The 72,089-nt window shown below is 33.8% G+C and overlaps 3 protein-coding genes across 3 annotated transcripts; 2 read left to right on the top strand and 1 right to left on the bottom strand.

Moving 5' to 3' along the window:
• Window positions 1-247: 247 nt before the first annotated feature.
• Window positions 248-14,049, top strand: LOC131927101 (phosphatidylinositol 4,5-bisphosphate 3-kinase catalytic subunit delta isoform). Its single transcript, XM_059282761.1, has 24 exons — window positions 248-474; window positions 962-1,143; window positions 2,077-2,172; window positions 2,413-2,545; window positions 2,789-2,889; window positions 3,099-3,224; window positions 3,385-3,558; window positions 3,773-3,842; window positions 4,512-4,684; window positions 5,868-6,062; window positions 6,660-6,786; window positions 7,107-7,216; window positions 8,092-8,145; window positions 8,489-8,674; window positions 9,085-9,209; window positions 9,396-9,539; window positions 9,807-9,972; window positions 10,684-10,802; window positions 10,909-11,018; window positions 11,350-11,428; window positions 11,615-11,779; window positions 12,060-12,177; window positions 12,818-12,960; window positions 13,628-14,049. Exons 2-24 carry the CDS (start codon window positions 982-984, stop codon window positions 13,887-13,889), a joined length of 3,138 nt encoding a protein of 1,045 aa, XP_059138744.1. The 5' UTR covers window positions 248-474; window positions 962-981; the 3' UTR covers window positions 13,890-14,049.
• Window positions 14,050-26,186: 12,137 nt separating this feature from the next.
• Window positions 26,187-58,047, top strand: LOC131927109 (phosphatidylinositol 4,5-bisphosphate 3-kinase catalytic subunit delta isoform). Its single transcript, XM_059282774.1, has 26 exons — window positions 26,187-26,296; window positions 29,850-30,018; window positions 31,233-31,328; window positions 32,811-32,943; window positions 33,739-33,839; window positions 34,365-34,493; window positions 35,335-35,511; window positions 36,262-36,331; window positions 37,624-37,799; window positions 39,091-39,285; window positions 39,895-40,021; window positions 40,739-40,848; window positions 41,069-41,122; window positions 41,748-41,812; window positions 41,981-41,984; window positions 46,536-46,721; window positions 48,089-48,213; window positions 48,745-48,888; window positions 50,590-50,755; window positions 51,040-51,158; window positions 51,674-51,783; window positions 52,184-52,262; window positions 52,617-52,778; window positions 53,134-53,251; window positions 53,783-53,925; window positions 54,399-58,047. The coding sequence occupies exons 1-26, from the start codon at window positions 26,277-26,279 to the stop codon at window positions 54,655-54,657; spliced, it is 3,237 nt and encodes a 1,078-aa protein (XP_059138757.1). The 5' UTR covers window positions 26,187-26,276; the 3' UTR covers window positions 54,658-58,047.
• A 3,771-nt stretch (window positions 58,048-61,818) lies between these two features.
• Window positions 61,819-71,705, bottom strand: LOC131927108 (vigilin). Its single transcript, XM_059282773.1, has 25 exons — window positions 71,641-71,705; window positions 71,480-71,556; window positions 70,588-70,840; window positions 70,363-70,471; window positions 69,839-69,954; window positions 69,516-69,728; window positions 68,640-68,846; window positions 68,322-68,528; window positions 67,913-68,020; window positions 67,648-67,752; window positions 67,324-67,402; window positions 67,067-67,206; window positions 66,606-66,824; window positions 66,376-66,462; window positions 66,129-66,260; window positions 65,766-65,984; window positions 65,527-65,613; window positions 65,171-65,305; window positions 64,824-65,042; window positions 64,378-64,522; window positions 64,158-64,288; window positions 63,797-64,036; window positions 63,318-63,539; window positions 62,827-63,045; window positions 61,819-62,715 (listed from the first exon to the last, which is right to left on the bottom strand). Exons 3-25 carry the CDS (start codon window positions 70,789-70,791, stop codon window positions 62,497-62,499), a joined length of 3,762 nt encoding a protein of 1,253 aa, XP_059138756.1. The 5' UTR covers window positions 70,792-70,840; window positions 71,480-71,556; window positions 71,641-71,705; the 3' UTR covers window positions 61,819-62,496.
• Window positions 71,706-72,089: the final 384 nt, after the last annotated feature.

Below are 72,089 nucleotides of genomic sequence, written 5' to 3'. Positions count from 1 at the left end.
GTAAAAGTATATATTTTCAATATAAATTCTATTTCGTTCAGGAAGGGAGGTGGTAGACGTTGCCCCCCCCCTCCCCGAAGAGATGCGTTGAAGAAACTGGATGCGTGTTAGCGAAAAGGGGGGGGGTGTATCAGACATACCATTATTCTCCTGACACTTCTAGAATCGAATTAAAACCCAACTACCAGACCGTGTCACTACCGTTGATTTCACTCTTGGCTTGGCCTACCTTGCGCTTCACCTTTACGGAAGTTCAAAGGTCATCTGTCGGATCGAGGAAGTGTAAACTGTAGATTAACAACAGTCAACTGTAACGAAATGTTAATGTAACATTCAACAAGCACCTTTTTCAGAGGCTACAAAGCTTAAAATGACGGCCATTGTTGCTACTAGATCTAGATTCTTGATAATATAGCGATATCTGAACAGAAAGGAGCCTTGCTTTTGTTAGGCAAACGGACGTTTGGCTCATACGTAAATAAATAATTTTTTTTATTCTTGTGTGGACAGTGGTCTGTGCTGTACCGTTTATTTAGTTTATTACTAGATCTAGATCTAGATCTAGATCTATTACTAACAACTACACTAGATCTAGTCTAGATTTAAATCTAGACCTAGATGTAGCAGACACAATGCCAATACACATAATTTTAATTTTTAATAGGCCCTATAATTTAAGGTCCTAAGTTTTAACTAAACTTTAAAGAAAAGTCGTTTTTTAAGTAGTAGGCCTAGAATTTACTTTTTTAAGCTAAATCTAGATCTATATCTAAATTCTAAATAGTTAGTAAATAGGCCTAATATTTTAATTCAAGTTCTAATGAGTCTTTTTAAAAGTATTAATAATTGGCTTGTCCTAAGTTTAATAAATATTTCAATCCATTGATTTAATTTATCATCAATTAGACCTAGTAATGAAGTACTAACTCATAATTTATTAATCATTACCAAATCTTTCTAGTACACAGCAACAGGACAAAAATGACCTACCCAGTAGTATCACCCATCTCTAACGAGGAAGTCACACTGACCTGTATAAAAACAGACAGCAACAACCAGCTCGAGATTGACTTTCTTCTCCCAAATGGAATCCTCATTCCTCTGGTGGTCAACTACCTGTCCCCACTTGATCTTATCAAACAGGTAAATATCAAGAAACAGGTGAACATTAACAAACAGGTAAATATCAACACACAGGTAAATATCAACAAACAGGTATATATAAACAAACAGGTATATATCAACAAACAGGTAAATATCAACAAACAGGTAAATATCAACAAACAGGTAAATATCAACAAACAGGTAAATATTGACAAACTGGTAAATATCAACAAACAGGTAAATATTGACAAACTGGTAAATATCAACAAACAGGTAAATTTCAACAAACAGGTAAGTATCAACAAACAGGTAAATATCAACAAACATTAACAGGTAGATATCAACAGAAGGGTAGATATCATCAAACAGGTAAATATGGAGAGGCCTAAATATCAACGAACAGGTTAATATTAATGGCCAGAGTGCTCTATGAAGTCGAGTTCACCTGTTTCTGCGACATGTTTGTATGAAGCAATATTTTGATCAACATTATGCCCAGCCGCCTTTACTTTCCCTAACTTGAGTCACGTACCCAGGGATCTGAACTTGAGACTTTCATGTCAGTAGTCATGCTCTCTACTGTTTGACCATATCTTTCCATTATACAAGACAAAACATGAGAATAAATGTCTAGTTGATCAGACATATAAATTTAGCTATTGTGTGGACACTGATGATAACATTTTGTATAGACAACATCTTTTTTAAATAGTTTTTATTTGTAAATTATCACAACATGAATGATTATATTATACACGACATTGGTTTTATTGTTTACACACTAATTACATATCCTTATTGAAACCATTTCATATAAGGAAGAAAGGATTTACTTCCCATACTGACATTTACTTATTTTATTTTGATCAAAACAGGATGCCAACCCATTTCCCTTTCCCTCTTGTCCACAACAACAGAAATAAAGTGTTTTTTAGTTCTGAATGAATGATACAAAATTTTTACTATTAACAGATTGTGTGGAGAGAAGCACACAACTATCCACTGGCTAATAGCTTATTGCCTGAAGATGCATACAGTTTTTACTTCATCAATACAGTGGGAGAGAAGGTATTTCTTTCTTAAATATTGTTTTATTGTGTAATATAGTATACTTTTTACAATATTGACATAACAGTTTTTGTTTTTATAAAAAGAAAATTCAGTTTTACTTTAATAAATATATATTTATTTTAAAAATGTAGAAAATTATTTGGAAGATAAACGTCATATATAATTTTTGTTTTTCTTTAAAATTGCAGTCATTATAATATATTTTTTTAAATTGTTTACCGAAATTACTTTAATCAGGAAGAAGTTCTAGATGAAAGTCAAAATTTACAACAGCTCCGCCCATATATAGGACTTCTCCAGTTGGTGAAAAGGAAGGGAGACAACAAAGTAAAAACACTGGATAAAAAAATTAACTGTCTGATTGGTCAAGGTAATTTAATTCAAACAGTATAGCAACTTTTTTTTGCTTTCCTTGGTCAAGGTAATTTAATTTAAACAGTATAGCACCATATCTTATGTTTTCCTTGGTCAAGGTAATTAAATTCAAACAGTACAGCACCTTACCTTTTTTGTTTTCCTTTGTTTTAAAAAAGATTGTATAAAACTTATACAATATTGAATGGTCAATTTTTCTTCCAAAAAATCAAAATAACATTGCAAAACTTCTCAAAAGGTTTATCAAAGCAAGAATCCTTTCAAGCTGCAGAAATGTTTGATTTCAAACAAAGAATGACTGAGTTGTGTAGGGAAATTGCAATACATCGAAGATCACAAGTAAGTAACCATTGTTTGCATGTAGTTCCTCCTAATTTCAAAATATCAGTTTGAAAATGACAAATCTTAAACCTCATTCATAAATAAATATTTAAATGTGTCACAACTAGAAACTAATATCTTTTGAGCTAGGGGTAAAAAATAAATGATTTTACATTCATATTTTATCTTTTTTTGCGTCGTCATACGAAAAATATCCTTGCTTCCAGACACCTATAGAGAAATTCAGATGGCGTTACCCACTTCGACTTCGCAATGTTAAAACATTACCTGATGAATTACAAGCCAGTATTTTTAATGGTCGCATAATATTAGATGTCTTCTATGAAAATGCGGTAAATTTAGCGCTTATAATTAAAAATCTAAATTTCTAAACATCTTTCTTTACTATCTATTGCATTGTAATTATTTTAAAAAGAAGTTTTTTTTAACTAAACTCATTTATACTCAGAATAAGAAAAGCTCACTGTTATGTTTTTGTGTTACTATTTTTAGGGTCGCTATATAACACATGTAGACTATATGTGTACACCGGATGCAGCAATTAAAGCAACTTTGGAAAATGGAAAAAGAACTCTGCCACCTAAAACAGATTCAGAGTTATTCATCCTTAAGGTCATTGGACAAGAGGAGTATTTATATGGAGATCATCCACTAATTCAGTTTAAAGTAAATACTTCCTTTATGTATAAGTGATAAATATTTTCTAAATGTCTTTTTAAATTAACGAAGTGAAAGTGAATGCTTTTGAAAAACTTACATAAGAGTTTTTATTTTTTATTTTGTTATACTTTTTTATTCTGTAATTTCTTTCAAGAATTTTAAATCCATGTAGATCTAGATCCATGTATTATATATTTCATTATATTCCTGCACTTCACAGTATGTTTACCAGTGTCTGGTGAAGAAAGCTGCTCCACAGTTTTGGATGGTGCTTAAGTCTACTCTCTTAGGTAGGAGACAAAAAAGGTGTTATGTTATGTTTAAACTAATTATTATACCTTTAATAAAGTAAGTATAATAACTGTTATAATAATAATATAATACCTTTTTAAATGTACTAAAATATATCTAATTAGATTAAAAATGAGATATACTTATATAGTCATAAGAAATTACTTATCCAAAAGGTTAAAAGAAATGGCATCACTTAGAAATGGTCAAAATTGTGCTATAAGATTTAACAAGCAGACAGACTATTGAGCTATGTCACTTGAGAAAAAATATTTATTTTTACTCATCTCCATATGAAACACAAATAACAAACTATGAAATTCTATAAAGAAAAATTCATCATAACCGATAAATAAAATTTCCCTTCTGTGAATTGGACTTAAAATACTAATTGCTGATAAATATTTTATGCATAATCCTACGTGCAAATAAATTAGTAATAGATTCTTTCTTTTATACAATTTCACTTTCCAATACAATCTTTAATTCAAGCTTAAGATGATGGAAATTAATATTTGATATGTTTAAAATTTACAAATAAATGCTTTTCTACTAATAAATTAAACCAAATTAATGCTTTAGCAACACAGCATTTTATGCCTGAATTATATTTTTTTTTAAAACGTACGTAAAAAATGTTATAACACTGTTCTTTCTTTATTGTTTAGAGTCCAATCCACCAGTACCAAGAAGACAGAACTCTGGGTTAATAAGTAATTCCCAAACTGACGCTGCTGCTAGTGTTTCTCGGAGTACTGATGTCACAGCTTGGGACGTGAAAGCCAACTATCAGATTCAGATCTTGGGAATCTCAAGGATTCAGCTGGCTGCTGGATCAAAGGTATAGATGAAGCCTTTCTTCTTCTTCTTCATTCTTAATTTTTAGTGTTGGAAGGGATCGAACTCGAGACTTTTTGGTTTAGCAACCATGAGCTTTACCGACTCGTCTACGTCGACCCCTTTCCATCACAATTGAGGATTACGTGTCAACTGGTTATGCACCATTGAGGCCATTGACTCCAATTTCAGCCTGCTTTTCTTTTTGGATTTGCTTCAATAGCCTTTGTCCAACCAAGAGCAAACTACAAGGCAGCAGTTGTTTGGCTTTGAAGTTGTCTCTCCTAGAAGAGTGGCTGTCCCCAGCTAATGAGCTTCATTTGCCTGAGGGTTCAAACTCGAGACTTTTTGGTTTTAGCAACCATGAGCTTTACAGACTGGACCATGCCGACACCTGAAATCTTTCAATCTTGTATTAGTTCTTGTTCTCAGTGAAATTATTTTTCAGCTTGTGATTGCTGACCTAAATTTTACATGTTCATATTAAAGCTCATGTATTTATGATTTTAACCCTTGTATTGATGGGTGCTTTGTATTCTTTGTTTTTAAAATGTATACTTTGGAAGATTGTACAACTAGTCCAACTATCAGTATAAACTGCCAGTTGTCTCCAACTCCGCAAGCAAACCATGCGATTTTTCACTACTGAGAGTCGTGTCTTAGAGCCATAATCTAGGCCATGTATGTTGGTACAAAATGCTGTCTTGTGGAACATGTTCTGTATTTTGTGGTGCCGTACTACCTGGATATGTCCCTGAGACTTAGCTTTTATCTGCTGAAACATGTTGCCTCATCCTATTGTTGCCTGTTCTTAGTCTAAAGACTACTCTATCCTGGTACACATGGTTTTTGTATATGAAAGCCAGATCAACTACTATATTTTTTTCTTTTTATAGTTTGTTTCACCATTTTTTAAAATCTTCTTTGTCAAGTAATACTATAGTATTCGCATTCCTTAATTCTGGCTTCAATATTTTTGCCTTATCTGTGGTAGTTGTAGTAAAATCATAGAGCACATGTAAATAAAGACAAACAGGATTATCATTGCTATTAGCGAATGAATTTAAAACTATTGTGTTAAAATCCAATTTTCTTTATATTTTATATTTAAAAATTAATTCATGCCTAATTCATATATATTTCTTTTTTTAAATTTTCCGGTGCATTGCTAATTTCCCTTTTGGAAGATGAAGTTGTATGCTGGTATTTACCATGGAGCTGAACCTCTGTGTGATGAGAAAGGAATAGACGACTTAATAGTCAAAGACAACTCTTGCGTATTGAAACAGGATATCACGTTTGATATTAGTGTGGCCAATCTCCCTCACTGTGCTAGGCTCTGCTTTGCCTTGTACGCTTTCGGAGGAAATAATAAAAGAAAGGTTAGAATTATTGTCAAAATATATTAAACTCAAGTTCAAATTTTTGTTTAGTTTTGATGGTTTAATGAAAATAAATGTCAGCAAAATTAAGTTTGGATGTTTTAAGATTATTATCATCAGCTAGATATTCCCTATTTGTTACCATATCTTTATTTTGTTTCATCTATGTACTGTATTTGTACTGTATCCATCTGGTGCAATCTGTTAGTTTATTAAAGCCCTTTTTTCTTGAAATGTCTTGTGTTCATTCTCCTGATATGGTGTTAAGATACTTCATGCCTAAAGTATCTTCATTTAAGATTAATACACAGTATTCCCCAGTGCATAAATAACCTTATTATTATTGTTATTGCCCATCCAATTTATCATTAGCTTGGCGCATAAATTTAAAAGATATTTTACCATAGCTTTAAAAAATCTGAGCAAGTTTTCTCTTAGATGATTAAATAGTTGGGATTCCTAAAAATTTGATGAATTTACCAAGAAATTAATTTCCTTAATATAGCAAAAGTATATGTTAGTTAAAATAAAACTTGTATATTTAAATAAAGATTGGATAGTAGTTCTGACACCCACAAAAAAAATGAATACTTTCAGGATCTGGTTTCATGGGTAAACATTTCTGTGTATGACTTCAAGTATCGGCTTCAGCGTGGGGACAGGGAGCTGCCCATGTGGCCACAGGACATTTTACAACAATCAGAAGAGTACTGTTACCCCTTAGGTAAGAGAATTTATCCTTTCTTTGGTTCAAAATTATATAGTTGACTTTTATTTCATTTGTTTTATTTTATCAGTTTCAGTTGTTGTTTATTTATAAAGCTTTATGTAGTAGGGCCTACTAAGTTTATGGGTTGTATTGATTTTTCATTCACAAAGTGGTGTAAATTGTTAATGTATATGTTTTCATAGTAATTGTCTATTCACACATAAATTGCTACTAATTTTTTATTTTATTTTAGGATCATATTTTTTATTAATGCACAAATTATTATGTTGTACAATTTTAATAGGCTCTATTCTTTCCTCTGTTTTATGCAACAGGTGGTGTGGCACTAAATGCACAAAGCACTGAGGCAACTATCCTTAAGATAAGCTTCCCTGATATAGAAGGTTGCGGAGGCTCTTATGTCACCTACCCATCCTATGATATAGTATGTAAACTATTGTTAAATACCCTTAAAAGATTTGGCTTTTTAAAAACAAGTTAATAAAAAGTCTATTGACAATTTAAGCGCAATTTCCCCATAGATCTATATCTATATATTGCTATATAGTACTGTAGTGTATTATGTATAATGAAATTTTTTTTTAAATTTTGTGACCGAACGAAAGGATATTTTTGAAAACTTTCTTCGGCAATATTGTTCTAAATTATGGCAGGAATTGATTGGTAAATGTTTCAAGTCGCTAAGTGGTCTAGTTGCCAAGATATGGGCCAAAAACTGCATTTTTTCGAGGTTTTTTGGCGTTTCCGGGAAATCCAGGAAGGAATTGCGGGAATTTTTTTGGCCCACAATCATCCTCGGAACTTGCTTAACATATTTGCTTTTGGAACTAGTCCTCGATATTGCTTCATTGAGGAGGAGATACGACTTAAAGCTGCGGATACACATCCATCCATCCATCCAGAAATAACGAATTAATAATCGCAATTGCCAGTATGGAAATTGCGCTAAAAAAACTATAATTTTTTTTTAATTTTCAATAAGGAAATATACCATGTTAACTTATTGCTGCTGATGGTTTCAGAATTATTATCCATTTTAAAAGATTTGCATGCCATACTTTATCTGTTATTTAATGAGTTCATTTTAAGTGTTGTTTATCATGATTAAGCCAATTGTGTGTTTACCCCGTACAAATACTTAACACAGAAATGTAGTTGATTCAAAATTCTTGGACATGCAAAATCAATCTGTTTATGGTTTTTGACTATTAAATAAAAAAAATAATTAAAAATCAATATTATTAATAAATATTAAATTATTATACTAAAAATTATAAGTAACTTTTTTTTAATACACAGGTTTTGGAATATGCTTCTAAACACATGGAACCTGTTGGCAGTATAAGCTCTCCAGTAAGTGATTTTTTTGTTTTTATGTTTTAAATTGTTTTGTTCAGTCCTATTGCATAATGAAAGAAAACTGTTTTAATAGAAAAATTGGAATGATGGGATAATTGTATTCTGCAACTATGATTTCTTCTATTTATACCAATTGTTTTGTTGTATTGTTTAAACCAATTTTTCTGTTATTTGTTTAGACCAAAATTTTCTTTACTATTTAGACCAAAATTGTTTTGTTAACTATTTATGCCAATCGTTTTCTTTACTGCTTAGACAAAAATAGTTTTGTTAACTGTTTAGACCAAAATTGTTTTGTTAACTGTTTAGAACAAAAATAGTTTTGTTTACTCTTTAGATCAGCTGTGCAGGTATCCTCTACCAGAACCAACTGGAACAAATCCTCAGTTGCCCAGAACAGCTGTTTGAACAAGATAAGGACCTTGTGTGGAAGCTACGCCACTTTGTCCAAGAGAAGTTCCCCCACCATTTATCTAGAGTTCTACAGTCTGTCAAATGGAATAATTATGTTGATGTTGCCAAGGTAACTCTAAACAAATTATTGGGCGTGGGGTTTTTTTATGTATGATTTCAATTTTTGTTTGTTTTTTTGTACTTTGGTCAGGTCATGTTTACAAGGGTGGTAAAAAATGTGCCTAAATAGGTATGGAGAATACTTTGGAACATAACCCACTTAGTTTGTTTTTTTATGTTGGGGCATATCAGAATTAAACCATAGAGAGTGGTACATGTAGCTGGCTACATTTAGTAGGGAATTCTTTTTTTGTTTTGTTTTAGACCTTGGGTTTTCTAAACAAATTTTGGGCTCTTCTATTCAAAGCTTAAGTAAGACAGTTCAACAGAATCATACAAGTGTATCTAGAACTAATCAAATATATATATTTTTTAAATAATGTAAAATTCAAGTTGAAATATCTGGCATATTGTTTTCAGATGACTGCACTACTAAATGCCTGGCCACTTCTGCCTGCAGACTATGCCTTGGAAATTCTTGGCCACGAGTACCCTGATCATAATGTAAGAAAGTTTGCTGTCAAATGTTTGGATGAAGATCTTGGGTAAATAAATTTTAATTTCATTTAGTTTTTTAATCAAGTTTTTAAAGTATATACTACAACTAACCAATGAATAGTTTTTGAAAATATTTTGTTTTTAATAAGGATATACTTTTGGTCATTATTTGTAATATTTATGCATAACCTCATTGCTTTTCTTTGAAAATAAATGTGTATAAATTTCTCCAGGGATGATGATTTCTCCCAGTATATGTTACAGTTGGTCCAAGCTTTAAAATTTGAGACTCATCTCATTTGTCCACTAGCAGAGCTCCTGTTGACCAGAGCACTCAAAAATCAGCATTTAGGTCACAAATTGTTCTGGCTTCTCAGGTTAAAAATTGTACTTATGTAGTATTTAAGAATTATTATACGGATCAATGTTTTAAATGTGTTGTCAGACATTTTCTTTCAGACTTATATCTGCTTGAAAAACTGTCTGATATTTTTAGACTAGATAATGGTAAAAAAATATAACCCTATTTTATTTTAAAACAATTAATTAATTTATCTATCTCTACTAGATTATGCAGTGTTTGTGTTTTGGCCAAAATTTTGTCTGACCAAAAAAAGTACTAATGGCAAGTTCCTCTTCACTAGGTCTGAGATCCACAACCCCTCTGTTACTACTCAGTACAGTCTGCTATTAAAGATGTACCTGACCAACAACCCTGATCATCTTCATGTTCTCATGAAACAACAAGATGCATTAAAAAAGCTTTTTGCTTTAAACTCACTTATAAAAGATTGTAAAGTTAATGATGAGGTGTGTAAAAGTTATATTGTTAATATATATTTTTCTTAAAATTATATTGAATCACTTCCAATTTTAACTAATATGTAAAACAGTGATGTTTTTTTTTATCATCTATATATATAATTCTCTTCTGGGAGACGCTAGAAAACAAGCTGCAAGCGCATCCTTGCAGTCCCCTCTCTTTCTCTCTAGCACTATCGCTACCACCCCCCCCCCCCCCACCCCCACATGGTCTGGTGAGTTGTGGTCACGCTAGGCCTAAATGTTTACAAATCGTAGAGCTGGGTTTAGTGACGGCTATTAGGGGCAGATAATTTAGCTTGAAACGATTTTAAACTTACAGGAGGTAACTAAGAGGAGGCTGCTTTCACGGGGGGGGGGGGGGTGTAGGGTCGGGGTTAGGGGAAAGGGGGGGGGGGTTAGTGTTTTAAAGCAATATTTTCAGTGGCAGCATTGGTACTGTCGAATTCACAAATTATGAATTACTGAAAAGTAGAAAATAAAACAACTAAATAGCGGCGTATAATACGCCGCGGGTCGGCTCGTATTAAATATTGTCTAAATGTGATGTTTATCTTCTCAATTTGTTTATTTTGTATAGATTAGGTTTGTTTTAAATTTTAAACATGCGCAGTGGATAAACAATTAATTTTTTGGAAAAAATTATATGTAGATGTGTTAGTATGCTTTATAAAATGCTATATAAAATTATTTTTTCAGGCTAAGAGAGAAGAAGCAAAGTCCATGATGCAAAAGGTTTTGGAGCAACCAACTTTTAGGAAATTTTTCACAGAGCTTTCTAGCCCTTTATCTCCTTTGTTTAAAATGAAAGAGTTGAAGTAAGTATTTTATTATAAAAAAAGTTTTTTTTAAATTTATCGTTGAAATGTTAGCTACATCTACAATTGTAATAACTTATTTAATTATTATGGTGACTTAAACCAGAATCGAGAAATGTAAATTCATGAATTCCAAAAAGCGACCTCTTTGGCTGGTCTGGTCAAATGCTGACAGTATTGGCCCAGATATACAGATCATATACAAAAATGGTGATGGTATGTTTGATTTTAGAATTAACCATAATTTAAAAATCTATGAATTTATATTATGTTATATCCACAATATTAGTATAATATTAAAAATATCTGTGAAAATTTAAATATTTGTTTAATTAAATTAAATTTTTAAAATTTCTGGAAAAATTAAAAATGTATAAAAAATAATTACATGTTTTAAATTTCTGTGAAAATTTAAACTTAAAAATTAAATTTTTAAAAATCTGTGAAAATTGAAAGCTTTATTATTAAATGTAATTATTAAAATATTAGTGAAAATTTAAACATGTATAATTTTAAATAAACATAAACAAATATGATTTTTTAATAGATCTACGACAAGACATGCTGACTTTACAAATTCTTCAGGTCATGGACAACATCTGGCAAGCTGAAGGTTTAGATTTTAGGTATTTGTTGGCTATAGCTCACAAACATTAGTTTGTTTTGAGCATCAAATCTTTTAAAATATATAGTTAATTAAATGTTAGTAACAGCCTATTAGATGAATGCAGCAAATGTAGCATAAAGTGACAAGTAATTTAATGTGACAAAAGTATCTTTTTGTCAACTGAATCTCTTGCACATTTCTCCAGGATGAATCCTTACATGTGCATGGCCACTGACAGGGAACAAGGCATGATTGAGGTGGTGACACCAGCAGATACTATGGCCAATATCCAGAGGTGGTACAACAAAAGTGCTTTTGACAAAAAGGCCTTGTTCGAATGGCTCAAACAAAAAAATCCAGATGAAAAAAGGTCTGATGCTAGTGACATTGTTTTATTTTATAGTCATGATGCAGTAAATAACCTCATAATGCAGTAAATAACCTATTTTTTTTAAAAATACATTAATAATATTTTAATTTAAGATAAACATATGTAAAGTAATAAATAAATAATAATTATAACAGAAATCATTAATAACTTTTATGCACATTTTAAACTTTTCTATTTTAGTGCATGATCATTAATTTTATAGTGTTTTATTTTAAAGTTAAATTTCTTATTTTCATTCACAAACCTTTTGTGTTTTCAGTCTGAATGCAGCAGTTGAAGAGTTCCTCATGTCTTGTGCAGGGTACTGTGTAGCCACATATGTCCTTGGCATTGGAGACAGGCACAATGACAACATCATGATGAAAACATCAGGACAGGTAGCTTTCATCACTTTTTTTACAATTTTCATTCTATTTATTATATTTTTTTGCTATTTTTTTTTACTATATTGTAATCAAACTTAATTCAATTGATATAGAATTTTGTTCATGAATGTTAATCATGGGTTACATTCAGCTTCTTTTTTTTTTGTGGACAGTGTAATATTTTTTTTAGAAATCAAATTTTTTTTCTACCTGGCATGTCTAGATTTGAAAACTAAGCTATAACCGCTCAATATTGAGAAAATCACCTTTCTTACAAGATATTTTACATTTTTATCTCACTTCTCCTGAATATTGTGGGCTCCAGAAGAAAAACACTATTCTGCTATCAGGACTTTTTGATTTAGCAATTTTGTTAGTCTAAAAACATGAATTACTTGTGACCTCTCAATATTACTTCCCATTTTGCATTTTTGAATCTTGTTTTTGAAAACCATTAAGTTTCATTCCAGGGTTACATTACAGTGTTGCTATAACATTAAAAATAGATGTTACTGATGCATTTCCTACTATTTATTCTACATTTTATTATATAATAGCAGGGGGGGAGGGGCTGATCTTTCAACCCATACACAAATTTCAGCATGTGCCAACCTTATTTCCAATGATACAACTCATAATTCTCCCCATACAGTTGTTTCACATAGACTTTGGCCACTTCCTGGGCAACTTTAAGAGCAAGTTCCATGTGAAGAGAGAGAGAGTTCCATTTGTCCTGACCACCCACTTTGTTTGCCTCATCAACAAAAATGGTGCAGCTCCTGACAACTTTAAGAGGTAAAAAAAAAGTTGCATCCTGATAATTAAAAAATCATCATTTTGTCTCATAGAGCTAATGTGAGTTGTGCTTTCAGACCAGATGTTTAATGGGTCTAGGACATTAACCCCCTACACATTAATTACCCCCCAACCAGACATTCCCCTGGACATCCCCCCTCCCGAGTCATTACTCCCTGTCAATTACCCCCCCCCCCCCCCCAAAGAAGAACACTGACCGTAACCATAACACTAATCTTAACCTAACCCTTCCTTAACTGGTCAGGGGGTAATTGACAGGAGTCATTTTTTGTTCCTGTGGCTTTGGTCAACACTAACCACAGTCACTTCTATATCTATATCTTTTTATTCCAGCTTTTCTTTTAGAGGTTTTAAAATAATTATTCCAGACTAAATTATTTTTACCATCCATAAATACTTTTGCATATTACTTAACTTATTATACTGCATTTAAAATAAAATTGCTTACTGAATAATCATTTATATTTGTGCTTTTTTTTCTTACTAGATTCATTACATGTATCTAGTTAAGTAGAATTTTGGAAAAGCGAAAGTTATTTAGGCCAGAGTATAAAAACATCTATATTACATTTTTTAAATATTTTATTTTTTTTACAAATTCAGAATTAGAAATTTTTTAAGTTAAAATTTAATCCTTTTTTTTCAGATTTCAGACCATGTGTGAAAAAGCCTACCTCATCCTACGCCGTAAATACTCTCTGTTGATATCCCTGTTCATGATGATGTTAACGAGCGGCATCCCTCAGCTGACCAGTCCAAAGGACGTCAACTACCTGCGGGAGACCCTAGTGCCTGATATGTCGGAGGCCGATGCCCTGACTCACTTTAGATACACGTTCGATGAGGCTCTCAAAGGCTCCTGGAAGACAAGTATCAACTTCTGGATCCACATGCAAGCAAAGCAGTAAATACTGTTTCTCTTTAAGTAACAATAGTTTTTAAATAGCTTTAATGTTGGGGAGTTTTAGTTTTAACTGATCGCAGTCCCTGGCATTTCCTTCTCCATATTCAATTTTTTTTCCCCATTTATGCAGAGGTGAACACAATTAGATTTTTCTACTATTTTCTCATGCCCAGAGATATTTATCTGATATATATATATATATATATATATATATATATATATATATATATATATATATATATATATGCAAAATATAATTCAATATATAAAATTATATAGATAGTATTTACATGTCAGTATCAATTGTTCTAAACAAAAATAGAAAAAAAAATTGTTTAACCCTATTAGGATTGTGTTCATGAAAAAATAATGTCTGGGCAGGAGGAGACTGATGCTGTAAGGGTTAAATATTTTTGATGTGACTATTGGAGAATAAATTTCTTAAAATTAATGTACTTAACTTATTTACTCTAAATATTCCAGTTGATGTATCGCCATTCCAAATACCCACTATCTTTCACCTACTAAACTATTAATAATGGTAAAACAATGCAATAATTGTTTAATCTATTAGTTAATTGTAAAAAGTACAGCAACTGTTTATGTAACAAACTGCTCAATTGTTTGTTTAACATAAGCACTCAGTGCCTTATACTGTAACAATTATTATTTAATTCCAATATAAATATATTTATTTATTTAAAAAATATATTCTTATTATATTTTTAAAACTCCATTTAATATACCAGTGATATGTACATTCTGTTGGTTTTTATTATACTTCATAAAATCTCATTATTTAACTTAAGGATTGTATCATATATACAAAATTACCCTCTTTCAGATTTTTTTTCAATCAATTCTTAATGTGTAACACCTTGAAAGACATAGTATTGCTTATATTCATGTTAACAACTTAATTCTGGTTGAATAATTATATAATTGATTCTACATTGGTAGAAATTATTTGATGCTTTATTCTGTTTAATGCAAATTAGAAGAAAGGAAACTATAAAAAAGGAATGTCAGCTATCATTCTTAAATGGTTGTTCTATAATTTTAAATAATTCTCTTTTTATTTAGGAATAGTTTTATATATTTTAATTATATTTACACTTTTTAATGATCAATGTGATTGAAGTCATTTTAAAATAAAAAATTGCAAGGAGTAGTTGGGTTTTTTAATGCATTAAATAGATTGGCCATTTTGTTAGTAAAATTTTTAATATTTTTCCATGTGCCTTACCAATTTACATATTTTAAAAATGTGCCTGTGTTATCAAAATATTATTGTGTTGAAATTTTTCATTTGATTTGAAAAATGTACAAAATAGATAGCTATTATTTCATTTATTTAGCGGCATCTGCAACTGGGATAATAATGTTATTTTAAGTTCCTGTGTAGTGTGTTGTAAAACCTGAATAGGTATGTTTTAGCTGTAAATTTGTTGCCCTTTTCTGATATTATATAATATATGTAGGAAAATGTTTGATTTTAATTAAGAAAACTGAACTAACTTGTTACATTTATAATATTTATCCTATTATAGAGCTCCCAAAGTAGACCCAAAAAAAATTTTGTTTAAGATTAGGGCTTAATTATTAATTACCTGATCAGTATTAATTTTTATAGTAAAGATATTGTCTTTGTAAAATATATAGGTATGTTCCAATTAATGGCAACTACTTAATGGTGAAGATATAATTAGTTTAAAATACTGTAACAATACTACTATGTATCACTGAAGTTCTATCTTACTTAAGTATTTCAAAACGTTTTTGTAATTCATCACACAATTTTATCACCAAACATTATGTTACAATATATCTTTATACTATTTTAAATACAGGAAATACAAAAAATTATATTTTTTATCAACCATATGCCATGCTTTAACATTCCATATCTTAAAATATTTTTAATCTACCCTAAAGAACAAAATAAAATAATTTCAATAAGCAAATGTATTGGTTTATTATTCCACAGCTTTTGTAAACAATGTATTATTATCATATTTAGATAAATATTTTATCATTGCTGCTGCTATTTATTTCTGGACAGATAACTCAAGCCAGTGAGTGAATTTTGTATTTGATTTTTTTACCAAGACAAAGAAATTGTATTTTTAAAAGCTTTTTCTTCAGTCAGTCTTTTGTGGGCTTGTAGTCAAATCTTCAAACATCAATCTAATTTTTAATCTAATGATTATTATATTACACTAGTCATAAAAGATGAAAGGCTACTATATATAATTTTTAAAAAGGGAAAATAACAATGTGATGGCTTTCACTTAGGTCAGCTGGTGATCATGAATGTTGCTATCAAATCTTTGAGCAAAGACAAACATCAATAAGTGGCAGATAATACACATTTTTAGTTTGTATGTTGCTGACTTCTAAACTAAATTAAGTTTTCAAAATGGAAGTGATAAATTGGTACCCAATTGTTAAAAAAAAAATTAATGTTTACAATTTCTTGATAATTAAAAGTAGAAAATAAAAATAAGGAGAAAATCAAAATACTCTTTCTTTAGATCTAATAGTAAAAGAATTAATCACTTAAATATAATTTCAATTCAACTACTATTTACACTAATATATCTTAAGAATAAAAATGTTAATTTTTTTCTTACTTTCTTGTGTTATAGAGCTTGTTATTTAAAAAGTTACCAATCTTTTTTTATTAATAACCATGATTTCATATTTCTGGATTTGTATTTGATGAGTACATTTGAAAATGTATCTTTCTATGGGGTTTTTTGTTTTGTTTTAATACCAATTGAAGGGTTTATTTTAAGTAGGTCTACAGTACTTAAACGTTATACATTGATTTTTACAAGTCAGTAATTACTGTTACCATTCTAAAAATCAAATTAGATATTTTTTTTAAATAATTTAGTTTAAATAGCACAGCCAGGATTTATATATGGCTTATTGTTTATACACCATACCATGACCTGCTGAACACTTGTTGAATAACTTCTTATTTTTTTGAGTAGAGGAGTTTTAGATTTTAACAGTAGACATGCAACAAATTTTCTGAGTATAGAGAAGCGAATTCAGTATTTTGTTATACTCAAATGACATTACTAAGAAACTGACAGACAATTGATTTTTATGTCAGTATCTTTTTACTTCAGTTTGATATGTGTTTAGTATTATTAATATGCAATGAGTATGTGATAAGTGCTTAAATTTTGATCGATTGGACAAAAAGTATATTGAGGAAAAAATATACATCTAAACATATCATTTTTTAAAACATATAAATGTTCACAATTTGATTTGTCCAATAATTTAGTATGCCTTGCAAGAAAACAAATTGTTTTTATTATAATAGCTTTTTTTTAGCTGAAACTTTGTTAGTAAAAAAAATTTCATTCAACATAATTTTAAATTTAAAAGATCTAAAAATTATTATCTGTTAGATCTATAAATTATGGTCTTTATCAAATATAAAATCTATATGAGCAGCATGGAAATAAAAGTATGTTTTTAATTATTTTCATATTTCATAATAGCTAAATCTGCAATTGTAATTCCATTTTAAAATTTACATACTAATTGAAATTAAACTTAATAAAAATTGTATAAGATAATTGTTTTTAAAATCTCCATTCATTTTTAAGATCTGTTCATTATGGGTTTTTTTACACTTAAAAATAATAAAATATGATAACAATATGATGTGTTGTTTTTAATTTATTTGGTTTAACATACATTTGAAAGACACAAAAAAACTCTGTTTTTATATAGACTTACACAGATTTAGCTGATAAAACATTGTGTTCAGGCTTTGAGTTCCTTACACCCTTGCCCCTCCTGTGACATGCGGAAATAAATAAGTAATATGTATTATAAATGTCAACAAAAACTGTCTTATAACATTGGAATAAAAGTGAAGTGTTTCCAAAAACAACATTTAAAGATGAAAAATGAGAAATAATATTGTTAACAATGTTAATCAAAAGAAATAAAAAAAAAACTCATAAAGGGAAATAATTTCAATTATTGGTATTTTATTTTATTTTAAAACAAGGAAGGGAGATAATTTTGATAAAACTTTACTGTTATTAGAAATGAATAAATGAGACTAAATAATCTGAATCTCATGCTAACATGACTGATCTTGTGCCTTGCTTTTATTCATGAACATGAGAAAAACTTGTTCCAGTGATGCCTGCTGTATGGTGAAATGTTCAAGGTCGAGATCTTTCTTGGCTGTCTCCATCTTGTCAAACAATACAGAGAGAGGAAACATTTCTGCTGGGACTTGAAGGTGGAGGTAGGTGTCCAGTTGGTTGAATATCTACAGAATAAATACACAATCTAAGGGTGGGGGTATGTGTCCAGTTGGTTGAATATCTACAGAATAAATACACAATCTAAGGGTGGGGGTATGTGTCCAGTTGGTTGAATATCTACAGAATAAATACATAATCTAAGGGTGGGGGTAGGTGTCCAGTTGGTTGAATATCTACAGAATAAATACACAATCTAAGGGTGTGGGTAGGTGTCCAGTTGGTTGAATATCTACAGAATAAATACACAATCTAATGGTGGGGGTAGGTGTCCAGTTGGTTGAATATCTACAGAATAAATACACAATCTAAGGGTGGGGGTAGGTGTCCAGTTGGTTGAATATCTACAGAATAAATACACAATCTAATGAGGGGGGTAGGTGTCCAGTTGGTTGAATATCTACAGAATAAATACACAATCTAAGGGTGGGGGTAGGCACCCAGTTGGTTGAATATCTACAGAATAAACACAATCTAAGGGTGGGGGTAGGTGTCCAGTTGGTTGAATATCTACAGAATAAATACACAATCTAAGGGTGGGGGTAGGCACCCAGTTGGTTGAATATCTACAGAATAAATACACAATCTAAGGGTGGGGGTAGGTGTCCAGTTGGTTGAATATCTACAGAATAAACACACAATCTAAGGGTGGGGGTAGGTGTCTAGTTGGTTGAATATCTACAGAATAAATACACAATCTAAGGGTGGGGATAGGTGTCCAGTTGGTTGAATATAATGCTTCTTTCAGTCCAAAGTAACGTGCTGACAAGAATCATCCTAGAGAGACTTAGAGATACCTTGGACAAAAAGCTGAGACAAGAACAATCTGGTTTTCGTCAAGACAGGTCATGTACTGACCACATTGCCACGCTTTTCATCATTATTGAACAGTCCCTCGAGTGGCAATCCCCCCCCCCCCCCCTATACGTGAATTTTGTCGACTTTGAAAAGGCGTTTGACAGTGTAAATAGAGATGTTATCTGGAAGCTAAAGAGCCAATATGGAATACTTTAAAAATTTATATCTATCACACAGAAACTACATGAAGACTCCACCAGTCAGGTAATACACAAGGGAAAACTAAAAAAAAAACCTTCACGGTGAAGACGGGAGTAAGACAGGGATGTATGCTATCGCCAATGATATTCTTGATGGTAATCGACTGGCTCATGCTGAAAACCACAGAAAACGACACAGATATCACCAAAAGGCTGGAAGATTTTGCCGATGACATCTGTCTACTATCTCACAAGCATCAACATACGCAAGCCAAACTAAATCGGCTATCTGAAGAAGCCTCCAAAGTTGGATTAAAAATCTATACAAATAATACAGAGGTCATCAGAATCAATAACAGCCAGGACCTGCCCATACGGCTAAATGGAGAAGATTCACGAGAAACAAACACATTCGCATATCTGGGAAGCGTGATCAATAAGGACGGGGGAGCAGACGAGGACATACATTGTCGTATCAACAAGGCTAGATGTGCCTTCAACTCACTGCGTCCGATGTGGAGGTCCACGGCCTTGTCACTCCGGAGCAAAATTGGGATTCTCAACACAAATGTCAAGGCAGTGCTACTCTATGGCTCGGAGACTTGGAGGGTTACAAAGGCAAATACCGATAGGCTACATTCGTTCACAAATAAATGCTTACGACATGTACTTAAAATAAGATGGCCAGACAAAATATCAAACAAAGACCTGTGGCAAATTTTAAAACAACAGCCAATAGATAAGGATATCAAGTCCCGCAAATGGGGATGGATTGGACACATGCTAAGAAGAGAAAAAGATAATATTGCAAAACATGCTATGGACTTGAATCCCCAGCGAAAAAGGAAAGTGGGCCGGCCAAAGAAAACATGGAAAAGAACGGTACAGAGAAGCAAAGACAGCTGGGCTCATGTCAGCACAGATAAAGGGAGCAGCCCAAAACCGAGTCCGATGGAGATGTGTGGTTGCAGCCCTTTGCTCCCCAGAGGCCACAAATGAATGATGATGATGATGATGATGATGATGATGATGATGATGATGATGATAATGGTGATGATGATGATGATGACGATGATGATGATGATGATGATGATGATGATGATGATGATGATGATGATGATGATGATGATGATGATGGTGATGATAATGAAAAGAGAGCTTGAAAAAAAGGCGAATGTTTATGTCAAAATACCATTTTTTAAGTTTTTTTTTATATTTTAGGACAATTTATCCCCCTGTTTTTAACTTTGTATTATATTTCCAAAGATCATCACCCTTCGTATTGTATAACAATTCTAGGAACACAAGCTCCGGAATCCTCCCCCCCCCCCCAACCACCTGCGTTTGTGAACGCTGTTATAGGATAAATTGCGTTACATCCTTATACTGCAAAATTCAGTTTTGTAGACCTTATTTAGTTGTATTGTTGCAATTGCAAGGGGTGGGGAGCCATGTTCCCGCCTAGCGGAAAAAAATGTATTGTGCAACGTGTACTTTGTGTGAGCTATTTTGTGTGCGCGGCGTTTTCATTCGTCCCTAAAATGACGTCACACCTCAGCTTACAACCCCCCCCCCCCCCTCAAAATTGCAGTTGGGTTTTTCTTAAAGCATCGATATTTTTCCAATCTTGTCTGAACTCTATCAACATAGACTATTTTAATCAATTTCTATTACAATTTATTAATAGTTTTTTTTAAACGCGAAATAACGGCTAAAATACGTTTTCTAGCATAATTTTTTTTATAATGCCAAAGTGTGACGTCACACCATCTGAACCATCCTTCCCCTCGTCACACACCGTCACAACATTACGGACCCCCACCTCCCCCCTTCGAGTGTAACGTCATTTATGGACGACCCCCTAAGCCAATGTTTTAGTCATTTTGTATTATCATCTTTTTTCCGTTCGTGCCCAAAACACGTCGAGCAGATGAAGTATAGGGCTGGTAAGTAGGTCACCAACCAGTACTACGGCTCAATAAAACCTGCATGAGCCATAGAACTGTTTGGTGACCTACTTACCAGCCCTATAGAGCTTATTTATTTCAATATTCAGCCGCCTTAGTTTACCAAGCACGAGTCAGGTACCCATCAGAGCTGGGTGAACTCAGGGAGGGACGCCCAACAGACTCGAGCCCGGGATTCGAACTTCTGAGTTTCGGGTTAGCAGTCGAACGTATTTTGTATTGTGAATGTTGTAATTTAACTTGTAATCTAGGTTTAGACACGTGACAATTGGGGCATGCAGGGCTGTCCATAAATTACGTCTAACTCCGGGGGGGGGGGGGGGGGGAGGGGGGGTAAATCGGACTTTGTGACGATGTGACGAAGGGGTTCAAAAAGTGTGACGAACCTGAATTTTAGCCGTTGTTTAGTTGTTTGTTTGTTTTTTGTTGTATTTTTTAGAAGACTTTGTTTTGTACATTGTAATAAAGTTTATCGATAAACTTACATTAATACACTCGATCAGAGGCGTAGCGAGGGGGGGGGTGCGGACCGCACCGGGTGACACCATTTAGGGGGTGACACCAATGCAAAAATAGCAAAATACATACAGAAAAATGATAATTTCACTTAATTAAATGATTAATTAGAGTGAATTAACTAGTCTTTTAAGAGCAAAGTGGGCAAATCCAGACACGGGTGGAGAGGGGGGGGGTGACACCATGACGTAAATCTGCTAATGATAAGGAAAACATGCAACATCCAGCTGAATTTATAACCGAATATAGATACAAATCGCTATTATTATCTGAGCACAGTTTAAAGCAATCACCGTGGGGGTGACGATAGTTACATCAACTCAACGTTGCAATATATATGCCTGAGGAAAACTGTTTGGTTGAGAATCCTAATAAGCTGTATGTAAATCCATGAATGGGGTGGGGGGTGGTACAAATTAAATACAACCAGCAGAAAAAAATATTTGAATACATAGACACATGCGTATACACATACAAGTGTAGATGGAATATATGTATGTATAACATATATATTTATTTTGGACAGAATGAAAGAGGCGGTTGACCTTAAGCTAAGAGAGGAACAAGCAGGATTCAGGAAGGAAAGATCTTGTACAGATCAGATAGCCACTCTTAGAATTATTGTAGAACAGACGATAGAATGGCAAGCCCCGCTTTACATCTGCTTTGTTGACTTTGAGAAGGCCTTTGATAGTGTGGATAGGCAAACAATATGGAATCTGTTGAGACACTATGGTGTACCTGCTAAGTTAGTGGAAATAATCCAGCAACTTTACAATGGATTTTCATGCCAAGTTAGCCATGCAGGGAAACTGTCTAAAGAGTTCCAGGTCAACACAGGTGTGAGACAAGGATGTCTGCTGTCGCCCCTCCTCTTCTTGGTAGTTCTCGACTGGGTGACACGCACAGCCTATGCCAGTTCTGGAAAAGGTATTCAGTGGACACTCACGGGGAAACTAGAAGATCTGGAGTTTGCAGATGATCTTGCCTTACTCTCGCACAGGCTGCAGGACATGCAAGAAAAAGTTGATGCATTAGGAGCCATCTCGCAGCGCGTAGGTCTGAAGATCAACAAAGAAAAGACGGAAATGATGAGAATTAACAATAAACAGGAGGCTCCAGTGTCAATAGACGGAAGACAGGTAAATGATGTGCAAGAGTTTGTCTAACTTGGCAGCAAGATCAGCAAAACGGGAGGCACAGAGGAGGACATACGCGCTAGAGTTAATAAAGCCCGCTGCGCTTTCACAGTCCTGCGACCCATATGGAAAAGTTCGGCCATCTCCATTACCACAAAAATTAGGATATTTAACTCTAATGTCAAGGCAGTTCTGCTGTATGGAGCAGAGACATGGAGAGTCTCCAAGGCAAGCACAGCAAAGATACAGACCTTCATGAATAGATGCCTTAGACAGATACTGAAACTGAGATGGCAGGACAAAGTGCCGAACTTGGAACTATGGAGGAAAGCTAGGCAGGAGCCTATAGGTGTGCAAATAAGAAGGAGGAAGTGGCGCTGGGTGGGTCACACACTGCGAAAGGCTCACACAAATGTTACACGCCAAGCGCTTGAGTGGAACCCCCAGGGAAAGCGGAAGAGAGGGCGCCCAAGACAGACCTGGAGGCGGAGTCTTCTTGAAGAACTGAAGCCAATAGGGATGTCTTGGGAGATGTCAAAATTAATAGCCGAGGATAGGAAGAAATGGAAGGAAATGGTGGAGGCCCTATGCTCCATAAGGAGCAAAGAGGACTAAGTCAAGTAAGTCATAACACATATATATATATATATATATATATATATATATATATATATATATATATATATATATATATATATATATATATATATATATATATATATATAAATATATATATATATGTTACGGTCAAAGCCCGAAGTCGGCCAATGCGCGGATTGGCCGGCCAATCCGCGCATTGGCCAATATCGCCTTCCATAGGTCGGTCAAAGTCCGAAACTTTGCTTGATTTCGGCCTTTGGCCGGCCAATCCGCGGACTGGCCATGGTTGACCGGCCAAAGTCTTAATTAGAAGATCATCTGGCTAGGGACGACCGGCCAAAGTCCGAATTAGAAAATCATGAGCAGATTTTGGGTTTTTTAATGCCGTAAGGATCATGAAATTAAGTTTTTATTGATTATTAATTAAAGTAAATGACAGAAACATTCAATTTTTTTTATTGTACTACAGTCTCAATCAATCAATATTATCATTTGTTACAACAAGTTGAACTTTTATGGCATTTAGAATTACATAGCAGCTTGTTATTTTTACACTTGCAGCGATTTGTTGTGCACTTGGTTGTGCAATTGCAGCGAGTGAGTCTTTGGCCCCCAGTCAATGATTGTGAAGATGCGATGGTTCGTAGTGATTTTTCCTCAGTGCCAACTGACGACAATAAGAGCAGTTTTTCATGAAGAATTGAAAACTCACTTCTAGCATACAGTTGTTTTAGGACACCATGTTCCGTTCCTAATTTGTAGAAACCGCCCTCGACGCTCATGACAACTGCAATCACGCTTCGGGGATCACCGCGACCTCTGTCAACATCTGGAACACGGATGCGTACATTGTCACCCACTTCACCATCTTTAAATTTTGTATTTGATGTTTTAAGCATCTTAGCACCTTGATTTTGCAAGCCATTATGAGCTGCTGACCTGTGTTCCATGATGTCTTGTTTGTTGTGACACAATCTGCAGGTAATGTCCCCTCCGTATCCTTCGTCTGCTTCATTGGGTACTCCACAAATAGCATGGACATCTTTGCCACAGGATCCACAAAAATGAGCTGTACAAACAAGAGCTAAACAATACGTTACTCACAATGAAACCGCACCCAGAATAATGAAAACGCGATCACAACTTAGACTAGATAGAACAATGGCCAGGACATCCCGGCCAATGCGCGCATTGGCCAGCCAATGTACAAAATACGCTGTCAAGTTTAAGCACTTCGGACTTTGGCCAGTTCGTCCCGGCCAGTGCGCGCATTGGCCGGCCAATGTACAAAATACGCTGTCAAGTTTAAGCACTTCGGACTTTGGCCAGTTCGTCCCGGCCAGTGCGCGCATTGGCCGGCCAATGTACGAAATACGATCTTAGTTCTAAGTTCTTCGGGCTTTGGCCAAGAGAGCCGGCCAATCCGCGCATTGGCCGGCCAATCCGGGGTTTGGCCGCACTTCGGGCTTTGACCGTAACATATATATATATATATATATATATATATATATATATATATATATATATATATATATATATATATATATATATATATATATATATATATATATATATATATATATATATATATATATATATATATATATATATATATATTAGAGAGAAATTGCTGTTTCAAATTTTAAAAGTAACGATTTTGGCTGAAATTTGATGGCATTTTGTGAAGCTGTGTGGTAATGGGGAGGGAGAAAATAAAAATAGATGTCGAAAAAAAAAAGAGTAAGGATATTTATGGATGACCCCATAGCAATAGTGGCCAGATTCGATGTTATTTATGATATTTATTTTTGATAACACTGCCCTACATTTACCAGAAAACCTGTGGCATAAAGTAGGTCAAAGTTCAATAACAAGAAAGAGTAGGGGAAATGACGATTGAGGAAGTGTAAATCGGTATCAACTATTGTAGGCCTACACTACACAGTACACAGGATCAACTAGAGTATCCAAAATGCAGCATACTAAACACAATTTAGCTATTGTAAAATGAATCATACGATATTCATAGACATTAATATTGATTAGCCACTGATAACAAACTCGGTTGATGTAGGCTTATTATTTCATAGGTTAATTAAATAAATAATTATGATTTATTGAAAACAGTAGGCCAACCTAACCACAGGAGGTCGAGTACGGGACCATCAAGATTCAAACCGTAAGAACAAAGTTTGAAAGTTTGTGATTATTTTTTATTTATTTTACTCATCAGTAACTACTCTAGATCTAGATTCTTTAATTAAAATCTAATCTTAGATTAGAATTGGATCTAGATCTAGGTCTGATTCAAAAATCTAAATCTAGATCTAGTTTATTCTAGAAACTAGAATAGGGCATTAGAGTTTAGAGTTTAGAGTCATTAGGCTAATAAAGTAATAACTAATAAGTAATAATGGCTAATGTAAGCCCTAGAATTCTAGATCTCTTCTAGAATCTAGAAAAAGTCTAGACTATGTCTATACTTTACTATTGAGTCTGTCTGTGACTATATAATTGTTGTGTGTACTGACCTGTGTTGTTCTTTATTTACTACAGTTTAGCACACCTTTCCCTCTTCTTACTTAAACTTACTATTAAGATGTTTGACCAGTTCAGTCAGCCAAAAAATGTAAACAAAATTTGTCAAAAACAACTCAGCTTAGCTCCAAAGCTCACTTGTTTTCTTTCATTTCCCTGAGTAGTCACTGTGTGTCTTTAAGTTCACTTGTCCAGTGTGTGAAGGCCTTAAATTACAATAGTGTCATTTCAAGTAGAGTTGCAACTGGCAGTGTCTTTCAATTTTAAAATTGATTTTTGTAATTGATAACTTGACAGAAGCTAATCAACAATTTTGTTTTGGCTGGATCACAATGCCTTTTCTTCATTACAAGTACTGTAGTTTTTTTCTATATGTAAAACACAAGATTAGATTACTTTTAATTAGGCACATGCTTCATTTTCTTATTCTTTTTAAAGAACATTTTGTCATGTTAATTTTTTATTTTATTCATCTATATTTTGTTTTTATTTGGGAATTTTATTTTTAGGTGTGGTTGGCTTACTTGTTTATAAATGTTTTTAAGTGATGCTGTGGTGGGAGAGGTTATTGCACATAGTTTAGACGCCAGTCAATTTCTACTGTGTATAAATACAACTGATGCAGGTTCCAAATTAAACAATACGAAAGTTCATTCACTATTTACACTAATCTCCAAATGCACCTAATCCTGTCATCTGTTCTGCTTATGATTTAAAAGGTAGACTCAAAATGCACCCACTAGTTTTGGATTTTTTTTCATTGAGTATTCCTAATCACTAACCCTGAGTTAATGTTAGTGTGGGTTGTGTTAAGAAATATTCTGGATGGAATTAGATTACTCTACACTTAACCCATTACCAGCTTGCATTACTATAGCATGCCTAGGAAAAGTGTGAAATCCTATACTATTTATACCATGCCGTTATTTATAGAATAGGTATTTGTAATATATATACAGGCATATATATATAATATATATATATATATATATATATATATATATATATATATATATATATATATATATATATATATCAGTAGCGTACGCAGGGGGGGAGCAGGGGGAGCGGCCGCTCCCCCTCTGGCCATTTTAAGCAAAGTGGCGCCTTTTTGGAAACTTTTTAAACTCAAAGTTTTAAACAGTGATATTTGTTATAAAAAATATTTTTGGTCGGCACATCTATGTAAATCACACAATTTCTTTTCATGCAGCTATTAAGCATTATTGTACTAGTCTAGTAGTGTCTACGTTTACAACACGTATTAACAGCTGCAGCAGTTTGCCATTCTTAAAATAACCATTACGATGCATTGCAATGTTTAAAAAACCTCTACGGGTAGTACCACTTGGCAAGAGGGGTGTTAAGTTTTAGGCAACTGTATAATGTATTTGCTTACGAATAATTGCATTAGTAAATGTTATACATAAAACTTCACACATAATTACTTTATATATACAGTTTGAATCGTGTGATTAAGTAAAAAAATTACAATACAGAAACAAATACAACTGATGTGGCACCTCTATTTAAATTTACTTATGAGCAAACTGCGTAGTGGTGGGGAAATTTTGACAAGGTCAACATCGTCATCACGATGAAGTGGTAGTATTCTTACAGTTTGGGCGATAGTGATTACGATTACAAATTATATGAAACAGTTACAACCCCCCTCCTCCATGTACCCCTCTGTAAAAACAAATATTGTCATAATACCACTGCTACATATTTAAACCTATTTCTGTAACATATATTTGTGTAATATATATTTGTGTAATATATATGTATGTTTAGAACAGTCATCTAAAAACTGACGCTATGTTCACTCTGAGTTGGTTATCTCCCCCCCCCCCCCCCCCCTGGGTTTGATAATTGACCTAGAAGTGACCGGACAGTGGTGAATGAAGTTTTTTTGTTTAGATTGATACAATTTTTGTTTTGTCGGCCTACATTGTGTGTTTTTTCTTATTTCTTTAGAGTGCTACTTTCAATTTAATTTACATCATAGCGAAGTAATGACATATAGCTAGTAATTATATATATATATATATATATATATATATATATATATATATATATATATATATATAATGAAGAGTTTATTTTCAAAATGCAATATATCCAAAATTTGGGTTTTGAGAAAATCGCACTTTTCGCCTATACAAAGCCATTGTACAATATGCTAAAACTGTTTTTCATAAATAGAAATAAAATGAAAATTTTGCGCCCTGAAGATTAAAATTAAGTTTTCCTAATAGTAACTGAGTAGCTTTTCAATATGGGCACGTTATCTCATTTTTTTTTAAAAATGGCGCTTATCGCGTTTTGAAAATAAACTCTTCATTATATATATATATATATATATATATATATATATATATATATATATATATATATATATATATATATATATATATATATATATATATCTATAATATAAGCGGGCTGTGTCTGTCCTTCCTTCCGTCCGTCATCGCTATAGATTTTGGAACCATAAAAGTAAACATCGCACCATTTAGTGCTTTGCAGTGCATCGCATTGTCTTATAAGTATTAGAGTAGGGTCTGTTTATATAACGACAGAGAGCTAATTTATAATTTCCACTGTTTGTACAATTTTGTATAACGTAAAGAGAATATTTAATACACGCACATTGCTAAAACATATTAAAAGGATCAATGTCAAATATCGTTTTCGTTAATATTCCTAGAAAAAGTGGATACATTTTTATAACATAATAACTGTAGGTTAGAAAAATCTAATTAAACTGTTTAGTAATTTTGCCAAGGGAGGTATTTTAAAAATAAATTGAACTCACGCTAAAAATGTGAATGCAGAATCTGCAAGAAGGAATAATTGTTGGAATAATATAATTAGCAAAATGTGAATGCAAATTATGCAGACGTGTAAGAGTACATTATTGTTGGAATATTATAATTAGCATTGATTGATAAAAGGCTATTTTTTATTTATTTTATTCACTGAATGTAATGTTTACTACTTATAATTTTTTAATCAACTATTAAGCACTACTATAGACGCGTCATCACGTTCATTTGATGCGAAATGGTTTTAGTTATGAAACTCTATTGTAAATTTTTAAAATTTAAAGTACTGGGAAAAAAATGCGTGAATTGATAAAGTGATATAATATGGTAGGTAAAACACGGATATTTTAAATACTGCTGGGGGTTTTATAGGAGAGGCGTAGAGAGGGGGGGGGGGAAACATATGTCCCCGGTTGCCGACCTAAGGGGGCGCCAAAGTGGGTTTAAAAAATGTGCGGGGGGGGGGGGGGTGGAAATCGGAAGTTTGAGGGGGGATTTTATGTTATGAGTGTTGTGTTTGTTTTTTCTTTTGTGTTTTTTTTTTCGTTCGTTTGTGTTGTGTTTAATTTTGTTCTGTTCCCCAGTTGGTACATTTAAAAAAAGATTTACCGTGGCGGAGCACGGGATGCAGCTAGTATATATATGTATATATATATATATATATATATATATATATATATATATATATATAATACACGTATATAGAATAGAACGCGTTTAAAATTCGGCGCCTTTTTTTGCTCTTTTCGCTCCCCCTACAACGAAAACCTGGATACGCCTCTGATATATATATATATATATATATATATATATATATATATATATATATATTCACACTTGCACAACACATATACAAAATAATTTAATTAAACAATTAAGAAGAGTTGAAGAAAACAAGGATGTTTTGCTGATTGTCACAGTGAATAAATTGTTCAGCCATTTCCTTAGACCTGAATCCTCCAATTATTCTTCAATGTTGAAAGTGCTTGTTCTCCAACTAAGGAGGATACAAAAGGACTTCTGTTTCTGCCCAAGTGTGTATACAACTTCCATTTTATTTTTTTACTTTCTCTGCAGCCATTTTAGGATGACCTATCCTGAGATATCTACGCTAGATGGGCAGTTAACTCTGCCGGGCATCAAGACAGACAGCAACAACCAGGTGGAGATAGATTTTCTTTTCCCCAATGGCATTCTGATTCCGCTGAAGGTCAACTACTTCTCACCCCTGGATCAAATAAAACAGGTAGGTGGATGTTGACATCTCAGTTTGATCCCCTGTGTGTATATATTCTGTTTGTTTTACTTTACTTTAAGTTGTAACTCCATTATAAAACAGGTTCACTAGTAACTCTGATCAGTATATTAAATTTTAAGCCATTAGGGCTATGGTTTAGAATTAAGTATCATATAAACTACCAGTTAGATTCTGATGGTTTCATTTTTGGCTTAATTCACTGCTAGTCATAACTCCTAGAAAGTAATATAACAACTATCTCAGATGAGTGTTCAGTTCAAAAGGGCTAAAATTTAGGTTTACTACGTATCGTCCCGTTCGTGTCCAAGACACATGTCGCAGATCTGTTTCAATGACCTCTGCATAGAATGGAATCATGTGGTCAGAACTATGCCCAGCCGCCTTTGTTTCCCTAAAGTGTGTCAGGTACTGATTAGAGCTGGGTGGACTCAGGGAGGTCCTACAGACTCAAGCCCGGGATTCGAACTCAAGACTCTCGGGTTAGCACTTGTAAGCTCTACCACTGGACCACGCTGTTCCATAAATTCTAGTTTTTAGTATCCTTATAAAAAGGAGCATCTAGATCTTAATGGTATGGCCAAGACAGGCATACATGTGTGTGCTTAAACTCATTAATTAGGTAGATTAAAACTGACCTACATGTAACCAGATATTTTTAGTTGCATAATTAGGGTGTGCTTTGACAACAAGAAATGTGTACTTGCACAATTGTATTGTCTTTCAACTACACGCACTCCCCCATGTGCAGTTTCTATTTCCAAGAACAGTTATTATTCAAAATGGCATGCATTTGATACTCTTTAATAACCAGCAAGCCACTTGTCCTTGACATTTGTGAGTTGTTTACTTGGGGTTCACCTATTGTTTCCACATCTGGCTGGGGGAGGCGGGGCTATAAGGAAGGAAAAATACAGTTCCCTCCCTTCATAATTTTTCATTTCAACAAAACAGGATGTGACCAGTTTGCACTTTCCTATTTTAAATTTGTATGGAATTTAAAAACTATTTCTGGTTTAAAATTTTTTTTAGATCAAATTCAAAAAATTATTTCTGGTTTTAAATTTTTTTTTAGATCAAATTCAAAAAATTATTTCTGGTTTTAAATTTTTTTTCAAATTTAAAAATTATTTCTGGGTTTAAATTTTTTTTTAATTTAAAAATTATTTCAGGTTTTAATTTTTTATTTACCTCCATTATAACAGATCATATGGAGAGAGGTACATAATTATCCATTGGCCAACAATTTGCTACAAGAAGATGCTTACAGCTTTACATTTATCAACACTGTTGGAGAAAAGGTAGGCCATGTGTACGTGGGTTTGTTCAAATATTAACACGCCCCTTGACTTAGGTTTGGGGTAGGTGGTGTAGAGTCAACCTGGGTCAATACTATTGGAGAAAAGGTAGGCCATGTGTACGTGGGTTTGTTCAAATATTAACATGCCCCTTGACTTAGGTTTGGGGTAGGTGGTGTAGAGTCAACCTGGGTCAATACTATTGGAGAAAAGGTAGGCTAGCAAGCAAAGTGTACTTGGGTTTGTTCAAATATTAACACGCCCCTTGACTTAGGTTTGGGGTAGGTGGTGTAGAGTCAACCTGGGTCAATACTATTGGAGAAAAGGTAGGCCATGTGTACTTGGGTTTGTTCAAATATTAACATGCCCCTTGACTTAGGTTTGGGGTAGGTGGTGTAGAGTCAACCTGGGTCAATACTATTGGAGAAAAGGTAGGCCATGTGTACGTGGGTTTGTTCAAATATTAACACGCCCCTTGACTTAAGTTTGGGGTAGGTGGTGTAGAGTCAACCTGGGTCAATACTATTGGAGAAAAGGTAGGCCATGTGTACATGGGTTTGTTCAAATATTAACATGCCCCTTGACTTAGGTTTGGGGTAGGTGGTGTAGAGTCAACCTGGGTCAATACTATTGGAGAAAAGGTAGGCCATGTGTACGTGGGTTTGTTCAAATATTAACATGCCCCTTGACTTAGGTTTGGGGTAGGTGGTGTAGAGTCAACCTGGGTCAATACTATTGGAGAAAAGGTAGGCCATGTGTACTTGGGTTTGTTCAAATATTAACATGCCCCTTGACTTAGGTTTGGGGTAGGTGGTGTAGAGTCAACCTGGGTCAATACTATTGGAGAAAAGGTAGGCCATGTGTACGTGGGTTTGTTCAAATATTAACACGCCCCTTGACTTAAGTTTGGGGTAGGTGGTGTAGAGTCAACCTGGGTCAATACTATTGGAGAAAAGGTAGGCCATGTGTACATGGGTTTGTTCAAATATTAACATGCCCCTTGACTTAGGTTTGGGGTAGGTGGTGTAGAGTCAACCTGGGTCAATACTATTGGAGAAAAGGTAGGCTAGCAAGCAAAGTGTACTTGGGTTTGTTCAAATATTAACACGCCCCTTGACTTAGGTTTGGGGTAGGTGGTGTAGAGTTAACCTGGGTCAATACTATTGGAGAAAAGGTAGGCTAGCAAGCAAAGTGTACTTGGGTTTGTTCAAATATTAACACGCCCCTTGACTTAGGTTTGGGGTAGGTGGTGTAGAGTTAACCTGGGTCAATACTATTGGAGAAAAAGTAGGGCAGCATCTAGTTCAGATATTAACAATTATAAACATTAGGGCAGCACCTAGTAAAGATATTAAGTTATAAACATGCCTTCAGGCTGGTATTTGAGAGGTCCAGTATGGTTAACCTGGCTCAGTACAAAACTACACACTCACCAGAGTTCTAATAAACAGAGGATTAAAATTATTTTCTTTTATCAAATTTTAGGAAGAAGTGCTTGATGAAAGCCAAAATTTGGAACAGTTGCAGCCCTTTATGGGACTCTTCCAGTTGGTTAAAAAGAAGGGAGACACCAAAACAAAAACATTGGACAAAAAAATCAGCAATCTCATTGGCCAAGGTAATCTTAAAGTTGTGTTGCAAAGTTATAAATATTTGATATTAATAGTCGTTAGGTTAGGTGAGCCTGTCGTCCCTCCTGGGGTATAGACCACTGACAAGAGCTTTCCAGGCGTCTCTGTCCTGTGCTAGTCTCTCCAACTGTCCCCAGGTGTATCCGATCTTCTTGGTATCTTCTTCCAGGTCACATCTCCAGGTCTTTCTTGGTCTGCCTCTCCTCCTCCTTCCCTGCAATAGTCGTTAGAATTAAGAATAATGTCACTTGGGTTTAGCTAGCTTTTAAAAATTTCTTTATTATGGAATTTTAGGTTTTACAAGCTAGTAGTAAATACACAAACATGTCATAGAATGTAATATATTGATAAAAAGAGGGACACGGTTTGTTTGACATAATCTAAAAAAAAAGGATAGATTAGTAATTGGAATCATTCCTAGAATGTCATAGAATGTAATATATAGATAAAAAGAGGGACACGGTTTGTTTGACATTATCTAAAAAAAAAGGATAGATTAGTTATTGGAATCATTCCTAGAATGTCATAGAATGTAATATATAGATAAAAAGAGGGACACGGTTTGTTTGACATAATCTAAAAAAAAAGGATAGATTAGTAATTGGAATCATTCCTAGGCTGTTGAATCCGTCCTTTGAGAAATAGTCTCAAGAACTTCCAGAAAATATTTGTTGATTTATTGAAGTTGTTCTAGTTGTTCACCTTTATATAAAGCACACATGATTCCCTTATGTTTGCACCACAATACTAGGTGCCAATAATGTGCTGATTTTTCTTCCTAGGGTTATCCAAGCAAGAATCATTTCAAGCTGCTGAAATTTTTGCATTTAAGCAGCGGATGACAGATCTCTGCAAAGAGATTGCTACTCAAAGAAGATCTCAGGTTGGTTTGTTCTTCTGGTTTTGTTTTTTTTATTCCGTGTATTGATCAGCGAACTTGTTGATACCAGCTGGTAGTGCTTGTATATTGTTTATAAGTATTGTATAAAGATTGTAACAATATTGAGATAATATTGACTTGCATGTGGAATGTATGGCTATTGGACTGCGTGGTTGGATGTTAGGGCGTAGGATGGCTATCCCATATATCTTGAGTTTGGATCCTGGACCTAAGTCCACATGATGTCCTAGTCTACCCAGCTCTGATATGTACCTGATCCACATTTAGGAAATTTAAGACAACTGTCCGCATTATCCTGCCAAAATGTCAAGGTTGTAGAAACAGGTGAACTCTACTTCATCTGCCCCAAGAAGCTCTAGGTTTGAAAGAGCATATAAGTATAGAGTATACAACTGCTGATACTCAAGTCTATTTCATATCTGTAGAACATTCCTGGATCCATCTTGGCATAGTGGGTTCTGTGATTGTTTTCATAAACTTATAGAGTTAATTTTTCAATCTTTACAGACTGCGATAGAGAAGTTCACGTGGCGCTACCCGCTTAGGCTGCGTAAAGATCCGGCATTACCTGATGAGTTACAAGCCAGTATTATCAAGGGTTGCATCGTCCTCGACATAGGATTTGCTGAGGAAGGGGTAAGCTTTAATCCTTCTTCAATCCTTCATCAATCCTTCATTATTCTTTCATTTAATGTTGATATTTGTTTGTTTGTTCTTGTGTCGCTATCAGTTTTTAAGAAAACTGTTAAAAATTGTATATTGAAGATGTTTAGCAAATTTATAAGATTGAATGATACCATAAACTGTGTTTACAAATTTTGTGTGTTTAACATTTTGTATGATCTTAAAAATGAGACAATGTCTATTATGTCCCCTAAGCTTCAATCACTGACCAATACAACCATGGATACTGTATTCATAGCTTATTCTAATCCATGTACTTGTAATGTTTAGGAATAATTTGACTAGGGTTAAAAAGGATGCTTAAAGTCTAATAAAAGAAATATTTACAATTATTGTTAAATATCAATCCTATCTTGTTATTTATTTGAACTCAAACATAGGGTTCGGCTTTTTGTTAAGAATTTCTTACAAGTACTTTTTTAAGCTTTGCCTAAAATAAATTATATTGCTACAAATTGCAAGTCTACTTCTTAGGTACTAAATCTCCTTGTAGGTTTGCTACAAATTGCAAGTCTACTACTTAGGTAATAAATCTCCTTGTAGGTTTGCTACACATTGCAAGTTGACCACTTAAGTAATAAATCTCCTTATAGGTTTGCTACAAATTGCAAGTTGACCACTTAAGTAATAAATCTCCTTATAGGTTTGCTACAAATTGCAAGTCTACTACTTAGGTAATAAATCTCCTTGTAGGTTTGCTACAAATTGCAAGTTGACCACTTAAGTAATAAATCTCCTTATAGGTTTGCTACAAATTGCAAGTTGACCACTTAGGTAATAAATCTCCTTATAGGTTTGCTACAAATTGCAAGTTGACCACTTAAGTAATCCAGATGCAGCCATCAAAAGAGCCTTGTCCAAGAAAAGTAATGGATCAGGTAGCCCTGTGGATGACTCCGAGCTGTTCATTCTCAAAGTGATAGGGCAGGAGGAGTACTTGTATGGAGATTATCCGCTTATCCAGTTTAAAGTAAGTTTGTGTGGATTTTATCCATTAGTTTAATACTATCCAGTTAACCAGCTACAAGTTAGTGTGGATATTAACCTCTAGTTAGAAGTAAGCTTGTGTTTTTTTTAAATTTAACATTCTGCTTTTGTTACATTTTGATTTGCAATGATGCACATTTCAGGAACCTCTCCTAGCCTGGGAAATACAACACCCATAATTTTTTTTTTATTAACATAATATTTAACAGCCTTTTCTTACAGATGAGACTAATTATGTCATGTGGAGTAGAGTTCTACTGATACTTTAACCTAGACGTGCAAAGAGATTGTGTGGCTAGCACTCAGTTACCTTTGTATTGCTCTACTTTAAGGGACTTAAATCTTACAGATATGGCCCAGGAAACTGAACTCTAGATGAAATTTTAGCAGTTATCCCCATTGCCATCTTATTGATCAATCTTGAATAAATCTTAATTTAGTATAAATATTAATTTGTAGTATATGAATATTTTTTCTCAACAAATAGTTTTTTTTCCTACTATTCTCTTGGCTTCTCACTAATCATAGTGTCAACATTTTGATAACAAACATTTGTTAACTTCCGCATGCAGTCCTTGCCTCATTAAGCTTGGACCCCATCTATTTTTTAGAAACTGATGGACCAGGGGAGCTAAGAGTTCTCTATTTACCTTGCTTAGTTTAGTTAGTGTTAGGTTCATAGTTTAAGCTGTTTTAGTGTTACCTAATTGATTCTATAAAATTGTGTTGACAGTATGTGTACCAGTGTCTGGTAAAGAAAACGGCGCCCCAGTTTTGGATGGTTCGCAAGGCTGCTCTACTTGGTGAGTGAAGTTATTTCACATGTGAAGGTTGGATTTTCTAAAACGTTATCATACTTATGATAAAAGAAATGTATTACCTTAAAGTTAACTGTATTGACACTTTCTACCATAGCAGAGGGGTGTAATTCAGACAAAATCAAAGTGTTGTGTCATATAATACTTAATCTAAAAATCCCAAAATTTAACAAGTTGCATCAAGATAAGCCTTTTATATTTATGAGTAATGAATCATTAGTTGTAAATCAAACGCCATTCTAGACCAAAAAAGTAAATACTAAACTCTAACCTGGTTTTTCTCTGCCACCACTAGACATTACAGGGGTGGAGGCAGTGGCGGGGGGGGGGGGGTTTACTCAAGTACCAGATGCTCAAGATTCTCCCTCAAGATTTAAAATCTTCTTTATTCTTAATTTTAGTGTTGGAAGGGATCCCCTCCAACACAATTAAGTATACGTGTCAACTGGTTATGCGCCATTGAGGCCATTAACTCCGATTTCAGCCTGCTTTTCATTTTGGATTTGCCTCCATAGCCTTTGTCCAACCAAAAACAAACTACAAGGCAGCAGTTGTTTGATTTTGGAATTGTCTCTCCTGAAGAGTGGCTGTCCCCAGCTAATGAGCCTCATCTATCCGAGGGTTCAAACTCGAGACTTTTCGGTTTAGCAACCATGAGCTTCACCGACTCAACAATGCAGGCCCTAATCTTTAAATGAAATACAAATAGTAGTTGTACTTAAAAAGTCTTTTCATTTGGTTGTTTCCCTTGTCTTTGTAAATTAATTTTGAAAATCAGGTGTAATTTCAACATACTGCAGAACCACAAGTATTGGCTGCTGACAAGTATTGATTAGCTCCCATCTAAACTAGGCAGAATAAAACCCACCCACCCACTGACTGCTGTGTCATGGGATGGTCAGTATGAGTCGTAAAAACATGACCAATTCTGAAAAATAAAAATCTTTCTAATATTTTATTTTACTAAAGCGATGCTTAAAGATATTTAAATTACTACTTTTATACCCGAAAACAAGCTTAAGAAATGGTGCTTTTCAAATTATTTTTGTTTGAAAGAAAAAAAAACGTTTTCACATGAATGTGTCATAAAATGATACAAATTATGATGAATATTTTGGGATGGAAAATCTATTTCTCTGAAATTAAACAAGCAGAAAATTTTACTTTTTTTTAAATTGAAAAATAAACGAAAGTGCCATTTCTTAAAGTATGTACAGATAAGAAAACAATATTTCTTCACTCAAAATTGAAAGAGGATCCTTTCTTTTTGTCTACAGAGTCCAACCCCCCAGTCCCACGACGACAGACCCTCGGTCCCATGCACAGTCCCATCGCAGACGTTGCCTCCTTTTGTCGAAGCCCTGACAGCAATGTTAGTGTCTGGAAAAGTGAATCTTTGTATGCGATTCAAATAAAGGGAATCTCTAAAATTCAGTTGGCAGATGGCTCAAAGGTAGGCCTGAAAATACGGAAATTGTGGTGGTATGCTTTTGAGATAAGCTTGAAATGAATATTAAGACATGCGCAAGGAATTTTATTTAGTCCTTGCTAACTTAACACGCAAGGCTTATATTTATATTTGAAGTGATGCCATCGCTTTTCATGTTTGAAATTGCACTGGCACTATTCAAAAAGCTTCCTTAGTTTTCATATTTTTCAAAATTTTAAAACTTTATTTTCAATAAAACATCACAAGGTGTGTGAGTGCATTAGTCTGTAGAAACATTCAGAGGTTTTACGTCAACCAAATTTAAATACAACTGATAAGGTAATGAATATAAATAATGGCAAATAACGTGGTGAAGCTAAGGCTGAGATGTACAAAAATCAAAGGGCTAACCATATGAAGGGATTGAATAAAAATAAGTTAATGTTAGTGAAGCCCTTCATATCTAAGCAAAAGGAGTTATGGGGACCATTCAATGTGCTTTGATTTATGATGTACATATAAAGGCATACTACTTGCTCTTAAAGATATTTTTTTTATACACAACCAAAATATATTTTCATTTTCTCTTTCCTTTCATTTTGCTTGCAACCTTTGAACTTTTTGTAACCAATTCAGGCCCTTTGTGCTTTTTGGGATCCACATAATTATAAAAATAGTCTAATATTTCTATATGGGAGAGGTTGCCTGTCTTAAATATCAATTTCTCGCCATCATTGAACTCTATATCAATTTGAGGTTCTATCCTGTCTGATCTGATATCAAATTTGACGATGGTTCAGACATTGGTTCCTAATACGTCAGGCAAGTGAAGGGTTGATGTCACATTCCTGATAGATTTTACATTTTTCATATATGGATCAAAAGTAAATTTAATTTTCTAACAGGACGCAAATGTAATATTTTAATTAAATATCTTGTAGCTTCTTTTCGTATTGCGAAAGCCATGTTTTGTATCTGGCCTCACTCCTGGTGAAAATTAAAGATAGATTCTATTTTAAACTTAGTTTAAAAGGGACATTCGCATGTTTAGAATCGCAGTTATTGGGTTTATCTGCATTTGTTAAAAAAAAATAAAACTGTTTAAGCACTTGTCTCTCCAAAGAAATTATAAGGAATTATAATATTAAACAGACATTATTTACTCCTTTTCTTAAATAAAAAATGTAAGCTATAAAATATTTTTCCAATAATTTGGGTTTTTTAATTATTTGACAGCATTAGTCTGTTTTTAAATTGTCTTTTGATTATTCTTACCTGAAAATGAATGACGTTCTGAATTATCTCCCTTTGACAGATCAAGATCTATGTGGGAATCTATCATGGGGCAGAATCCTTGTGTGATGAAAAAGAAACAGAAGATTTAACTATCCAGGACAGTACCTGTAGTGCCAAGATAGACATCACCTTTGATATCCGTGTAGCTGACCTGCCACACTGTGCCCGCCTGTGTTTTGCTTTGTACACTTTTGGGGGCAACACTAAGAGAAAAGTAAATTTACAATTGTTTATCTCGGTCTTCCTAAAAATACTAACATAAAACAGCCGTTTGATTGTGCATTGTATCAGTTAGCGCTGCACCATTTTTTCTTCCAAAAATTTGCACTTTCCTTAGTATTTTTTTAACTGAAAAGCATAATGCAGTCTTACCTTTATTTAATTATAAGAAAATCGCCATATGGTTATTGAATTGAAAATAACGTTGGGCCGGTTCAGAATTTTGACCCTTATTTTAAAACATTGACTAAATTCTTAGGACCTTTACCCAGTAAAATGTCCATTAAACTTTCAGGGTTTTCATTTATCCATTACAATATCTACTGAATTATTAGGATATTTATCCAGATATTAAAATGTCCATTGAAATTTTAGGATTTTCATTCATCCATTAAAATATCTACTAAATTCTCCGGACATTACCCAGATATTAAAACGTCTATTACATTTTTAGGATCTTCATTCATCCATTAAAATATCCCCTAAATTTTTAGGATCTTTAATCACCCATTAAAATATCCAATAGCTTCTTCCAACATTTTCAAACCCACACCATTTTTAGGATTTATACTCTTGACTATTTGAATCTCCCCACAACTTTCAGGACCTTGCAGCTTGGGTGAACATTCCTGTGTACGACTTCAAGCAGCGGCTTCAGCGTGGGGACAGGGAGCTGCCCATGTGGCCACAGGATCTTCTACAGCAACCAGATGAGCATTGCTACCCTTTAGGTAGGGCATTGGGCAGTGAGATAAATAGCATTGCTACCCTTTAGGTAGGACATTGGGCAGTGAGATAAATAGCATTGCTACCCTTTAGGTAGGGCATTGGGCAGTGAGATAAATAAGGCATTTTTATTTGGTAGGATACTGCACATTTTGACCATTAGGTAAGATAATGGGCAATGATAATTAAATGGGATAAGGCTTTTTTTTACTATTAATAAGAAAATGGGGCAGTGTTGACCATTAAGTATGATATTGCTCAAATTGACCCTGTAGGATTATAGCACCTTTTTTATTTTTACTTTTTGGTTAAGGATATAGCACATCTTTGACCATTTAGCTAAGGGTAGTATCTGTATAAATAAATAAATGTAATAGAGAGCGTTGTTGACTATTTGGTAGGATATAGCGTAGTGCTGAGAATAATGCATTGTTATGCATGTAAAGAAATATTACATAAACTACACTATCACTTTATTGTCGGGGATTGGTCTTCAACACAATGGTTTTACTAGTTAAAACAAGTATCTTAAGTATTAGTTGGATCTTCTTTCTTTTCATCTTTTCCCCTTTGTCTAAGTGGTGTTGCCCTGAACATTTTGTGGCTTATATCACAATAATTTATTTTTCTTGTCTCTTCTCCTTTGTTTAGGTGGTGATGCCCTCAACATTTTCTGGCTTATCACAATAATTTATTTTTCTTGTCTTTTCTCCTTTGTTTAGGTGGTGTTGCCCTTAACACTTTGTGCCTTGACGCAACATTTTTGAGGATAAATTTTCCAGATGTAGACCATAGTGGTAGTGCCTATCTTATCTACCCCTCGTATGACATGGTATGTGCGGTTTCTTCCCACACACTCATACACTTAATTCAAACTTTTTATTTTTTATTTTAAATTTGTTACTCAAATATATTCATTAGGTTGTATTTGTTTATTCTAATGTAATTGAAACATAAAGATCTGTAGGTATTCAGATATTTCAATACCTGAAGAGTCAACATACTATAATCAAATTTAGAATGTTCGTTAATTAAGAAATTTTTTAATAAAGGTGTTGGAGTGTGCATCCCAAAACATGGAGCCAGAAGGTGCGCCAGGATCACCTGTAAGTTTACCTTGTCTAAATTTTGTTTGTTTAGTTTGTCGAGTTAAAACAATGAAAAGTGTATCAATTTTGTGGGAAATTCTATTTGCGAACATGAATTCGCATATCATTGAGCCAGCCATAGGATGTAAATTATCAGGTAAACTCCAACTGAATGAGAACTTAGTGCTGGCTTAGTAACTGTACTTAATTTTATTTGTAGATCAGAGTATATTTATTTTGTTGTTGGACATAAAACTACGCCAAAATTCACACATAGAACAATTGACCCAATCTCCATAGCAAGCTGATCAGTTGTAGAATGTAGTTCATTTATTATGTTGTAGAACATGAAAGTGAGCAAGTCACATATAGAACAATTGACACAAGCTCTTTACCAAGCTGATCAGTTGTAGAATGTAGTTCATTTATTATGTTGTAGATTGTAGTACATATATTATGTTGTAGATTGTAGTACATATATTATGTTGTAGATTGTATTACATATATTATGTTGTAGAATGTACTTTATTTATTATGTTGTATAATTTAATACATTAGTGTTTTGTAGAATGTAGTTTATATTTGTTGTAGAACGAATTACACTTATTATGTTTTAGAATGTAGAACATTTATTATGTTGTAGAACATGAAAGTGAGCAAGTCACATATAGAACAATTGACCCAAGCTCTGTACCAAGCTGATCAGTTGTAGAATGTAGTTCATTTATTATGTTGTAGAACATGAAAGTGAGCAAGTCACATATAGAACAATTGACACAAGCTCTGTACCAAGCTGATCAGTTGTAGAATGTAGTTCATTTATTATGTTGTAGAACATGAAAGTGAGCAAGTCACATATAGAACAATTGACACAAGCTCTGTACCAAGCTGATCAGATGTAGAATGTAGTTCATTTATTACGTTGTAGAACATGAAAGTGAGCAAGTCACATATAGAACAATTGACACAAGCTCTGTACCAAGCTGATCAGTTGTAGAATGTAGTTCATTTATTATGTTGTAGAACATGAAAGTGAGCAAGTCACATATAGAACAATTGACACAAGCTCTTTACCAAGCTGATCAGTTGTAGAATGTAGTTCATTTATTATGTTGTAGAACATGAAAGTGAGCAAGTCACATATAGAACCAAGCTCTGTACCAAGCTGATCAGTTGTAGAATGTAGTTCATTTATTATGTTGTAGAACATGAAAGTGAGCAAGTCACATATAGAACCTAGCTCTGTACCAAGCTGATCAGTTGTAGAATGTAGTTCATTTATTATGTTGTAGAACATGAAAGTGAGCAAGTCACATATAGAACCAAGCTCTGTACCAAGCTGATCAGTTGTAGAATGTAGTTCATTTATTATGTTGTAGAACATGAAAGTGAGCAAGTCACATATAGAACCAAGCTCTGTACCAAGCTGATCAGTTGTAGAATATAGTTCATTTATTATGTTGTAGAACATGAAAGTGAGCAAGTCACATATAGAACCAAGCTCTGTACCAAGCTGATCAGTTGTAGAATGTAGTTCATTTATTATGTTGTAGAACATGAAAGTGAGCAAGTCACATATAGAACCAAGCTCTGTACCAAGCTGATCAGTTGTAGAATGTAGTTCATTTATTATGTTGTAGAACATGAAAGTGAGCAAGTCACATATAGAACCAAGCTCTGTACCAAGCTGATCAGTTGTAGAATGTAGTTCATTTATTATGTTGTAGAACATGAAAGTGAGCAAGTCACATATAGAACAATTGACCCAAGCTCTGTACCAAGCTGATCAGTTGTAGAATGTAGTTCATTTATTATGTTGTAGAACATGAAAGTGAGCAAGTCACATATAGAACAACTGACCCAAGCTCTGTACCAAGCTGATCAGTTGTAGAATGTAGTTCATTTATTATGTTGTAGAACATGAAAGTGAGCAAGTCACATATAGAACAACTGACACAAGCTCTGTACCAAGCTGATCAGTTGTAGAATGTAGTTCATTTATTATGTTGTAGAACATGAAAGTGAGCAAGTCACATATAGAACAATTGACCCAAGCTCTGTACCAAGCTGATCAGTTGTAGAATGTAGTTCATTTATTATGTTGTAGAACATGAAAGTGAGCAAGTCACATATAGAACCTAGCTCTGTACCAAGCTGATCAGTTGTAGAATGTAGTTCATTTATTATGTTGTAGAACATGAAAGTGAGCAAGTCACATATAGAACCAAGCTCTGTACCAAGCTGATCAGTTGTAGAATGTAGTTCATTTATTATGTTGTAGAACATGAAAGTGAGCAAGTCACATATAGAACAATTGACCCAAGCTCTGTACCAAGCTGATCAGTTGTAGAATGTAGTTCATTTATTATGTTGTAGAACATGAAAGTGAGCAAGTCACATATAGAACAATTGACACAAGCTCTGTACCAAGCTGATCAGTTGTAGAATGTAGTTCATTTATTATGTTGTAGAACATGAAAGTGAGCAAGTCACATATAGAACAATTGACACAAGCTCTGTACCAAGCTGATCAGATGTAGAATGTAGTTCATTTATTACGTTGTAGAACATGAAAGTGAGCAAGTCACATATAGAACAATTGACACAAGCTCTGTACCAAGCTGATCAGTTGTAGAATGTAGTTCATTTATTATGTTGTAGAACATGAAAGTGAGCAAGTCACATATAGAACAACTGACTCAAGCTCTGTACCAAGCTGATCAGTTGTAGAATGTAGTTCATTTATTATGTTGTAGAACATGAAAGTGAGCAAGTCACATATAGAACAATTGACCCAAGCTCTGTACCAAGCTGATCAGTTGTAGAATGTAGTTCATTTATTATGTTGTAGAACATGAAAGTGAGCAAGTCACATATAGAACCTAGCTCTGTACCAAGCTGATCAGTTGTAGAATGTAGTTCATTTATTATGTTGTAGAACATGAAAGTGAGCAAGTCACATATAGAACAATTGACACAAGCTCTTTACCAAGCTGATCAGTTGTAGAATGTAGTTCATTTATTATGTTGTAGAACATGAAAGTGAGCAAGTCACATATAGAACCAAGCTCTGTACCAAGCTGATCAGTTGTAGAATGTAGTTCATTTATTATGTTGTAGAACATGAAAGTGAGCAAGTCACATATAGAACCTAGCTCTGTACCAAGCTGATCAGTTGTAGAATGTAGTTCATTTATTATGTTGTAGAACATGAAAGTGAGCAAGTCACATATAGAACCAAGCTCTGTACCAAGCTGATCAGTTGTAGAATGTAGTTCATTTATTATGTTGTAGAACATGAAAGTGAGCAAGTCACATATAGAACCAAGCTCTGTACCAAGCTGATCAGTTGTAGAATATAGTTCATTTATTATGTTGTAGAACATGAAAGTGAGCAAGTCACATATAGAACCAAGCTCTGTACCAAGCTGATCAGTTGTAGAATGTAGTTCATTTATTATGTTGTAGAACATGAAAGTGAGCAAGTCACATATAGAACCAAGCTCTGTACCAAGCTGATCAGTTGTAGAATGTAGTTCATTTATTATGTTGTAGAACATGAAAGTGAGCAAGTCACATATAGAACCAAGCTCTGTACCAAGCTGATCAGTTGTAGAATGTAGTTCATTTATTATGTTGTAGAACATGAAAGTGAGCAAGTCACATATAGAACAATTGACCCAAGCTCTGTACCAAGCTGATCAGTTGTAGAATGTAGTTCATTTATTATGTTGTAGAACATGAAAGTGAGCAAGTCACATATAGAACAACTGACCCAAGCTCTGTACCAAGCTGATCAGTTGTAGAATGTAGTTCATTTATTATGTTGTAGAACATGAAAGTGAGCAAGTCACATATAGAACAACTGACACAAGCTCTGTACCAAGCTGATCAGTTGTAGAATGTAGTTCATTTATTATGTTGTAGAACATGAAAGTGAGCAAGTCACATATAGAACAATTGACCCAAGCTCTGTACCAAGCTGATCAGTTGTAGAATGTAGTTCATTTATTATGTTGTAGAACATGAAAGTGAGCAAGTCACATATAGAACCTAGCTCTGTACCAAGCTGATCAGTTGTAGAATGTAGTTCATTTATTATGTTGTAGAACATGAAAGTGAGCAAGTCACATATAGAACAATTGACCCAAGCTCTGTACCAAGCTGATCAGTTGTAGAATGTAGTTCATTTATTATGTTGTAGAACATGAAAGTGAGCAAGTCACATATAGAACAATTGACCCAAGCTCTGTACCAAGCTGATCAGTTGTAGAATGTAGTTCATTTACTATGTTGTAGAACATGAAAGTGAGCAAGTCACATATAGAACAACTGACCCAAGCTCTGTACCAAGCTGATCAGTTGTAGAATGTAGTTCATTTATTATGTTGTAGAACATGAAAGTGAGCAAGTCACATATAGAACAACTGACCCAAGCTCTGTACCAAGCTGATCAGTTGTAGAATGTAGTTCATTTATTATGTTGTAGAACATGAAAGTGAGCAAGTCACATATAGAACAACTGACCCAAGCTCTGTACCAAGCTGATCAGTTGTAGAATGTAGTTCATTTATTATGTTGTAGAACATGAAAGTGAGCAAGTCACATATAGAACAATTGACCCAAACTCTGTACCACGCTGATCAGTTGTAGAATGTAGTTCATTTATTATGTTGTAGAACATGAAAGTGAGCAAGTCACATATAGAACAATTGACCCAAGCTCTGTGCCAAGCTGATCAGTTGTAGAATGTAGTTCATTTATTATGTTGTAGAACATGAAAGTGAGCAAGTCACATATAGAACAATTGACCCAAGCTCTGTACCAAGCTGATCAGTTGTAGAATGTAGTTCATTTATTACGTTGTAGAACATGAAAGTGAGCAAGTCACATATAGAACAATTGACCCAAGCTCTGTACCAAGCTGATCAGTTGTAGAATGTAGTTCATTTATTATGTTGTAGAATGTAGTACATTTATTATGTTGTAGAATGTAGTACATTTATTATGTTGTAGAATGTAGTTCATTTATTATGTTGTAGAACATGAAAGTGAGCAAGTCACATATAGAACAACTGACCCAAGCTCTGTACCAAGCTGATCAGTTGTAGAATGTAGTTCATTTATTATGTTGTAGAATGTAGTACATTTATTATGTTGTAGAATGTAGTTCATTTATTATGTTGTAGAACATGAAAGTGAGCAAGTCACATATAGAACAACTGACCCAAGCTCTGTACCAAGCTGATCAGTTGTAGAATGTAGTTCATTTATTATGTTGTAGAATGTAGTACATTTATTATGTTGTAGAATGTAGTTCATTTATTATGTTGTAGAACATGAAAGTGAGCAAGTCACATATAGAACAACTGACCCAAGCTCTGTACCAAGCTGATCAGTTGTAGAATGTAGTTCATTTATTATGTTGTAGAACATGAAAGTGAGCAAGTCACATATAGAACAACTGACCCAAGCTCTGTATCAAGCTGATCAGCTGTTTGAGCAGGACAAAGAACTTATCTGGATTCTGCGCTATGAAGTTCGACAAAGGTTCCCTAACTCACTCTCCAAAGTCTTGCAGTCTGTTAGATGGAACAATTATGTTGATGTTGCTAAGGTAACCATCATTTATCATGTTAATTCATTTGAATAATTTACTGTTATTGAATAATTTAGTTATTAAACTACACTATTTGAAAATTTAAATAATTTCTTCAAAATCTTCAAAAAAAATGTGTTGCACATTATCTAAATTGAATATGTTTTTCGTTATCTAGTTCTGCTATTTAACTGGATCTAGTTCTTCCAATTTTTAAAATTCAAAATAGTTGTGACATGTTGGTAGGAATGTAGGATATTAAATTTGGGATGTATCAGTTTGTGGTGAAATATTTTTTTTTTAAGGGCATGTCCAAGTTATCCAAAATGTTTTAAAGTAACTCCATTTAACCTGTTGTACTGAAATTAATTTATATTAGGCTGTTTTGTGTTTAATTGTGTATTATGTTTTAAGCAATGTACCAGAAACACAGTTCTGATTATTTTTTTTTAAAGTTTAACCCCATTGAAGTCAACATTCATAATCATAGTTCATTAAAGCGGATTTACTCTAAATAATAGAGGAGTCCTAAAGAATGGTCCTAATTTTATATATCCCACTTTAGCGCTGTAGTGTAAACTACTGGCATTTTATGAGACTACATTTAAATCAAAGTATCCTACATTTAAATCGGAGTCAATGGCCTCAATGGCGCATAAACAGTTGACACGTAACGCTTAATTGTGTTGGAGGCGTGGTCGAGTCGGCAAAAAGCTCATGGTTGATAAATTCGAGTTCAACCCCACTGGCTGATAAATCTCGATCCCCTTCAACACTAATAATTAAGAACGAAGAAGAAGAAAAAAGAAAATCAAAGTATCCTACATTTAAATCAAAGTATCCTACATTTAAATCAAAGTATCCTACCTTTAAATCAAAGTATCCTACCTTTAAATCAAAGTATCCTACCTTTAAATCAAAGTATCCTACCTTTAAATCAAAGTATCCTACCTTTAAATCAAAGTATCCTACCTTTAAATCAAAGTATCCTACCTTTAAATCAAAGTATCCTACCTTTAAATCAAAGTATCCTACCTTTAAATCAAAGTATCCTACCTTTAAATCAAAGTATCCTACCTTTAAATCAAAGTATCCTACCTTTAAATCAAAGTATCCTACCTTTAAATCAAAGTATCCTACCTTTAAATCAAAGTATCCTACCTTTAAATCAAAGTATCCTACCTTTAAATCAAAGTATCCTACCTTTAAATCAAAGTATCCTACCTTTAAATCAAAGTATCCTACCTTTAAATCAAAGTATCCTACCTTTAAATCAAAGTATCCTACCTTTAAATCAAAGTATCCTACCTTTAAATCAAAGTATCCTACATTTACATTACATTTAAATCAATGTATGCTACATTTCTATGTGTTGTTTACCTCAGATGACAGCACTTCTGCAGACCTGGCCAAACCTCCCTGTTGACTATGCGCTGGAGATACTGGACTACGAGTACCCAGACCATAATGTCAGGGAATTTGCTGTCAGGTGTTTGGATGAGGAGCTGGGGTAAGATTGGCTTCAAAGTGTTTTAGGGTTTATCTTGATGTCTATATGTTGATTGATTGTGTTATCTAGATGTTTATACGTTGATTGGTTGTGTTATCTAGATGTTTATACGTTGATTGGTTGTGTTAGATGTTTATACGTTGATTGGTTGTGTTATCTAGATGTCTATACGTTGATTGGTTGTGTTATCTAGATGTTTATACGTTGATTGATTGTGTTATCTAGATGTTTATACGTTGATTGGTTGTGTTATCTAGATGTTTATACGTTGATTTGTTGTGTTATCTAGATGTTTATACGTTGATTGATTGTGTTATCTAGATGTTTATACGTTGATTGATTGTGTTATCTAGATGTTTATACGTTGATTGATTGTGTTATCTAGATATCTATACGTTGATTGTGTTATCTAGATGTTTATACGTTTGTTGATTGTGTTGTTAGCTGGGGTAAGATTGGCTTAAGGGTTGTTTTTTTTTAATTTACAAATTATAGATTTTTCATATGTATTTTTGTTTTGACTTTCCCCAGTGATGATGATTTCTCCCAGTATATGTTACAGTTGGTCCAAGCTTTAAAATTTGAGACTCATCTCATTTGTCCACTAGCAGAGCTCCTGTTGACCAGAGCACTCAAAAATCAGCATTTAGGTCACAAATTGTTCTGGCTACTCAGGTAACAAGACTTGGCAATCTTCATCTTGTTTATAACAGCTTGTGGTTGAATTGATTTTAAGTGACATTTGTTTCATTTAGGACTAATTTTTTTTTGTTCCAAGTTAATAGCTCTCCACATTATAAGATTCTAATTCAGGTCCTGCCTTGTATTATTTACCCATAGCTAATACACCCCTTAACTAGATGCCATTACTTCTCCTAATGTTAAATTTCTATATATAGCCAGTATTAGATTGTTTTCTGGTATGGTTCTAATCTATACCTGCCCCTGCAATATTTACCCATATTCATAGTAAGATTCATACAGATATATCTCCTAATATTGTTATAATCTTGCACACAAAAACCATGTTAATATTTTAATTATGTTATCCTGGGTGGTCTAAGCTTCACAATTTTTTATCATCACCCAATACAGTTTTAATTTATATCTTGCTGTCCTGTCCTGAGCAACCCTGCTATCACCACCCCACACAAATTGTACCTTGCTGTCCTGTCCAACCCTACTGTTGCCACCCAATACAGCTTTAATTTGTATCTTGCTGTCCTGTCCTGTCCTGAGCAACCCTGTCACCACCCCATACAGTTTTAATTTGTATCTTGCTGTCCTGTCCAACCCTACTGTTGCCACCCAATACAGCTTTAATTTGTATCTTGCTGTCCTGTCCTGTCCAACCCTACTGTTGCCACCCAATACTGCTTTAATTTGTATCTTGCTGTCCTGTCCAACCCTACTGTTGCCACCCAATACAGCTTTAATTTGTATCTTGCTGTCCTGTCCAACCCTACTGTTGCCACCCAATACAGCTTTAATTTGTATCTTGCTGTCCTGTCCAACCCTACTGTCGCCACCCAATACAGCTTTAATTTGTATCTTGCTGTCCTGTCCTGTCCAACCCTACTGTCGCCACCCAATACAGCTTTAATTTGTATCTTGCTGTCCTGTCCAACCCTACTGTTGCCACCCAATACAGCTTTAATTTGTATCTTGCTGTCCTGTCCTGTCCAACCCTACTGTCGCCACCCAATACAGCTTTAATTTGTATCTTGCTGTCCTGTCCAACCCTACTGTTGCCACCCAATACAGCTTTAATTTGTATCTTGCTGTCCTGTCCTGAGCAACCCTGCTGTCACCACCCCACACAATTTGTATCTTGCTGTCCTGTCCAACCCTACTGTTGCCACCCAATACAGCTTTAATTTGTATCTTGCTGTCCTGTCCTGTCCAACCCTACTGTCGCCACCCAATACAGCTTTAATTTGTATCTTGCTGTCCTGTCCAACCCTACTGTTGCCACCCAATACAGCTTTAATTTGTATCTTGCTGTCCTGTCCTGTCCAACCCTGCTGTCACCACCCCACACAATTTGTACCTTGCTGTCTTGTCCAACCCTACTGTTGCCATCCAATACAGCTTTAAGTTGTATCTTGCTGTCCTGTCCAACCCTGCTGTTACCACCCCACACAATTTGTATCTTGCTGTCCTGTCCTGTCCTGAGCAACCCTGTCACCACCCCATACAATTTGTATCTTGCTGTCCTGTCCTGAGCAACCCTGCTGTTACCACCCCACACAATTTGTATCTTGCTGTCCTGTCCTGAGCAACCCTGTCACCACCCCATACAATTTGTATCTTGCTGTCCTGTCCAACCCTGCTGTTACCACCTCATACAATTTGTATCTTGCTGTCCTGTCCTAGGTCTGAACTTCACAACCCAGCTGTCACCACCCAGTACAGCCTGATCCTAAAGATTTACTTAAAGAACAATCACGACCATCTGTGTGTTCTCATGAAACAACAAGATGCCCTGAAAAAGCTTTCTGCTCTCAACTCTCTAATTAAGGAGGGGAAAATAGGCGATGAGGTAAAAACAAATAATTTGTAAATATTTGCATACATTTAATAAAGAAAAAATTTTTTTATAAATCTTATTGTTTGGAGATCACTTTGAATTAAGTCTGTTAACAAGGATTAGCATTATTGTATGACTTGTTAAATTTTATTAATGGCAATGTTATAAGCAGCAAAGAATTAGTGTGTTTTTAATATTAGAGTTCAGTTTTAAATAACATTTTAGCTGTGTCATAAGGTAATATTCCCACTGCTTACATTGAAATGTACCTTAGATTATATGGTCACTGTCTGCAGGCAAAAAGAGAAGAGGCTAAGGTCCTGATGATGAAGGTTCTAGAACAACCGACCTACAAGAAATTTTTCTCAGACCTCTACAGCCCATTGTCCCCTCTCTATAAGATGCAAGAACTGAAGTAAGCTAAAAATCCAAAGCAATTTTTTTTTATCCATGTGTGGTAATAGTTTGTTTTAACTTTATCTCGCTACAAGATATAAGAACTTAAGTAAGCTGTAAAAATACAAAAATATTTTTTTTTATCCAAGTGTGGTCATAGTTTGTTTTAACTTTGTCCCCTACTACAAGATAAATTTGTAAGCCAAAAATACAAAAACAATTTTTTTTTTATTCTGTTGGAACAGTGTTTGAATTTTGTTGTATAATTTATCTTGTTAGATTTAAAAAGTTTATATAATTTGTTTTTCAATTTTCCATGTCATTTACAAACTCACCTACAATTTTATAAAAGTTTTTAAAAATATGTTTAATACATCAGATTTTAGTTTTAACTTTATTTTATAAATTACCTTTTTACTTTGAACTCCGATAAAGGGAGTAAAAGTTAAAATTAATGTTCCTTTTTTTTAAATTTTCCATGTGTCATTTATCTTGTGTATTCTTTAGATCAAATTAACATTTTTATTTGAACAGGGTAGAGAAATGTACATTTATGAATTCCAAAAAACGTCCACTTTGGCTGGTCTGGTCTAATGCTGACAATATCGGCCCAGATATACAGATCATATACAAGAATGGTGATGGTACGTTGTGTCAAATTTACGTTATCATTTGTTATCCTGATTGTTTTGAAAGATTTATTGTGTTCTTTAAAACAAAAAATGTGTTTAAAAAATAAAACTGAAGAATGCCCATCTTTTAAAACTGTTATAAAAAAATTATTTTGCTTCAAACTAAATTTGCTTAATATTTGAAAAAAATTTTATTTATTCTTACTGTTAACATCTTTTTCTAAAAATAACATTTTGTGAAGTATTTCGTTTTCTAAAAAGTTTGACTGCTCTACTGAAATTTGCCTAGTTTTCCAAGGATTAGATAAAAGTTTTTTTTAAGAGTTTTACAATCAGCCAAGTATTATAAAAAAACTAAGTACAAATACTTGAATTAATGATGAATGAAAATATATTTTTTAAAATCCAACAGATCTACGACAAGACATGCTGACTTTACAAATTCTTCAGGTCATGGACAACATCTGGCAAGCTGAAGGTTTAGATTTTAGGTAGCTTTGGGTCTTTTTTTTTTTTTAATCTAGATAATTATTGGTATATTAAGTTATATTATATAACATGAATGACAATTTTAAATTTTTCTTGTGGTTGTTACTGTGATGTTAAAATAAAGAATTGTTGATCTTATCTAGGAAAATAAGTACTACAAAATTACCAAATATATATATATATATATATATATATATATATATATATATATATATATATATATATATATATATATATATGTGCAAAGAAATTAAAATATTCTGAATTCTGTATAGGAAATTCAAAGATTTTTTTGAAATTATATTTTACCTAGTTCATGTGTGGTAAAATAATCAGTTTTTTAAAATTGTGCCCAGGATGAATCCTTACATGTGCATGGCCACTGACAGGGAACAAGGCATGATTGAGGTGGTTACACCAGCAGAAACCATGGCCAACATCCAGAAGTGGTACAAGAGTGCTTTTGACAAGAGGGCATTGTTTGAATGGCTCAAGGCCAAGCACCCAGATGAAAAAAGGTGGGGAATTTTGTTGGGAAAACTTGTCACTTAAAGATTATTTGATTTGACCATAACTACTTGTAGTGATTTTAAAATGTTTTCAATGTATATTTTATGGGACTCCACAAAATAAAATCCTTTAATTTTTTTAAAGACATTGTAGGTTTCACATTTTAATGGAAATGGAGATAATAAAGGTGGCATAGAGACTAAAATTTTTGAAAAACTATTTTATTTAAAAAAAGATACTAGTTTAGATTTATCAAAACTGCTTAAAAATTGTTTTTTACAAATGTTTAAAATCTATTAAAGGTTTTTTATTTACTGGTCTGTGGTTTTACTTACAACAGATGTATACCTTTTGTGTTTTCAGTCTGAATGCAGCAGTTGAAGAGTTCCTCATGTCCTGTGCAGGGTACTGTGTAGCCACATATGTCCTTGGCATTGGAGACAGACACAACGACAACATCATGATGAAAACATCAGGACAGGTAGCTTACATACATGGGATATTTTTTTTATAAACTGTTTTTACATCCATCACAACATTGGTAATGGGATGGTGTGGTCAAATGGTAGAGCATACCTTCAAAGACTCAAGTTAAAATCTGGGTTCAAGTCCGTAGAACATCACTGAATCCGTCCAGCTCTGATGGGTATATGGGTATCTGACTGGCGTTAGGGAAAGTAAAGGTGGCGGATATAGTGCTGACCATTCCTTCAAATGCTGAGGTCACAGAAACAGGTGACCTCTACTTCTCTTGCCCCACGGACCGTCTGGTTCAAAAACTAACTTTTACAGCACTGGTACCTAAATTACTATTTACCAACACATGCTTAAGTTGGTGATTAATTAAAAAAATATGTTTAATTTAAACTCAAATTATGAAATTGTGATTGAAATTTTCAACAGAATGTTGACCAAGGGAAACAAACTCAAATAAATATTTGTTGAAGCTTGAAATGAGTAGAATTACTTTTCCGCAACTTAATGTGGTGTTTATTATTTTACCTTTCAACAGATGTTTCATATAGACTTTGGCCACTTCCTGGGCAACTTTAAGAGCAAGTTCCATGTGAAGAGGGAGAGAGTTCCATTTGTCCTCACTACCCACTTTGTTCATCTTATAACCAAGGGCAATGCAGCCCCTGATAACTTCAAAAGGTAAAAAAAATTCCTAACTTCATGAAAAAAATATCTTTGCAACTGAGGTATGTAAAAAGGTCTGAATCTAAAAGAGAAATAGGTAGAATTGGTGTACAGTTATTTATAATATCAGGACTCTGACCCACTAGTTATAAAACCAAATCATAATCAGACTTTACTAATCTTTTTACTATGTTAAGGTTATTCCCAGTAGGTATAGTTTTAGTCTCAATGTATTGAAATTGTAATCCATCTTCATTGAATAAACCTATGTTGACTGTTATTCCATGGCTGTCCAAACATGTACTAGGATCTATTCTTTTAGAGAAGTCGTTACAAAAAGTATTTTATCTAAGTTGTGCAATTAATAAAATAACAAATAATTTTTGTAAATCTTGATTAGACATTTTTTTATTGTAAATAGTGGGTTGTTTATTTAAATATGAATTAGTTTGTTTTTTTTACACGGAAATATTTATTTATTTTTTCAGATTTCGAACCATGTGTGAGAAAGCCTACCTGATCCTCCGGCAGAAATTCTCGCTGTTGATGTCCCTGTTCATGATGATGTTGTCAGGTGGCATCCCTCAGCTGACCAGCCCCAAAGATGTCAACTACCTGCGGGAGACCTTGGTTCCCCATCTCTCCGAGGCCGATGCCCGGGCCCATTTCAGGCACAATTTCGATGAAGCCCTTCAGGGCTCTTGGAAAACCAGTCTTAACTTTTGGTTTCACATGAAAGCCAAGTAAAAAACAAATTATTTAGCTTTGGTCTTTAAACTTAAGGCAGCCTCAGTTATTATTAAATAAAAATTATAACTTGTATGTTAGCATTGTCATTAACACAAACTGCAGTCAATTTTTTTTTTAAATCTATGTCACTAAAAGCTGTTACCTTTTTTAAAAGTCCCAAACAATTTGATTGCATACATTTTATTAGTTAATGGTCTTGGGATGAGAAATTTGTTAATCAAGCTTCAAAATACAACATGTCTATAAGTTTTTTCTTTTTGAAATTTAATGTTGCTTTTATTAAGAGAGTTCATGTTGTTATAAATCCCAACCTTTAAAAAAAAAAGTTTTAATAATTCTTAAAAATGATTCAGTATTCTAAGATTTCATTAAAACGTGCCTTTAAACTTATTTATATGGTGTTTTTTTTAAGCTAAAATTTTTTCCTCTATGCAAAAAAGTATATATATATTTTATAGATTTCCATTCCATTTACCCAGTATCTTTCGTCCACTGTTGATTAAAGTTTATTTTTATTATAAACATGTAAGATCAAAACAATGTGTTCAAGTTTGTTTACTTGTGCATTTGTACATTATGTGCATTTTTTTAAGGTTTAATTTTTTTAGTTTGTAATTTTTTTTTATTTACAAGACAGTAAAAATGCATTATTCAACATAGTTGTTAATTAATTATAATCAGCTAACTTGTAAAGTAATTGACAGTAAATGACAGTAATTATTGTAGATTGAAGGGAGGTAATGTAAATGCCATTTCATGTAGATTGAGTCAGGACTTAATGTCGCTTAAATTATCAAATATATTTAAATATTTGTCTAAATGTATTGCATAACTTAAGTATATCCTAGTCATTTAAACATTCAAATTTTTATAATAACATACAAATATTTTTTTTGCCAAAAATGATCAGAAAAACCTGTAGATTTTTTCCTTGCTAGTTTTATTCAACTCTCCAGCTTTTGCTTGGCATTAACTAGTCGTATTTTTCATTTTTTTGAGTGTTTATTCCAAATTTAATTTTCAGCCAGAGCATTTTTTAATAAAATGTTTTGCCTAATATTAAGATTACACAAAGAATGGTAGCATTGTGATGATTTATACTGAATAGTATGGGACTTAATTTACAAGCACCTTTTTATTTGTTTTTTTAAATAGAATTTAAAAATATTTCATAATTGTTCATATAGGTCACAAAAATGGAATGTTCATGTGATTGTTAAAAAAATTAATACCCTCATAATCCAGCTTTTATTTTAAGAAACAAACATACAAGGCTGGAGAGGTTCATATATTTACACCCTGTTCGGATGTCCATCTCAAGTTGTTGGTGTAGGCCTACTCAAGAGAGGTTCAAATATTTACTCTATTCAGATGTCTAATGACTTTGTAATCTCATCTGTTTGTTGATGTAGGCCTACTCAAGAGAGGTTCAAATATTTACACTATTCAGATGTTTAATGACTTTGTAATCTCATCTGTTTGTTGATGTAGGCCTACTCAAGATAGTTTAAAAACCAAGTGTTCATTTTAGGTTAGGTCATGTTTGCCTGTTGTCCCTCCTGGGACATAGGCTGCTGAAAAGGGCTTTCCAGGCGTCTCTGTCCTGGGCTAGTCTCTCCAACTGTCCCCAGGCTTATCCAATCTTCTTGGTGTCTTCTTCCAGGTCAAGTGTTCATTTTAACTATGTGAAAATCATTCTAATAATTAAAATTCCAGTTATTTTTCTAATTAATTTTAAAACCAGTGTTTTTCCAGTTATTGTATAGTAAGGATGTTACATCTTTTTGTAATTAACTTGTGAATAAAAATGTAAATTATCCAAAAAATTAGAACCACACTAGTTTACTGCTTGCTTTAATATTTACAGTCTGCAAGTGATCTAACTATTAGCCTTGTCCAGTCTGTAGTCTTCCATTTTGTTCACCAAAGTCATGTCTTGCAATTCTTTGTTCATTTTTTCCTAGGCATTCATTGTTTAACTCTAGCTAAACAAACTGGTGATAAAACATATCTAGACAAACTCAATTCATTTTATGTCTAATATTTTTATTCTTTCATTGAGATTAATTTTTGTAGTCTTAATTACACATCAGGAATTAATATATATGCTTGCTATGTAAATTAAAAATATGGAGTGCCTTTTGTAACAAATCTGACCTTTAGCTTTACAAATGTATCTTAATTTTTGTATAACTTTGTATCATTCTTACTTAAATGTCATTTCTCTTTTTATGCAAACTTTTCTCCCTCCCTACCTTGTTACCAATGTCATCATAAAAAAGTCCTCTTGTATAATTACCATAATTCTAACTGCAATAATTAAAAATGCTCAATGGATCAGTTCCTTAACTACGAGTAAAAAATCACATTAAACTTAATGTTTTAGGGAATACAATGTTAAAATTATCACATAATTAATTAATTTAATTATAGTGGTTGTAGTGCTTAATGTTATTCTAATGAAGTAAAGCTGTAACTGTTATGACATATCACTTACAATTTTAGTACTACAATTTTAGTACTATATACTCATGCTCAGGGACAGTGTGGTCAAATGGTAGAGCACTTGTCTTCTAGCCCGTAGTTTGGATCTCTGTTCGGGCTTGTGACAGCAGGACATCTCGGAGTCCACCCAGCTCCAATGGGTACCTGACTTGGCATTGGTGAAAGTAAAGGTGGCTGGGCATATTGCCACACTTTTTCTTTATATGCCAAAAACATGAATTCTACTTCATCTGCTCAATGGATCGCTAGATCTAAAGAGGAACTTCACTTGCTTTATACTCATGCAAAGAGAGGGCTTATGTGATGTTGGCTCAGCCTTGTTAAGAGATTAATAACTTCAATTTAGTTTTTACCCCCTTGTAACTTCACAGTTAGTTTTTGTGTTCAGTACTACAGTTAAGTTCACTAAATTTTGTGATAAAATATGTAATAGTTTTTGTGTTCAATACTACTAATTACATCTCTGTGTACTGCACTTAAAATTATTTTTCTTTAAAACTGACTCTAGCTAACATTCCCAACACTTTACACTGTCTTCATTGTTATCAGCTGTTGATCCTTAATCTTAGGAAGAAAGCACTATTGGCATTTAAAATAAGGATTACAAACTTTTTTATACCAGTGAACTCATTCCTGTATAATCAAATGTTTTTTCATTGGTTTGTTTTATAATTTATGTTGAATCTCTTTAAGATGTAATTAAAATCTGTCAAAACATTTCAGCATTTAACTTGTTCAAATACTGTATTTTATGAAAAATTATACATGAATTATTGCATGATTGATGTACCTTATATTTGACAATCTTTGTAGAAAAAAATATACATTGTTATTATGATAGTCTTTCTGTGTAAAATATAAGTAAAAAATTCTATGGTTATATTTTTCAGGGTTTTTATTGTGTAGTTTGTTGAAGGGTAATGTAGAGCAGGGGTCTCCAAACTGCGGGCCGCATCCGGCCCGTGGAGATCTTTTTGTTCACGGAAAAAAAATTAATTAGAAGTGGTTGATGTACTTTGCCCAGAAAATTCAAAACAATTTGAAAAATCTAGCATTGGGTGCAAATACCATTGCCCTCCATGTTGCAGACATCGATGTAAACATTGTAACTCAAATAGTGAAAATGGCTAGCTAGTTTTGCAATTTTTCAAATGCAATAGATGAGTCGCTGGACAGCTGTTTCAAGTTTTTGGAACAAGTACAGGGCAACAACTTGACGCACTTTCAGCAGTGCAAGGTCTTCATGGCTGAAGCAACAGCTGAGTTCCCCACATCATTTGCATGCGAGATCATCAAAGACCTCCAGCTGCAGTTTCAGTAACGGTTTTCTTACTATGATTCAAAGGCAGAAGAAGTGAGACTTTCAAAACCCATTTAAAGCAAATGTAACCAGTTGCCCAGATGAACTGCAGATGGATGTCATTGAATTGTAAGCAAATGACTTCCTTAAAGACATGTTTAAAAAATGGCGGGTGGGTTTTTGTGTTTGCTCAAGGAGAACAAACTTGGACCTCGAGTGTGTTGTCAGCCACCAACAGTGTTTCTTTCAGACTTTTTCTCCTGGAGGGTGGGGGTGCGTTTAAAATGTGTATATATTTCTATATAAATTATATTTCTTTGGGGGGGGGGGGGGGAGTACAGGGGACACCGCCACCCCAAAGAGATGTATGGAAGAAACTCTGGCCCCCGAACTGATATTTGATAGTTAATGCGGCCCTCTGGCTAAAAAGTTTGGAGACCCCTGATGTATAGGAATGGAATTGGTGATAGTATTGGGGGAAGCGAATAAAAAGGTTTTTATAAAGTATTTATAAATATGTACCAATGCCAGAAGACCCATTGTGAGTGATATTGTGCTGAAAATCTATTTTTGTAAACAGCTGTCATCTTTAGTCTGGCCCATTGGACAACACATTATTAGCCTGTGAACACTAGACCAGTGAGTGACCACAGCTGACTCAGTTGTCACTTATTTGGCACCCCCTGGTTCAATTGTTTACTTACTACAAGAAAGTAGTAGACTACCACTGTTACCCTTTGTGTAACTAATAACTTGAGATTTGTAATATAGGATTGCATTACCAGCTGTTAGGTACTAGATGAAGAACACATGGACTCTACTGACAATTATCCAGTTACCTAAGGCCATCATCCATACTTAGACATTGGGAAAGGTGAGGGCATGGAAGAACATACACTTGGGCAGATGTACAGGTGACAGGGCAGTGAATGCCACATCCTAGTATGGTTGTTTTTTTTAATTATAAAAATATTAAACAAAAAACTTCTTGGTAGTGCATTTTCAAAGTACATTTATTTCTTTTGCCAATGTAAATCAAGTACATTAGCTTCAAAAATGTTTCATCATAAAAGGTTTCATGTTTTTTTTTTTAAATTTTAAAATTATCTATTCATATTCATTCTCTCAGAATTTAGCATATTTTTTCAATAACTGATCAGTAAAATCATTTTACAATGCCTTCTTCCATTCGACTTATGCCAATTAGCCACGACTTTTACTAATTAGCCACGCCCAAACGGCTTACACAAACAGCATTCAAAAATCATAAATTTTTATTTTAAAACTAATTTTATGTACAGCATGTTGCAAATAACATCACAATTCACATCACTCTGTAAGAAAAAAAAACCTATTATAATACAATATCAGTCCCATACTTTTCACATATATATAATTTTTTTTTACAAATGAAAATTTGTGATTTCAAAATATGCATTTAAAAAAAAATCATTAACAAAAGCCAACCGAACAATTTGTCATTTCTGTTTAAATCAAAACAAAAAGAATAAACTTGGCTAGCCCTTCCACCGCAACACACTTTATGATGTTCACTAAAACAAAACCTGCTAACAGATTAAGCCATTAGGGTAATCAACCATCACCTACAAATGTAACATGGGGGGAACAGAATGAAAAAAAAAAGTTGACTTGCATAATGAGCAACACTGAACATTTCATAAGAGAATGCTGCTCAATGTTTTACTTGTTAAATGTAGCTCCTGTCTTGTTGTATACATTTATTTCTACAGTATTCTACAAATCTCCAGGTTGGTTTTTTTTTCTTCTCACCACCATTACACAAATGTCAAATACAAGTCCCCATTTTGAATGCTTCAAAAAATGTTATTTACTTAACATATCTTACTTTAGAGTAATAAGGCATTCATTCATAAACAATCAAAATGGGTTCCATGAACATACAAAGGAACAAAATATATTTAATAAAACATTCCATAAAAGCTTGGCCTTCATTTTTTTCTTCTTAAAAATGTTAAAAAATAAAAATAGAACTCTGATATATAAATGTATTTACTGGGCTAGGCACAATGCAAGCGATTGGTTCATGCTTGTTTGACTTGATGAAAACTTGGACAAGAAGCATTTCAACTTACTTCAAATAAATTCATTTCAAATATTGAAATATAAATATATTTACTTCCACTAGGGTAAACAACAATGAAGTGTTAGTGGTACGTTTTGGTAGGCAAGTGCAGTCAATTAGCACAGGAAATAAGGTAAAACTTCCCATCAAGACTCAAGACTCCACTTAAACTGTGGACAGGTTTGGTGTTAAACAAGCTGGTTTCTAGCTAGGCATTTCATCAACAACAAAAGAGATTCTGTAAGACCTAAATATCACTGTCCTAACCTCTTCGTTACTGAACTAGATATAAATGCATTAAATCAATGATCCAGCTCCACTCCGAAACAACACAAGAAGCTAACAATTTTCCAACAAACAAATTTAAGAGAAAAAAAAAATATGGGCAGTTTTTGTGACTTTAGAGTGACATCAGCTGGAGGATGAACCAGGTATGGGGTGAACAATAGGGTGAAATGATGTACATTGCATATTTGTTAAAATCAAATGGGAGTTGATCATTGAATCATTATATTTCTACTGTTATAATCCTCTTATATAGAATGAAGTGAACAAAAGAAAAAACAGCTTGAGACATTAGAATCAACTTTGTAATGTAAAGCTTGAATGTTTAACTTAGTCCACACACAAGTAGAAAGGAAGAGAAGACATGTCAGAACAATACAGATGTCAAGAGCTGTGCTTGGGCTCAACAACACATGACAAAGGGTCAAAAGACTAGCAGTAGGTGATCACTTGAAGAGAATTACATCAAACAACATAACAATTGCATTGGAGGAGTAGGGGGCAATAAAAGGGTTTCCGCTTTAGTTACTTTCTGTCAACCTGCAGTTTTTTACAACTTTTTATCTGTAAACCTTGACAGAAAGTAGAGCTGTATCATTTGCTATAGAAAACCAAAAAATATAATTCAAATAACCAGCTAACCACATTAAAACGTGCAGTTTCTTAAACTTTCAGCTCTTTAAATAATCTATCACATGCTTGAAGAAAAAAAAACTTCATATTTTAATTAGTCCAGGTAGCCTAGCAATAAACCTCAGTACAAAGTGCTTTAAGTATGATTAAGGAAAGATTTAGCAACAATTATTTGGTTTTGAAAAGCAAAAATCTACACAGGATAATTGACAAATTAATATGGAATGATTTTATATGCAGCTCTAAAACTTTAATAAAAAAAAAAATATACTGATCAAACTTAGTGTAGGGGAAAACTTTTTAAAACAATGAGGGAGGGGGAACAGGGGGGGGGGGGGAAGAGAATAATCAGATTGTAAAAGTAAAAGATTCAAAGTGCATTCTAAGAATATTTAAAAATTATCTTTCAAAGAAAACAGTTAAGATAGATCTGTCTTTTCAGTGTTAAGCTCTATTTTAAACAAGAGAAAAACTGAAAAGATGACATTCCATTAGAACTTTAACTTATTTCTTTCAATGTACTGGTTTTGGATTTTTTACTTTTTACTAATCCCCATCATCAACTAAAAGTAAAAAAAAAATGTAATGGGAATAGAATAAAATCTTCCACTAGACAAAACAGTTCTGTAAAACAAAATTTAAGGAAGCAAACTGGCTTTATCTGATTTGTCTAGAAAACAATCACTGAAACTTGGCTTTATCAGCGCTTCATTGAAACAATAATGAGCTTACATAAAAGATTTCAAAATATGGTAAATTTATCCCTGTGCTTCAATTTGATAACAACAACAAAATAATCTGGTTACTTAAAAACAGTGTCCATTTACATCAGTGAACAAAATGGATCTATACAACTCTAGATAGACCATATCTAGTTTCTCAAGTTGGAAAGTAAAGCCAAAATCGTGGGCCAAATTGAGGGAGAGGGGTGTTGAAGCTACAACAGAGGTTAAAAAAGTTAAACTGCCAAGGGACTGTCACAAGACAGATCCATCTACTGGGGTGGTATTCACTTTCTGATGGGACCCCACGAGCGACCTTTTGGTGCAACCACTGCCCCAAAGCTTGGGAATTCCTCTTGACTAGCCGTGTCTGGAGCCCGATCCCATGGAGCATCCTTGACCACAAAACCCTGTGTTGGTTCCCTGGGTGGGGCGGGATCTGAAGAACTCTTGCTGGGTGGTCTCTGCAGATCTCGGATGTACTCTTGATCCACAAAGTCTTGCAGCTGTGGGAATAATCATCGCTTATATTTAAAAAGAATAATCTCACAATACTAACAAGTTTCCTAACTAAACAAATTTAGAAATGTATATAACAAATTAAAAATTATAATTACATATTCCTCTTCCATGTTGAGCAAATAGTCCTTGCAGTCAAGAACATTATCCTCTGCACCAGAAATAGTGACCAGGTTAGGGTCTGGGTCACCAGAGCGTGGGAAGCGAAGCTCAACATTGAAGTCCTCCATCAACTTGTTGATACCACGACCTCGGGCACCAATTATACGAGGGTGGATACGGGCATCAATTGACACTTCCTCAACATACATATCCTCCTGGAGATTAAAAAACAAATGAAAATATTCAAAAACAAAATAATTCTGGTCAGTTACCCATCAGAGCTGTAAGGATTACGGACTAGAACCTGAGATTTGAGCTTGAGACTTTTGGGTTAACAGTTGTATACCCTACCATTAGACCACGCCGTCTCCACTATGGTAAATAATTTACCACGCTTGTTAAGAGACATAAATTACAGGATTTCTTTAAGACATTTTTTCAAAACAAAGTTGAATTTTAAAAAATGAACAAAGCCAACACTACTCACATAGCTTTTAACTATCTTTAAAATCTCATCCTTTGCAGCCTCAGCGTTCTGCTGGTAGCCAGTGATGGATATGAGACTTGGGTTTTCGCTGCCTTTGTCTGGGAACTGAATGTTAACGTCATGGTTCTTGCGGATCCCAGAAATTACATTACCCTTTCGACCTATGATCTTGGGGTGGTATTTTTCATCAACTTCCACAGTCAGCTTGAAGCTCTTCAATTCCTGAGGAGGAAATGTAAATATAGTAAAAACAGCTATAAATCTTTATCGTCAATTATTTTTGTCTTGTTGAAGATTTTGGATAAAACACAAAATTCATGTATCTCACACAAAAGTATATATTTCTGGTTTATTAATATAGATGTATAAAGAAACAAATGTTTAAAAATATGCAAATATGGGTTACTACCCATACAAAGTATAATGAAGTAGTCAGTACATCTCTAAAAATGTCAAGTTATTTGTTCCAAACTAATTACCCTATCTTCTTTTTCATGTTCCAACTGATTGACCCTCTCCAAAATGGCATTCCTGGCTCTGGAAACATTGGCTGGAGGTCCACGAACTTTCACAACATCACTGTGCTCTTCAGCTGCAGGAATTGAAATGTTCACATCATAGTCCTGCATCAACTTGCGCACGTCCTTGCCCCGCTGGCCGATGATAAACTTGTGAAGATCGTATGGGACATTGACTTCATCCACAATGGGTACCAAATCCTGAAGAGCAATAGTGAATAAATTAGTATTTAATTCAATAGCAGTTGTAGTCATAAACAGAATATCTTTTAAATTATTAACACCATTAAAATATTTAAAAATAAAAATGCAGTGTATGTACCAGAAGAGCTTGCTTGGCATTCTGACAGTTCTCAGGTTTACCCGTGATAATGATAATGTCCCCTTTGCGTGGACCATTGCCATTTTCAACAGGACTAATATCACCATTCACCACAGGTTCATCTGGAGAATCTACAAGGACAGAAGTAGGGTAAAAATTAGGCCATCATACTCAAGCAATGTTTAACATTACACTATAGAATAAAGAAGTAAATACTGACTTCCATTAGCCATGGGTGGCTTGTCTGGAAATTTAATGCCCACATCATACTGTCTGGTGATTTCTCTGACATTAGCTCCTCCGCTACCCATCACAGTCCTGTGATCCACCTGAGCTATCACACATTCCACTGTCACTTGAGCTTCCTGATAAACATAAGCAACAGCATTAGTGAATACATTTGTAAACAAAACCTTTTTATGTACTGTAAATGTACTTTCCGAAAACGCAGCAAAATTTTGGCTTTAAATATTCTTAAAAAAAAAAGCTAGTGAAAACACTTAAATCTCTAATCTGTTAGCAATTTTGTTTTTAAAGTCTTAATATGAAAATCTGGCCAGTACACTCTCCAGCTTTAAACATTCCTTAAAACCCAGTTTGACAATTGGTCCCTTTTTAAGGTTTAAAATATATAAATTTTTTGTTTGAAAAAAAAAATGTTCTCACCAAATCTTCAACAATCTCCAAGATTTTCTTTTTGGCTGCCTCCACACAATCTTTAGGACCTTTAATCACAACCTTGTCACTATTCACACCACTGCGAGGGAAACTCACGGTGACACCACCATAATCTTCTGCAATATTTCTCAAGACTTCACCACGTCGAGCAACAAAATATCTGTGGTGCTTAGGATCGACGTGGACCTCTCCTTCCACAGTGTTATCCTGTTAGAAAGCAAACAATTCAATTATACTACAACACATTACTTAAATTCTATTGTCAATTTTTGTTACTAGATACATTTCTAATAACGTTTAGTTTCTTTTAATAAAATGGCACTGAACAAACATACCAAGCTTTTAATAAGACCCTCTAGCTCAGACTTTGCTTGCTTCACACCCTCTTCTTTGCCGATGATGGTTATGGTTTCCTGGTCAGGGTCACTTTGGGCAGGGAAGATTATTCTTACACCTGTATTCTCCCTGACCTGGTCAATTCAAAACTATCCTTTTACAAAATCTAACAATAAGATGATAGTAATTAATGATAGTAAGTAATGAAGATTGTTTACAATAAACCTGCAGATTCAGTTAAGACTGTAAAATTAATAAATAATTGTTTAAATTTTAATAAGTTAATTCATAATAGAAAATTAGAACGTCATATTTAACTAAAGTAAAGTTAGTCACAGATTAAAATGAAAATAACCTTTTTAATGGTTGCTCCATTTCTACCAATGAGGAACTTGTGATACTGGGGTTTGGCTTTAACTTCAAGGGTAAAACTTGAATCTTTCTGTAAAACAATTTTTATTACATATTTATGTGGTAAGCACCTTTTGATATTGCAATTATTGTACATGATAAAGTGCAAGTGAATTACATGAGGTATGAAAGAGTATTTTACTAACTTATTAAAATAATTTAGCAAAGTTTTAAATGTCTCACCCTTTCATTCACCAACTCTAACAGCTGCTGTTTGGCATTCTCAACATCTGCACTAGGTCCTCTGATCACAACTTTATCACTCTTGGTTCCTTCTTGTGGGAAACGGATCATAACACCACCATTCTCTTCAGAGATAGCTCTGATAAATTTGCCCTTGGTGCCAATAAGAGAGTTGTGAAGCTTGTTGGGGATGTCAATTGTAACTTCTTTAATATTGCCCTGTTAAACCGACATAAAAAAATTGTTAACTGCTGGATAATAATACTTTATCAGCCCACAGTAACAGGGCTATTTTAGGGTAGTTATAGTTACAAAAATTTATCAGCCTAAAGTAACAGGGCAATTTTTGAGTAACTATCTTACCAATTCTTTCTGGATGGCTTCAATCTTTTCTCTAGCTTTCTCCACATTGGCTTTTTTCCCAGTGATGGTGATAACATCACTGTCACTTATTTCACTAGGCAAATCAATCTTGGTATCTGTTTCTTCTCTTATCTATTTGGGGTGGAAATATTTATACATCATGAAATAGCATGCCACATTAAAAAATTTCTAAACAGTAGCCTCTATTCTTTACAGTTAAAATAGTAACTTATATACACTCTAATACCTTCTTAATGGTGTTTCCTCCTTTACCAATAATATTTTTGTGAAAGTCCTTAAAGATGTGTACTTGTGCCTGGTAGTTGTTTTCAATCTAAAATGAAACATTTTTACTAATTAGTGGCTGAACAACTAACCGCAAACCATACAACTGTCATATCAAATAAATGTTTGAATTAAAAGTTATCAAGATGGTACATTTATTAAAATTAACCAGCATCTGGGAAAACAACATACCAAATCTTTGACCAGGTTTTGGAGATGCTTGAAGGCTTTATCAACATCATTCTTTGGTCCACGCAATGTAACAACATCACTTTTTTTACCCTGGTCAGGAAAAGTGATCTGAACCTGGTTATATTTATCTCTAATTTCCCGGATATTTTCTCCCTTGGAACCAATAATTTGACGGTGGAATCTATGTTCAATGATGATGTCCCTTGTTTTTTCATTTTCCTATTAGATTTCAACATACATGATTAGTTACATTGGGCAAAAGTGATTTTAACAATATTAGTGTTATTAAAATTAAAATAGTATGTTTATAGTGGTGGAAAATTAAATTCATTGTGAAAAAAAATCAGCATATATTTTAACTGAATTTAACAGTATTATTAGCTAGTTTATTGTGTCAGATTGTTCAAACTACTTTTTAAATACAAATGTTGCATAGAACTTTTAATGCACAAGTAACCCACCATTCTATTAGCCATTTCTAGAAGCTGCTCCTTTGCTGTCTTAACACCTTGTGGGTCACCCTCTATTCTAATAATATTACTATTTTCACCATCTGATGGTATTCTAATTGCTACACCAGTTTCTTGCTTGATTTTACTAACTGAAATTGACAGATTATATTTAATTTAACTCTAAACAAAAATATTAAAATATAACAATTCAATAAGGCGTACATTAATTTGTGTTCTATCTTAGACTAAAAGATATTGGTACTTACTGTTGGCTCCACTTTTACCAATAATATGTTTATGGAATTTTTGATCTACTTGAATTTCAGCAAAATCCATGCGCTTTATCTAATAAAAAAAATAAAGTTCTAATTACTAATTAAGGTATAAAATTTTGGGAAAAAAAGGAAAAATTTTTTTAACCTACTACCTGTACTTCACCAGGATATTTTACAATGATACATGAAAACTTAATAAATGGCCAGTTATTGAAAGTTTGTAATTTGTTAAATAGAATCAAATATCCTTTTTTTTCTCTTAAATCATAACTACTAACCGCTTATAAATCTGTAACAATAAAAATGCAGACTTACCAAATCTTTAACAAATGCATTGAGTTTCTCCACAGCTTTGTTCACCTCTTCAGGGGGTCCCTCAATTGTGATTTTGTCTTGTCCATCAGTAAACTCAATGTGAACCTGGTTAAATAGTTCAGGTGATTACTGTTATGCATTTATTAAGTGTGTATCAGTCAAACCGATTGTTTTGACAGGCAACAATTTATTTATTACATTACCCTTCATTTTTTTTACTATAAAAAAGTTAGCATTTTAAAATAAATCTATGTTCAGTACTCACAGTGGGGAAATTTTCAGTTATCTCTTTAATGTTGCTTCCCTTTCTGCCAATGATGAACCTGTGAAGCCATGCGGGTGCTGACACATCAGAAAACACAACACTGTTGGCCTGAAAGATTGAGAGAAACATTTCCTCTGTGAAGTTATCCTTTTACACCTCATGGTCCATAGGGCCGATAAATGATTAGCTTAGACCTAGCATATGAAATGATTATGTGGTCAGTATTATACCCAGTTAACTTTTCTTTCCTAGATTCAAATCACCTACTCTTCAGAGCTAGATACACTACTCTAGCCCTGGCATAAACTCATGACTTTTCGGTCTGTAATAGTGTGTTTTGCCACTCTACAACACTATCCCACAATGAAAGATACGAGACAAAAAACAAAATAAAGACAAAGAGGCTCACCTTGCTATAAACTTCAGTAAGGGCCTGGCCCAACTTTTCCTGCTCTCCTCTCAATGTGATAGTCTCGGAGGGTGAATTGAGGTCAGGTACTTCAACAGAGACACCAGTGTTGGCTAAAATTTCTTGAATGTTTGCATAACGAGGACCCACAACATACTTGTGTTGGGATTTTTTAACCTCCACTGAAACCGTCTGACACTTTCGTTTCTGAATTTAGATTTTTTAAATGATTATTAATTAGTTTAAATTACAAATTATATCGCTTCTCAACATCCTTTATATCAAGAATAAAATAGCCCTAAATAAATTGTGGTCTACCTTTTCTTCATAAATTGCCATCATAGTCTGTTTACATTTCAAAACTCCATCCTTCTCTCCAGAAACTACAATCTCATCCTTGTGAGGTGGGACACTGATTTTGGCTCCAGTTTCCTCAGTCAGTTTAATAATATTTTCTTTGTTGGGGCCACACACAAAAGGATGGAATGCCTTGGGAATTGGTAGTCTTTCAAATGCCAGTTTTGCCTAAAGAAAATATTATGCCATTGATAATATTCAAAAGTAATCTTGTAAATAATTTATAAATTTAAAACATTAAGTTCTAGAGTAATACAAAAGTAAAAAAATCCTCATAAGTTTCTTGACCTCTGCAAATCTATATATATATAATTCTCTTCTGGGAGCCCTAGAAAACAAGCTGCAAACGCGCTCCCTACCTCCCCACCCCTACATGGTTTTAGTGAGCTGTGTTCACTCTAAATGTTTACAAGCAGAGCCAACGATTTTAAACGTAGGGGGGGGGGGGAGGGGGGGGTTATGGTCCTTAACGAGCGCTACTTATAGTGTTTTAAAGAAATATTTTCAATGGCAGCGTTGGTACTGTCGAATTAATAAATTATGAATTACTGAAAAGTAGAAAAAACAACAACTAATTAGCGGCGTATGTTATGCCGCGGGCCGGCTCGTGAAGGTATAATGTGGTCAGCAATATGCCCAGCCTCCATTACCTAACTTGAGTTAGATACCCATCAGAGCTGGGTGGGTCAGAGATATTCTACTGACATTAATCCAGATTTGAACTTGAGATTATCGGGTTAGCAGCCTAGCACCACGCTGTCCCAATTAAGGAATATAAAGCACCAAAATATCTATCTTCTAAGAATATAAGCTACATAAAAATGAAGGAGTACATACTTGCTCTTCATGGATTGCTTCAATTTCATGCCGTGCCTTATCAATCCCCTCCTTCGCTCCAACAATTTTTATCTCGTTGGGGTTAGTTTTGTCATCGGAGCGAGGGAGGTAGATCTTAGTCGCAGTCGCTAATTCGATTTCCTGCAGCTTCTTGCCACTTTTGCCGAGAATAAACCTATGATACTCTCTTGGAATATTGAGCACAATACTGGCCTGCAATTAAACAAATGTTTAATATTTAGATGTATTCTGAAAACCAAGTAGCTAATAGTTATTAAGGAAATCTACACAGATTTTTTTTAATATATTATGTTTTCACCAACCTGAGTTTGGAGCCTGTTCACAACTTCCCTACGAGCTTTCATCACTGCATCTTGTCGCCCATTGATTACCAGTGTCATGCTCTGATCTTTTGCCATGCTCAGTTCAATAGATACTCCTACAAAATAAGTGGATTCTTTTATATTATACAGCATCAAATTTCCTCTACAAATATTAATCAAAGCTTACTAGTGTCTGAAGATCAGATCAATAGCTTGGCATAAACAATACCCCTTAGTCTATTCAGCTCGTAGTGTATCTGACTTAAATCTGGGCATGGTGTTGACCACACAATCCTTTTATATTGATCCAAAAAAATATACTGCTGAAAATGGTAACATTTTACCACTATTTTTGTCCTTTCAATTTGATACCTCTATTGTAATGACACAGAATATCCCTTCGAACATGGGCCTAATTTTATTAACAGATTATACTGTAATGAAGACCATCATTAAAATGAAAAAAAAATCCTTCTGTGTAAAGAAATCACTGCTTTAAAAAACTACATCAAAATAAACCTTACCAGTTTTTTGCATTATTTCCTTGCAGATTTTCATTTGTTCACTTTCTTCTCCAAACTGTCGCTCATTCATTTCCTTAAACTTGCGTTCTTCAAGGGGAACAGTAAAAACCTGTCAAAGTAAATGAGTAAAGTAAACTATATAAGTTTTTTTTATTTTCAAAAACAGAGGGCTATGACACAATAATGAAATTATATGCAAGGTTTGATTAGTTGGACTAAATTTACCTGGGTACATTTGGATTGGCGAGTGAGAAATTTAGGCTGCCATGCCCCACCAGGAGCAATAGATGGTGCGATTGGCTGTTCAGAGCGAGCATCCAGAGGTGGTAGTTTGGGGAAAGCATTATCATAGGTTGGGAATTCAGGTTCAAAAGCCTGGAGGTCAACTTTGCTAGACGTTGCCCCATCATTTTCCATACTTGTGGCCATGATTTAGAAGTTGCAGGTTATTGAAGACTTGCCGAGTCGAACAGTACAGCTAGAGAAAACATGTACCTTGTTAATAAGAACTATCATTGTAATGTGGTAATGAAAAAATTCCAAATGAAATTAACAGTTTTTACTCTGAATAAGATATGAACAAAAAAAACAAGTTTAAAATGTATACTGAGAGTAAATGAAAGATGAGAAGTAGAACTGAAAAAATGCTGTTTAAAAGCCTTTAGGGCTAACAATAGATTCACTATTATAATTATTTTTAGGGGCCTACAGAATAGATGCATATGTGTTACTAAAATTAGGGTTTAAATAATAATACAAGGGCAATTCATGAGCTCTACATATACAATAATAGATCTAGCAGATCTAGACTAATCTAGAGGAATTAAGTTTACATAACAAAATCACCCACTGTGGAAAAAAAATGGGCAGGGCAGATTTTGTCTTTTTTATTTTTCTCACTGTGAAAACTAGAAATCTGTGTATTAATGTATGGTTATTGACATAAGTAAACAATATTAACATAATTTTAATAACAGTGATCGTTTGCACAAAATGCAGATACTAAGTTTGGTGTTTATTGTTTTTCTTCTCTATACGTATACCACGTAGGCACATGAATGGTTATGTATATAAATAATGGCTGCTTCCATACTTCGTCATGGGGATTTGTACTTACATGTACTGTGTCCGTAAAAGTCCGTCCTAAAAGTTAGCTATCGTTTCTCCGGTCTCCACTGTGGCTGAATATTTCATCTGGAAGTAATAATAATCTTTACAATTGTCTAACTTGAAGCGATTATTTGTTTGATTATTTGAAGTGTAGAAAATATTACTTACCAACCACGAACAGGAAAGGTGAGAATATGATTGGGAAACAATACAACCATATCGCTATATTCTTGCGCTGCACAGAAGGATCTCATTGAGGTATTTTGATTGGTCATATTTCTAACTTGTGGCAAAAATTTATCAGTTTTATCCAATGAAAATGAGCCTTACAATTAGAAGCATTTAAAAATAATTCTTAATACTATCACAACTATTAATAAAATAATATTTGTAATCTTATGCATTTTTATCGTCTTTTGAATCATTACAAATCAGGTGCCAAATAAAACTAGAAATATACCCGGTAATATTCTAAAAACCGTAGCAAAGAAGGTTAAAGTTTAAAGGTTAAGAAAGGAATCGCCAAGGGTCAAAGTGGGTGGCAGTCACGTGTACAATTCTATTTTTAGTCACAGTTTGCGTTTACCGTTTTTAAAAAAAAAATAGACTTAAATCTA

This window comes from Physella acuta, unplaced genomic scaffold, assembly GCF_028476545.2.
Source record: "Physella acuta isolate Inbredline_101_S28 unplaced genomic scaffold, ASM2847654v3 ptg001374l, whole genome shotgun sequence".
Taxonomy (NCBI): Eukaryota; Metazoa; Mollusca; class Gastropoda; family Physidae; genus Physella; species Physella acuta.
This window is presented reverse-complemented; position numbering and strand designations above follow the sequence as displayed.

Coding starts and splice junctions, on each gene's coding strand:
- LOC131927101 (XM_059282761.1), top strand. CDS start 982: ATGACCTACCCAGTAGTATCACCCATCTCTAACGAGGAAGTCACACTG. Junction 3,225..3,384: donor ATGTCTTCTATGAAAATGCG/GTAAATTTAGCG, acceptor TACTATTTTTAG/GGTCGCTATATAACACATGT. Junction 3,843..4,511: donor GCTTAAGTCTACTCTCTTAG/GTAGGAGACAAA, acceptor TTTATTGTTTAG/AGTCCAATCCACCAGTACCA.
- LOC131927109 (XM_059282774.1), top strand. CDS start 26,277: ATGCCTTTTCTTCATTACAA. Junction 46,722..48,088: donor ATTATGTTGATGTTGCTAAG/GTAACCATCATT, acceptor TGTTTACCTCAG/ATGACAGCACTTCTGCAGAC. Junction 53,926..54,398: donor GCCCCTGATAACTTCAAAAG/GTAAAAAAAATT, acceptor TTATTTTTTCAG/ATTTCGAACCATGTGTGAGA.
- LOC131927108 (XM_059282773.1), bottom strand. CDS start 70,791: ATGGCCACAAGTATGGAAAATGATGGGGCAACGTCTAGCAAAGTTGAC. Junction 65,306..65,526: donor ATGGAGCAACCATTAAAAAG/GTTATTTTCATT, acceptor TGAATTGACCAG/GTCAGGGAGAATACAGGTGT. Junction 64,037..64,157: donor ATGCCAAGCAAGCTCTTCTG/GTACATACACTG, acceptor ATTGCTCTTCAG/GATTTGGTACCCATTGTGGA.